This window comes from Balearica regulorum, chromosome 1 (assembly GCF_011004875.1).
Source record: "Balearica regulorum gibbericeps isolate bBalReg1 chromosome 1, bBalReg1.pri, whole genome shotgun sequence".
NCBI classification, from domain to species: domain Eukaryota; kingdom Metazoa; phylum Chordata; class Aves; order Gruiformes; family Gruidae; genus Balearica; species Balearica regulorum.
The window spans coordinates 125,155,339-125,222,805 of NC_046184.1; the positions used below are offsets into that span (position 1 = coordinate 125,155,339).

At 41.5% G+C, this 67,467-nt stretch overlaps 1 protein-coding gene and 1 long non-coding RNA gene across 2 annotated transcripts; one reads left to right on the forward strand and one right to left on the reverse strand.

Annotated features, from left to right (window-relative positions):
* Window positions 1-15,631: 15,631 nt before the first annotated feature.
* On the reverse strand, window positions 15,632-54,355 carry PRRG1 (proline rich and Gla domain 1). The gene is made up of 4 exons (XM_075774286.1): window positions 54,195-54,355; window positions 34,829-34,878; window positions 27,309-27,469; window positions 15,632-19,889 (listed from the first exon to the last, which is right to left on the reverse strand). Exons 1-4 carry the CDS (start codon window positions 54,338-54,340, stop codon window positions 19,365-19,367), a joined length of 882 nt encoding a protein of 293 aa, XP_075630401.1. The 5' UTR covers window positions 54,341-54,355; the 3' UTR covers window positions 15,632-19,364.
* A 656-nt stretch (window positions 54,356-55,011) lies between these two features.
* On the forward strand, window positions 55,012-57,781 carry LOC142600124 (uncharacterized). Its single transcript, XR_012833578.1, has 3 exons — window positions 55,012-55,079; window positions 57,153-57,222; window positions 57,687-57,781. It is a non-coding gene; the product is annotated as an uncharacterized LOC142600124 (long non-coding RNA).
* Window positions 57,782-67,467: the final 9,686 nt, after the last annotated feature.

Consider the following 67,467-nt stretch of genomic DNA (forward strand, 5'->3'; position numbering starts at 1 on the left):
AAATTTCTTGACTAAATTTAAATGCTGTTAGTAAGCAACATAAATAAGCCTTTTCACACAGAATATTTTAGGGGAGATGGGCTTTAAAGTCTCTCATTGTCATAAATGCAAGAAGGAAAACAAAGCAGTCTGTCCAGCGTGGCTGTTTGCTTCCAGCAGTCAAGAGCACCGTAGCAGGCGTTTGGCAACGGGCTGTAGGAGTTGCGATGTACAGGCGCTGGCATCTCTCTTGTCAGCGCCCCTCCTGCCACTGCCATCTGCAAGGGTGACAGCGGGGTGACAGCCTCTCTCCATCGAAGACAGGAAAATCAGGCGTCCGAGTGGGAACGCCCAAAAGCCAAATCGCTGAGCACGGGGGAGTTTTAAACTAGTCAATCAGAAACACCGAGATAGTTTTGTGTCTGAAACCTTGTCTTTGATGTTTCCCCAGAGAAACAGGGATTCAGAGCCCTGAAAGGACTCTCTGCAGTGTCTTGGCTGCTCTCTTCCATAGCCAGGGACTAGGAAACGTGCCCAGGAGGCGAGAGCTAAATCCCAGACCACATCACCCTTGCAGGCATTTGAACCGATAGCTCTGCATCACAGGGAGATATGTTAGCTGCCAGCTTACGGGGCATTTTGTACTCAGGTGATCCTCACCTCTCCTACTGAGCTCAGCCTGCTCTGCAGTCAAAAGCGCTGAATTTGTGAGAGCAGACAGCAAGGGTGCCCATGGGGGCTGGATCGGTAGCTTTGGCTATAGCCACTTAGCCTGCAGAGGGGCTCTCTGTGGTTCCGCAGGCTACTAAGAAGGTTGAAATATAGTGCTCATAAAACAGAGAAAATGCTCTAGAGCAGGAGCCAGGGTCCCGCCCTCAGGAAACACACAGCCCACTGAGCTCCAGGTCATGGCTGCTCTCCGCTGGTGCTGTGGTCCTTCCGTTCTCAGATGTACAATGGCCCAAGAGTAATGGGGACCATTCCCACACCAAATATGCAGTGCCTGATGTTTAGGGCATTTTCCTAAGTTCAGGGAGGTAGAGTCTCAAACTTTCATGGGATTAGAAGTGCCTAGGACACAGATTTTATGTTTCCTGGAGCAGTGCTCTAGGTCATTGGACAGAAGTAGGGCATCATGTTTTGTGATAAAGTCATCTTAACTGAACTCCAGGATAGTTCAGGCTTGTGAAATGAATTCTGAACAGCAGGTCAGGCCCCAAACAGCCTCGCAAATGAAGCATAAACCTAGCTGGTCAGCTATGCGAAGCCAGAATGGTGTATGGCATGCCTGCTCACACTGCAGTAGGCTCTCAGGGAAGTTTTTCTCTGGGGATGGAGGTGTCTCGTGCATAAAACAAGGGAGGCAGTGTTTCCCTCAGCTTTTCACAGCAGGGTAGGACAAGATCATATCTTGATTCCTTCCCCTCTGGGAGCTTTGCAGGCTGCGCCTCCTCCTCCACCCCAACATGATTGCTAGTAGCACAGGCTGCATGTGAAGTCCCGGCTGAATGCGGTTTTATTTAGGAACTTGTATTTTTCATATACAGAAATAAATGGCTCGTAACAAGAAGTTGAACCACTGTCACTTTTCGTTTCCCTCAGGCAAAGGGAACTCCCTGCCAGCTTCCTGCGTGCCAGCAGACACCTCCAGCCATTGAGCGGGGCTTTTTGCAATGTACATTTTGGATATAGACTCTTAAACTCTGCCTAAGCACCACTTCGCATGCATAAATCTCTTTTTGGTGCTGAGAATTAATCCGTGTGCCTCACTTTGTCATCTGCAAAATGGAGAATTTCCTTACCTGACAAGAAAAGTGAGAGGATAAATATTTCAGAGACCATGAAGTACTCAGACAGCTCACTCAGTGCGGGTGACAAAAGTACCTTGGCTAGACAGGAAAATGCTGCTTTAAAATTCCCAGAAGTAGAGCACAGAATAGAGATGAGATATAACAACGTGGGAGGCAATTGCAGCAATCTGTGTGATAGATGGCATCATTCACGATAAAGCAAAATGGATCTGTGCGAAGACTTTCTTCCCTAGTACCCTGTCCTTGCTTCTGACATGCGCTTCGTCCGTGCACTACGCCACGAAATAATGTTGTTCATCCTCCCACTTTTTAATTACTGTTTGCTACATCAAGTCCCGTGGAATGAGAATTGGGAGGAGGAGTTGTACCGTGTCTGGACTGGTTATTGTTTGGGCGTTCTGGGACAATCTTTGCGATTCCGGTAGGGACCGAGCCTCAGAGCTGCTTGCTACAGAAATGCAGAAACAGAAGATTTAGGGGAAAACGAACTTCTTTGACTAAAGATTTACCACGCACTGGTCTCTCAACACTTTCTCCTCCGGCAGGGCATCACTCGGCCCCTCAGCTCGGGCCGCTGAAAACCCCCGGTACTGAAGGAGGGGAGTTGGCGGCTCCGGCACCTTCCGCTGCTGCTTCCCGGCTCGGCCCACGAGAGGGCAATATAGCAACAGCCATTGCGCTTCCCTGCCGCCCGGGAAAAAGGATCAGGCTCTAGAACTGAGGATTTCATTCGACGGTACATGCACAGTATTTATAGAAACAGCGTTTACTCTTTTAAAGTGTTGCTATTTTGCTTATAGCGGTAACATATAATCAGTATGCATTAAATTTCTTTCATCTCACAGAAGCTAATCTGACCCTCTGCTGCTATCCAGTCTAGGACCGCTGAACATTGGAAGAAAACTTCAGGTTTTTTCATAGCTCAGACGTTCTATAAGACAACTAAACTGGAGGCTCAGTGCTACAACGCATCCTGATGGGGTAGCCTGTTTATCAGTCGTTTTGATAGGACTAACAGTATAAATAAAATTCTATAGGTTCATGTCCTTACTTTCCTTGACCCTTATGCAACTAAATAACGTATTTTGTATCTCACCCTCAGGTCTGTATCCTCCCTTGTTTAGCTGACAAATTTCTGTATCACTTCCTAACCTGGCTGATCCGAATGAGCTTTTTGAAAGTGCCACTGACAGCAAATCACTGCTCCTACTGCAGTCTATAAAAGCTTTATCTTCCTCTTGACTGGAAACTGCTAACCATATGCTAAACATTTTTGATAATGCCATCCAAAAATGTTTTTTCCCCCACATATTTCATATTCTGTCTTCTATTCCAAAAGGCCACGCATATTTTGCAGCTGTCTTATCAGATGCAGCTGAAATATTTTTCTTCTGAGTGATTCAGTTCTAGAAGAGTGATTTGTCTTCGCTTTGTGTTACACAGAAGTTACTTGCCAGCTCCAGGCTCTGGTAGTGATCTGCAATGTCACCAGCTATTAGAAAGGAGAACACAGAGTCGTTAACCAGCTCTTGACAAGTAAATGAGAGACGCGAACCACATCAGAAATGCTATGAGTAGTGCTGCTGGAAGGAGGAAACACATTCTTACAAGCAACCGTTTAAAATGAATAAAAAAGTAAGGTGAGATAAAGGACCGCGCAGGCTATGACTGCACTATTTGCAGCAGGATGAGCAGCCGAAGAGGAGGGCGGGAAGGGAGGGAGGAGGTTGCAGGGAGGCCTGGCAGCACTGACTCCTCCAGAGCAAACCGGCTGGTCAGCCTGCGGCCCAGCGTGCCGGCCTGGGCAGGCGGCAGGAACAGGCACAGGGTGCAGGGTGCACAAAAGGGTAAACATTTTTAGCATGGCATAGACATTACTATGTGTGCTTCTCCCACATATCATGCTATTTAATTGCTGTAAACCATCGGGCAGCTCTGTGGAATGGAGGAAGTAACTAGTTTAATTAGTCACTGTTTGTGAAATTGTTGCTCACGCACGTGGTCCCCTGCACACACCATGTTCGACACAGGCACTAAGCTGCCTGAGGGCAGGAGTGAAGATGGTGGAAAGCAAAGAGTCATTTGTGCCACAGAGACTGTGGCAGCGCTGAGGGGTTGAGTCTCAGCAGGTTGGAAAGAAACTCTGCACTCGCAGAACTGCCTGGATGAAGCAAATACTTCTGTATCAATGAGGGCAGATCTGTCTCTAATGGTTCTGTGCCCCACTGAGAGGAGCAGCTGTGCTGCCATCACAGAAAATTAAAAATTAATTTACCTTCATTTTTGTTTTGTCTTTCATTTGGACACCATGGCGGGGCAGGGAGCACTGTTACCTCTGCACTTCTCCTGCCCAGGGCTTTTCTGCTGGCCAGAGAGGCCACGTACACTCCTCGCAAAGAAGTCTGATACAGTATCTTTCCCCACAAGTTGCATTTGAAAGAATTCTGTGGTAAGTCTGAAGTTTCCAAATTGACTTCAGGAAAGACACCAGGAAGCTCTGCTCAGAAAAAGGTGTGGTGGGAGCGGTGCAGCACGAAGCCAGATACACGCTAGTGCAGGGGGCACCGAGCGGCTGCTGCTGCTGCTGGCCGTGCACGCTGAACACGCACCACGCTGCCAGGGCGGTGGGAGACAAAATATGTTTGATAAGAACGCTTAGCAGATTAAAGCACGAGTAAAAATAGCGGTGCCTCAGGACTGCATGCCAAAGAAGCAAAGGGCACAGCGGGGCCAGGCTGGGAGGCTGCCGACCTCCTGTCTGCCCCTTCGCACCCGTGCGGAGCAGGCAGAAGGCAACAGGCGGCACAAAAGGAGGATCCTGCTGGTTACGGGGATTAAACCATTGCCCGGGCCAGGGCTGGGGCACGTGGGGCTCTGCAGCCCCTGCCCAGGGCCAGCTCCGGTGGGGAAAGCCGGTGAGGAAGAGCGTCGGGGGCCTCAACCCCAGGCTGGAGCAGACCAGGCCGCCCCAGCTTCACCTGCTGGGCCCCGGCTCAGCCATGCAGCTGCCCCATACCCCCGCTGTGCCTGTGGTGGTCCCCAGTCACCGTCCCCATCCTGGCTCTGCCCCGGGGCTGCCCCGCTGCCAGGACAGCCTGGAGATCAGTATTACTCTTTGTAGGTTCATTCTTTTTCATGAAAACAGTGGCCTTCTCCAGGCTATTTTTTACCAACTTTTCACTGTACTTCAGCAAGAGCAAACTGCCGGCTGGAAAAATTTCCTTTGCATCAACAAGATTTGCTTGATGGAAAAGGATGTTACTATTGGGGAAAGCAGTTTTTCCAGCCCACAGAACCAGCAACAAAATGTCAGCCAGCAACAAAAAAAGAAAAAGGGGGGGGGAGGGGGGAAGATGGAAACTATAAAAAGCCCTATAACTTTTTAAATGTGAAGCTTTACTTGTGTTATGTATTTGGCCATAAATTGCAATAGGCTTTTAAGCAAAAATAAACTTGATTAGACTTTAAAGAAATTTTATCTAAGACACATATGTAAATAGGGCTACACAATTTTTACTAAAGTATCATAAAGAAGAAAATACAGATTTAGTGTGACATGCAGTATGTAACCAATTCATAAATCTCCAGTTAAATTTGAACACTGGGAGGGATGTGCACATGTAGAGGTTGGACTCCGGATAATCCCCACTATCTGGGGAAAAGAAGAAGAGTGGTGAAGCCTGAAAAGTTTTGTCAGCTTCAGCTCAGCTACTTCCAAAGTCACATCCCACCCACACACAGTCCCAAAGCTGCTGTGCAAAACCACTCAAAGTCACAAAGCATAACCAAACAGGATCAGCTTCTGATTTAAGAGGTAGGTAAGAGTAAAATGAAGCCAACTTGAAACTTTAGCCCAAATGAAGAACTTTGTAAGACAGGGCTGGTTCTGCCTGGTGGCAGGGGACAGGAGCAGATGACTTCTCCAGCCTCTTCCAGGCCTGTGCTCACAGCAGCAACCTGTGTGGACGGTGGTCTCCAAAGTTTGCAGCTTTCCTGCTTTTAGCTTTATTATTTTAGCTTGTAGCCAACATACACTTCTTTAAATCAGCTAGCTTTTAAGGTGCCTCTTCCCACTACCTGGTTAAGTAAATACATGTCCTTAATAGCTAAACATAAGCAAAGAGGTTCATATTTTTATCTCTTATTTGATTACCACCTTTGCTACAAGATTTGCAAGAAATATTCTACAGCATCCAGATGAATGACATGTTACAGAACTGGGGCATCAGCCACTACTAATTAATCACAGTTTCATTCTTTATATTTCAAATAATTTAACTGGTTGAATCAGCTTAATATTAGGGGAATTTGCAAACCATTCAGAGCTTTTGCCATCAAGTTCATGACGATTTCCTTTCCCCACAACCATAACTGTTTTTCTGAGTACCTGTGTACTTATTTCTTGCTTGGGATGTTTACCTATTACACAGGGAAGGTCAGTAATTTCAGCTGAGACAGATTGGCAGAGTTAAGCTCAATGGGAGCCTGACCCCAGGTTCCATAACCAATACATTATGTAATAGAAGTTTATTACTTTTCAGAAGAAATGACAAAACTAAACATTAACAGACAGATTGACTTTCCTGTGGGGTCACTGTTCATTAAATTTCCCACTGCTTTTACAATCTGAGCCACTACAGTCATTTAGCTTTTAGCTCAAGTCCTTAAAGCGAGAAGATTGTTTCTTTATTACCTTGCGACCATTCTTCATTTTAATGACACTTTTCAAGCTCTCATCATAACACTGGTGAACACTATAAAAAAATGAAAACTGTGCCTTCTGCAGCTTAAACACAAACAAACCCAGTTGCTTCCATCCTTCTTGTTTGAAAACAAGGGGCACCGATTTGTGCCAGGCAGGTATCTAGGTGCCTAATGGAGACAGCTGGGTAAGGATGAAAACCTCCTTCAGAGAAGTTGATGGTGGACTCACAGAAATTACCTATGAAGGTCTCACTCTGTAAAGCAGCAGGCTGTGGGGGAGGCTGTAGCAAAGTGTGCACTCGCTGTGTTTCGGCAAGCTGAGGAACCAGGACTAGGAACTGGGGATGGGTAGTTGAACGGAGGACGACATGTCAGAGCGGGGTTTTGCCACTGGCAGTGTGCACAGATGCCCCAGGCAATCGTAGTGCTGTAGCTGGGCTAAAAGCTAGTGGCTTCAACAGCCCTGACACCTTTTGTCTTCTCCTTTCCTCCTCCAAAAGTCAATATACGGACTTTGAGCAGATACCATTAGAGGAAGGTCACCCAGGTACATTACAAAGGACTGTTGTGGGAAAGGGGACACACAGAAAACAGTAAGAAACTGTGGAGAAACACCCTGCAAGAGATCCCACCCACCAAAGAAGAAAGATGTTTTTATTTCTTATTAGGTAGCTATCCATAACATTTACAACCTTGCAACAAAAATTATTTAAATAAGGATTTGTTACCCATCTTAATCACATTCCGTATCTACAGATTTCAATAGCTACAAGGACAGTATTTTATAGGCCCTTCTTTAAAGTCACAGGATATTTAAAAATACAAGGGCCACAATATCAAATGTTTGAAGATTGGTCAGAATAAGAGAACCTGCTTATCTTACATCACTGATTTCCAAAGGAAAACACCCTTTCTGCACACACTACATGATTTACAGTAATCTAGTTCCCTCATTTGCTGATAATCCAGGGCTCAGGTCATAGATTTTACATTGTTTTGATGGAAGATTGAACAAAACTGTTTCATGCTTGCCTCCTTCTAATAGACCATGGCCCTTTAACTTTGTTTCCTGTCACTGATGGATGGTGCAGCAATGCACCGCTTTCCCTCCTGCCCACTCCAAAAATGAAAAGGTGATAAAAGCAGCAGACAAGGTAGGAAGAGGCAAACATCTGTTGAATCGGTGTTCTATGACTTAAAGATGTTTCTCTGAGCCCTTAACCCAACAGACTGTAACAGCTGAGGATGCCTAAAACAAGAAACACTTGGGAGAACTTTGCAGCTGAGCAACAGGAGGATGTGCAACATCTTAGGCTGTTCCTAACGTTACAAGCTCCAATTGTTTTTCTTCTCTAAATCCAGATTTATTGTTTGGGGCCATCACCAAAATGTTCTTTGTTTTTTCACTATGAAACAGATGGCATAAATGTGCCCTGTGATTTTATTGCTATGTTACAGTTTCATCGTGTCATGCTCAAACCAATAGGTTCATTCAGTCTGCAATAAAATTTTCATTCAGCTGTGCTGCCTATGGATGTGTTGAATAAAATGGCAGTTTAAAAAGTTTCAAGTTGCTAAATCAATATTTCATTATTTGTCTCATATCGGTTTTATTAGCGATAGAAACAAAGCTCAACAACAGATAAAAGCTTGAAATGGTTACTTGGAAAGATGTAATGACAATGGACCACTGCATTTTTAATATTTTCATTTTTTTAATTCAAGCTTAATACATCTTTTCCAACATGATGAGATTAGACAAAATTGCTCAAGTCTGTTCTTTGTAAGGTTAGTCAAGCTACCAGCTGAAAGAGTCTTTCTCAAGGTTATACACAAGTGAAAGAAAACTATTATAAATTTACCTTGGAATAGGCTAGAATAAAAAAGAAAGCCTCATCTGTGAAGGGGTGTTCTGAAGAGTTTCAGTTCAAGAGGAACACGACTAAAGGGAAAATATCTCAAATAATAGACCAAGATTTAATTCCTCTCAGTTCTTTATCAGTGCTTTTCAACCACAGCAAGAGTCAACCATTCAACCATTCAACACATTTAAAGCCAGAGGCAGGTACAGGAACTTGCTACTCTAACCTCAGAGGTTTTCTCATACATATGGTAGAGCCGAGTTGATACGTGAATACATAAACATATGTAGAAATCCAACTTCAATCACTTCATTGATTTCTTAAGGTGAAATACGGCTGGTCAAACTATTGGTGTTACGGCCGGAGCCTTAAAAGGGAAACAAGGACGAGACATGCTGATGACAGAAATTATCTTCTTTTACAAGAAAAATATCGAAAATCTCTTGGCTTTAGGGGACGCTTTATCTACTTGCCCTGTAGAGATAGCCTTATAGACATCACCAAAGGAGTAGAGAGGTGATTTAAAAAATCCTGATAAATGAAAGCACCTATCTGGTTAGGCAATCCCTACGTTTGCTGGGACAACCTCAGCGTTCCTGCACGCCTCCCTCCCCGCTCCCTCGCCGCACACCAGCGAGCCTCCGATTAACCCTCTCTCCAGGCTGACTCTTTCGCACAGATACCGGGAGTGCCGGCACTGGCTGATCCAGTTTAGCAGGCCAGTATCTCTGATTGCCCTTGAGGGTGGTTGGTACTGTGTGACTGGTCCAATATCCCCATTTTGATGATCTCCTCGCTGTGGATTTGTGGGGTATCTTGATATCAGCCGCAGCACAAAGGCAGGCCAAGTCAAAGCAGAGAAGTCCGTGTTAACTGGATACAAATAAAGACAGTACAGCTAGAAAGATATCAGAGATATGCATACATGAACCAAACCAAGGGATTTGGAGGACTTCTAACACTCCTGTAGTCTTACTAGTGTAATTGCTTCAGTTGACCTGGCCTCTTCCTTTTCTTTTTCTCTCTTCCTTTTTTTTTAATTAAGAAAAATACTAGACTATTATTTAATTGTATCACTTTCTTTACATTTGGCATTAAAAGAGACCTTTTAACTTTTCTGAGTGCCCTTCCAATAATTAGACTTGCAAAACCCACCCTGTAGCATTCTATTAAAATTAACTCACCTGCCAGGAGTTTAAATAACAAAGTGAAGAAAACAATTTGTATCAGGCACTGGACGGTGATGGCAGGAACATTTCAAAAGCACACACACATAATTTCTTTATACTCCCTTCAAAGCCTTGTAAAAAATGCAGCTTTTACAACATGCCCTCAGGAAATTAAAATTAAGGCCCCACGAGTCAGAGAGAGAGAGAGGTGACTCCATGGACCTGGAAAGCTTTTGATGCTCGCCCAACATCCTTTGGAGCACAAATCCAGCTAAGATAATTGCTACCGGTAGTTGCAGGGGTATGGCGCAAGGAGAGAAGTGATCTCCCAAGCAGAGAGGTCCATGGCAGCTTAGGGGTTCGTAGAGCAGAATGGCTACCCCAGGCCAACGGGCCGCTGGCACAGGTCTCACAGCCCTGCAGAAATATGTGTCTGACTTGTAGCTTGAACAGTTCTTTCCATGTGAGCTTTGGTCATGCACAGCATGTTGCAATAGGCTGGTGTTTAAGCAAAAAAGGCCTCTTAACAGTGACAGCATCTGCTTCTCAGAGGCATTACTTTATGGTCAAATGCAGAGAGCAGGCCAGGCAGAGTGGCTGCTACCATGGGGCGTGCACTGCAGCAGCCTGCGCTCCAGGACCACATCCCAACAAGCTCTACATCAGTGCATCCCCCTCTTCTTCAGGAGGGGGAAAGGACAGCATCTCTGTCACCCCGCAACGCCTCCACCAAGTCTGTGCTGAACGTTAGCCAGCCTCAGATCAACACAGACAGTGGTTGTAATGGTAACATACGGTGTCATCGCAGCCTGAGGAGGCTATCGTCTGAGAAAGCAGAGGGGAACGCCACGAGGAGAAGGCTAGCATCTAGCAGGGTAGCAACGTACAGCATCTCGCCTGTGAAATTTTGTGGAAGAGGAGCATTTGTTCACAACTAACAATAGCAATCTCTTTAAAAGAAAGGGTTATTGAAATGATGTTGACTGCTAGCAAGACAGTTAATTGTTATTGTCATCAGGACAGAGGAGATGCCAAGTGAGAGGTCCACAGGCTGTACCTGACTGTGAAGACCTATGTCTGACAGCAAAATGAACTCTACGGGTCTTTACCCTTTGCAAGCCCTGGCACAGAAAAGCTGCTGGGAAAGGGAAGGCCAGAGGGAAGTGAATGTTTTGGTGACATTGGGTAGCGCTACAAAAAGCCTGGGACAGCTTTTTGCATGTGTCTTGCCCCAAAACAGGAGTCTGAGAGGGTCTTATGCCTTTAAAGTCCCTCTCAGAGAAGCATTTCCAACAGTATGGCACAAAATTTGGTGTAGGAAGTACTGGTGAAGTGAGATGGTTTAGTCAGCCTCATCAAGATAAACATGTTTTTACACAGCAATCTGGAAATCTCTGGACAAATGAGCAATGTTGGATGATCTTTTTTCAGCTGAGTTGCCAGGAGACATCACTGTAGTCAATCATATAGCCATCAACTACTGCTGCTCAGGAATTTTTTTAATAAACTCTTCTATACTGAAGAGTAATTCAGTGAAGCTAAAATTGCTCATGGGACCATGCTAGTTTTGATGAAAACAAGCAACAAAACCTGCACTGGCAAAGACTTTTCAGGTTCCAGATGGAATTTGTGATCCAAAAAGTATAATGGGGAGGTTGGTGCCACCAGCATACAAAACCCCCCGGAGGAGTGGCTCAAACCCACACCCTGTGATAGCCCTTAACAGAAAAATACTGATCTGCTTTCCAGCAACTCGTAAGAAGCTAATTAAATAAATTAAGTTCATGGAAAGTAGTTTAAATTCACTATCCACAGAAATCTGCATAGACTATAGGAAATGTCAAGGGATTTTGAAGTTTGAAAAAGATGAAGACCACTAGCCCAGTGTAATGTGCAAAGCAACCTAATACCCTGTGATGCAGGAAACTCACGTTCCAATCCCTGAGTCCAGGCACGTGGGTGAATGGCAAGGTCGGGGTGAGAACCAGCCTTCCTCGTGGGCTGGGGGGTTGCTGACAGCCCCAAGCCACTGTGTCTTCTGGCGCTGGTATCATGATTTTGTGAACAGTCTTCAGGCTGTCAATTTTGTGCTGATGCAGAACAGTAAATGTTGACATCTGAAAGCATTGTGCAGGACAGAAAAAGCTGTTTCTAAACACTTCTGCTAGTGGAGGAGACCGTAGCATTTTCACAGAGTCAAGCTGCCTGTGTGGAAAGGCTGAAAGGTAATGAAAGTGGCAGCACAAATGGGTACGGAAAGGGAAACTGAGCTACAAATAACGCTTTATAAAGCCGAAAAAAATTTCAAAGAGAAAAAAACATTAGAAATTATTTCCAAAGCTACGTTTCTTCTAAAGAATCTGCACAATAAAAATATCAACCTTTCTGCACTTTGATATAAGACCATGTGAAAGATTTTAGGGGGGAACACAACAAGGAGGTATCATTATTCAGCACTGTTATTAAATGGAATGCAAAAATCAGCAAGAGGAAAAAAAAAACCCAAACCAGACAAATGAAGTGTCTAGCTTTTTACCATGACTAGACATATCTGACTAAACATGCTAGACATCCTTTCATTTTGCAAAAAGTTATGGAACTGTTAATTCTGAAGCTCAGAACAAGAGTAAGAAAGTTGCGCGCGCGTGTTAGCAACAATTCCTACAGCCAGTAACAACTCTACTCCGAGTACAGCTTGGGTAGCTTTGCCCAGCGCAGGCTCTGCGGAGCCGGGCAGGCTGTTCCCAGGGCGCGGGGGCATTACGCCGGGCACGGCTGGCGGAGCCAGGCTGCGCCAGCGCGGTGTGGGCGTGGAAGAGAGCCGTTCCCAGGGGACTATTAGAGCCACGCAGACGCTAAAGCAACGTTCTGTTGCCTCAAATTTTGATGAGCACCCACACACGGAGAAGAGAACCTAAAATAGTACAATATGCTAATTGTGGGCAAAACCCACAGAAGCCCCAGCGTAGAACTGACTGGGTTGTGCTGCCTGTCAGGACGCCGAGCCTTCTCCCAGCCCACGAGGCTCGCTGTGCCGGCCGACGGGCCGCTGCCCACAGGACACAAGGAGCTGTGCCGCAGATGGCTGGTCCTGTGCCAAACCCTCTCCAATGCAGCAGGGCCGCCCAGGGCAGCAGAGTCAGGCTTAGGTTTGGGGCCAGCACTTTTTGTTTGCAAGGAAGGCAGCTGTTTTTTCATTTTATTTACCTTCAACCTTCCCCACTCACAGGGTACTTTCGGAGAGGAATTTGCTCACTGCTGCCTACACTACTAGCAAATGAACGTGCAAGCGTGCCCAGCCTTTATTGTACTTTTACCAGCACTCTTGAAGTTGTAGGTGAGTTGGAAATGACCTAAAACATGATTTCACACGGCTGTTGTTGGATAGAAGAAGTACATTCAGAGACACCGACCTAATGTTCAAAAACGCAAACCCATAAGATGGCATGCAAAAAGGGGATGCTGAGATTTAAATATCACCATCGGGAGACACAGCAGACATCGACATGGGGCTTTCTGGTTTTATTTAAAATGCTGGTGAGGTGGGTACATACAAAAAATCTAGTCTGACCAACTCTCATACGTGAGGTTTTCTTTCAGAGGGCAAATATATTTTCACTTCATTCACTTGTAAGGAAAAACCTATGGTTACAATAGAACCATGAATAGAAAAGCAGACAATAAAAAAATGAAGAAATAAAACATAACAATTCTAATAGTAAATGGAAATAAATGATTTGTGATATGGCAGTTTAGGGGTACCAGCTGGGAAAAATTTTTGAGCTGGTCACATTGTCCTTACTTTTCTCTGACAGTATCACTTTTCACAGAAAATCCTGGCAAGAAATGCTGTCTGCAGTGGTTTTAATCTTGGAAATGATCCATGTGTGGTGGCTGCATTAAGACTGGAAGTTAAAAGGCCACAGCTGGTAACAGCCTGTGTCTCACCACGTGTCACAGCAGACCGATGCCTGCATCTGGCCCCAAATGCCGGCATTCAGCCCTGTTTATTTTGTCCGGCACTGAAATACTGTGTGGGGTGTGAGCAAGCCAGCAAGGTAAGGGGACAAGAAGGAAAGGAGGCAATCCTGGGTCCCAAGATCCTCATCTATAGGGACCTTGCAGTATGCAGTCATTGAGTAAACAACTCAAGTTGGTTGCCACTGCCAGCAGCAGTGGTTGAGTAAGAAAATAAAGAAATATTATATTGGGAGCCTCTGACCTATGGAATTGGTCCAGGGTCTGTTCTGTGGGAAAACACATCCTATGCCACGGGAAAGGTCAGGGAGAGAGTCTGGTACAGATTACTCCTTTTACAGAGATTTTATTGCTGGGAGTATCAAAATAAATTTTCTGAGTACTTATTTCCTTCATGCTTTAAACTTCTCAACTAACTCTGGGAGCCACACAGGTACATACAAAGCTTCTAGTCGGAAAAGGAAAGGGCAGGTCATGCTAAAAGGTATTGTTTTGATTCTTAGTTCATAGAATCACACAGAACTGTTTGGGTTGGAAGGGACCTCAAAGCCCATCTAGTTCCAACCCCCCTGCCACGGGCAGGGACACCCTCCACTAGACCAGGTTGCCCAAAGCCCCATCCAACCTGGTCTTGAACACTTCCAGGGATGGGGCATCCACAGCTTCTCTGGGCAACCTGTTCCAGTGCCTCACCACCCTCACAGGGAAGAATTTCTTCTTTATATCTAAATCCAAATCTAAATCTACCCTCCTTCATTTTAAACCTATTACCCCTCATCCTATCACTGCACTCCCTGTGAAAGAGCTTTCTTGTAGGCCCCCTTTAGGTACTGGAAGGCTGCTGTTAAGTTCTTGTCATTTCTAAGACAGGGGAAACAGCGCAGGAGTTGGTGTGTTTTTATTGCATGATACAGTGAGACAGGACAGGGAAAGAGAACACGTCCCAGTATTACAGCAAACATTGTTGCAGAAAGCTAAATATTAAGCAAATGCTGCATAATATATACAATTAAGAAAATGTAGGCAAGGCCTTTCTTGAACTGACTTGTTACTTAGCATTCAATAACTCACTGCCAAATCAAAAATACAATTACTGAGATCCCACTGCAAAAGAAAAGTGTAGTTCAACTTTCTGGCAAAGCTCAAAGCTCAATTACCCTGTAGCAAATCAATCAAATGTGTGTGCAGCAAGCAATGAAATAGTACAGATGTCACCTCACTGCTTTCAGCTGAACATGGTTTTTCTTCTTTTTAAAAATCAGCAAGTAGCACTAGGAAATATTTACAAAGTTCACATTATGCAGAAGATAAAAAGGAATCTCTCAGTGTGACGTAGAGCAGCAGTGAAGTGGTCAGGGCATACGAAACAACAAATAATGAACATTCATCGCTAGTAACCGCGTGCGATGATTTGGTATTTTATAGACACCGAGATTCATGGTACCAGTTTAACATTGTATCCGCCGCATTTCAATAGCTCCAAGTCGGGCACAGGGAGGCAATCGTGCATCGCACCACGTGCAAACACGTCGGCCAGTGCTGACGGATGCATGGTCAGGACACTGAAGGTGCCACAGCGAATGCCCCTGAGGCGAACACAGAGCGTTCTGTTTGGACGGCGCTGGTCCGAGCCACGCAGATAGAAGCTTACCGGGGGGAGCAAGGTGCTGCAATATGAGCGTGACGGCTTGGAAAGTCACACGCACCTTGTTGCTTCAAGTGACTCTTTTTGCACTTTTGTTATGACCAGTACAAAAGTGCACTGGTGTTCACGAAACGCAAAGATCCGTAGCTCCGTACCTCTTAGCGGGTTCGCTAACATCTTCAACAGACTCCAGGCGTGTGATAAGCCAAGGAAAAATACCAGGGACATATTATCCTGTTTACCAGCAGCTGAGCAAGAAAGGATGACGCAAAGTTTGTCCTGACCGGAATGGAGATCTTTAGTTTCCAGCAGGGATCATTACGCAAGGTTAGTTTTGGTGTCTTTTTTTTTTTTCATCATTCCCAGACCTGATGCCAAATTTTGAAATCACTTTCTTTTAAATGGCTGAAGCCAACTTTGAAATTTGAGCCTGAATTTTGAAAGAATATTAAGTCTACCTGCAAACAAAATTATATTTACATAGTTATCAAAACAATTTATTCAATGCAACTGATTAAGTACAGATAACAATGGAAATTAAAACGCCACTTAAATACAAAGGTAATTCTCACTGTTGTTGTGTAGAATGGATATCTTGAAACATTAGAGGCATCTTAAAAAATTTTATTTAGCATATCCGAAAACAAATGTTACAAAAAATTTCTATAAACATAGGCAAAAATGTTTAAATAGGATAATTTAATGTAAACCAAACCCCTTTAAAATACGCAATACTGTAATCAGAGGTTATTTACATCCAGTAAAGACAGAACATCCTTCACTAATGCTAAATATCACCTAAGCAAGTAATTAATTTCCATAATTTCTTAAAACAGCAACATTTATATTTAAGTTAATTTTAGTAGATAAATCATCTCAGTCCTAATACAAGATGAAATTCAATGATACATTCAGAAGTAAAAAAGGCAGTATCCTGATTATTCATGTCATCAGTCAAGACAGTACTGCATTCAGACTTGGAAAACCTTTAGACAGGTACAACTGTAAGTTCATAATATTTATTGCATGACAATGCAATTACTGGATAGATTAAAAAAACCTAGGTGACCCTCCCCAAAAAGCTGTATAAAAACCCAGTACAAATGAAATTTTATTTTTCAATCAGTTTAGAAAAGCTAGCCACAAGACTAAGCTATTTTCCCACATTTCACAAAACAAAACAAAGTAATTCGTAATTTGACATTATTTCAACATGAAGAAAGCTGTTCATGTCTTAGAGGAAATGCATTTGGATAACTGTCCCATGCAAGTTTTGCTTCATTATGAAATTTATTCACCAAGACGTAAGTTTATAGCCCACAATGGCTTTCATACTCATATACATGGAAAAGGCATAGCCCAATAAATTTAACTCATAGATCATTTCAGATATTTGGTTGTGGCTTTTTTGGAAAGACAAGCATCACTTTTGCATTGCACATAAAAGTATCTACAGGACAGAGCAACATATTCAACTTAGGAGCCAGAAACATAAAGCTGTTAAAAGTGGTAGTGGAATACAGAGTAATAAAAAAGGAGAAAAAAAAAAAAAAAAAGCCAGCTCATCTCTAATGAGTTCAGGGGATCATCCCCATGTTCAGGGGATGATGACAGCTGCTGAATGACCTAATGTGAAATGGGTTTCCTACAGCAAAGTCTTACATCCAAACAAAAAAAAGTTACTGCTAAAACTACCAGCTGTGCTGGCAGGCACAGGAGATGCCAATATGGCATGGACATTGAAATACCAGCTCTTTTTGAGGTGGTTCCTGCATGTTGAGATGAGGCACTTTTTTTTGGTAACGTCTGCCTAAAGCAGTATATTAACTGTTGCTCGGTATAAAAGGAGCTTTAACTTCTATAAGTGACAATTCAGGACACACAAGAGCTAAAACCACTTCAAAAGAAAAGGTCAGACAGTCCAAAAACAAGACCCAGGCAATTCTTACCACAAGTCTCCAGAACATATTGTACTTATCTGCCCAACATCTATTATAAATAAGAGTTATTTTTTTGACAACAGTTTGGCCTGGAGTTCATCCATTAACTGTAATACCACTTGCCTTAGCATCTGAAGATACCCAGAAGACAACTTAGGCAACCTACTCTTTTCCAAGAATGACAACATAAAATTAATCATAAAATCCTACTTCATTTGTCAATGCATTATATGAAATTCTTACAGAAGTGTGCATATACACACCCATGTATGACCATACATTTCAGCAGCTTTCTGTAAAATTCCTTAGGGAAAAGATGAGCCAAGCCCCCATGAGATGGTAGACACCAGCACATCTCAGACATTAAGAGTGATTTCAGAGGGATGGCACTGGCATTTCATTTGGGGTCTTCGGAACAAGATGCAGTTTGGGTTTCTGCTGTAAGAAAGCCAACATAACACAGTAGTCCTTCAGGGCTAAATACATTTTAGTTGGTGCTAGCTGGACTAGTAGAACACAGAACAATACTAAAGATAATGCCATGCTACCTTGGTGTGGGGGGAAAGAAAACTGAAGTGAATATTCACAAGCTAAACTGAGCAATGAACCTTTAAATCAAGCTGGGGAAAAAAAAAAAGCCACGCTACAGCTTACACCACCTAAACTATCGTGTCTAAACTAGGTGGTTGAAATTCTGTAAAAGCCTCCATTCTAACTTGCGTTAAGTCTGACAGAAATCCACATCTCTTCAGCCTCAAAAAGTCACTCCAGACTAATGCCTGGGGCTATGCCTGTGCTGTGTCCTTAGAAATACAACACTGTTGCTCCTCAAGGTTCTGCCCTGCATCAGGTGGGCCCCACGGCTCATAGCTGGAGAGAGGGGAGCCAGGCTGGCCACACAACTTCTGGAGCCAGCCTGGACTAACATGCTTCCCTGCACCTCTTACTCCAATGAGCATTTGCAACCTAAGAGCTGTGAAAAAGAAGTCTTGTGTATGCTGAGAAGGGAGTGCGCTCTATGAATTCATGTCATGGATAAAGCACTGCTCTGTTCTTAGAAATAATGAAAAATGGAAATAAATCTATTTCATTATAACATATTGTTAACTTTTGCAACAGAAGCACCTGGTTGGAATGCATAAGCAATAAATATATTTATTGTTGAAAAAAAAAATCTGTATTCTCTGCAAAGGACTTCCCTAGCCACCAATACAAGGTGCACACATGGTACGTGTAAGTAGTATGCAAGAGGCAAGAGATTTGAGGAAGGGATTTTTTATTTCATTTTTTGGGGGAAAAAAAAGTCACACACACTGAATGACTGCTTTGCTTTTTTTTTCCCTTTTAAAAAGGAAAACAATACCTTTGGGTTTATCTGTTTGTGGATAACATTCTGGTCCCAGTGAAAACTATAGTAGGAAGGCTACGATCAGGATTTTATCCACTCTTGAGTATTTCAGTATTTCCCTATTTACCACTGCATGAACTTTCAAGTTCTAAAGTTAACATATGCACACTTCTCACTTCTAGAATACACAAGTAAAAACAGATAGGAAAACAGAGAAGAAAGGCAGAACACAGACAAAAAAAGTACACTATTAAACTCACTAATTAGTATCTTGAATTGTTAGCTTCTAAACATTTACAGCATTTTGAGTTGTAACAGAAAAAGCTTTAGAATACACCTCTTCTGCTAAGTCTGAAATTATTGCTATTATGCCAGCATACTCTTAATGAGGTACTGGTTTGAACACAAAGGCATACTGCTTTCAGCCTTCCAGGGACCCAGGATAGGGTGCAGCATGTTAACAAAAATCCAAGTGAGAAAAAGGAACCAACCAGACAAGAAGGCAACACTACAAAATCAGTCCCGTTTAGTGTAAATAACCATCTACAATGTTGCTTAAGGAATCCCTGTTTCAGGCAATTCCGACAGTCTGCAGCAAGAAAGAAGAGGGGGAATTCAACAAATCTTGTAGGGAATGTGGACAACGTTTGGAATAAAACAAGTGACATCCCACAAAGCAGAGGTACTTTTGAGAAGTATGACAGAGCACCACATTTGTATCTGTACTACACTCTTAATACAGATTCTGTATCTTTGAAGACCTGCTGTAGGGGAAAAAAAATTCCCAAACCCAAAGAACAAGTGAATCTAACCCAAAAGTGAAATTCATTGTACAAGTCCATTAAATTAGAGAAATGCATAATAAGCCAAGATAAAGTGCTACAAAATGATTAGTAGTTTTTAAAAAGTCCATCGCATTCTTCTTGCTTTACTTCGTACTGGTGACAATAGGAGACAGTGCAATTGCACCGGCTGAACTGGAATTCACAATGTCTTCGTATTGCGGGGGTGGATCTAAATGTTGTTCTGTTTCACTTCTTCTCATACTGATTTCACCAGTGGCTTCCTCATATGAAGGAGGAGGATCACAGTTTGAGAGCCTTGTGGATATTGAGTCTGACTGTCCATCCGTATAGCTCAGACCTCCTGGGGAGAACCCACTGACTTCATACATTTCCTCCTGTGGGGAATGAACAATGCTGAGAGGCGGCGGAAGAGGACCTCTGCCATCAGCCACAGCACCATCACCCATCGCTTCGTGGGCTCCCCTATGTGCGTACACTGACTGTCTACGCATTTTCTTTTTAAACAGGCATCTCCATATGACAAAAATGACAATGAGGATAACAAAAAGGCCAATGATTAATGGAAATGCAAGGTAAAATGAATACCAGGTATGTCCTGTGTTACTTTCTCCCTGAAGTCCATTTTTGTAGACTTTCCAGAACTCCTTCTAGAAGAGCAAGACAGGATAAGTCAGAAACTATGAGACAGTTAAAAAAAATAATCACTGTAATCAAGTTGTTTTAAATGAATGAGAAAAAAAGGCATTTCAAACACTGATGATTAAAATGAGAACTGGTATGGATAAGCACACGCATTCAACTTTCAAATTTTCTTCTGATGTGATTAGTGATACAAAAGGGGGTTTGTTTTTTAAAAATAACTCCTCACTGCTTTTAAGATTCCTATATCCGCACTTAATATCTACAAACGTGCAGCACAGACAGAACCAGGTAAAAAAAATAAAAAAATAAATCTAAGTAGCATTGCACATCAGCCATCTGGTAGATCAAAAATTTTCAGCACCACTCAAGGTAAAAGTTAGGGGTTGGTTTGTTTTTAAAATTGTAATTATATATTAATACAATTTGACAGGGAAATATTGTTTTGGAATGACAGAGCATTTTGGCAAACCACAACCGTGTTGTACTGCCATCTCATAATTTAGACTTCCCTCACCCTCTGGCTTATAAAGCAATTGTTGTCAGCTTATTTTGAGTTGATTCAGATTCTCTGTTTATAGTTAAAAATAGCTCCAGTACTATGAGAATATCACATTGCTTATTATATTCTAGAAATTTTGACAACACAGCTACAGATAAATGGAACAGAAAGTGAAAAGTGAAACTATGAACAACTGAAAACAAAGATGAAGAGGTACACCTCTTTGCTATACTCTTTGCTATATTAATATGCACAAGCAGGAGCACAAAGATCACATCACCATCCAATTTTCTCTGCAGTGAATGCTATGAAAAAACAGTACAAAGAAAAGCATACCCTGCCTCAAAAAAGTAGTCATCCTCACCTGTAATGTAAGATCTCTCGTACTAAGAAACACTTCCACTGTGTTTTATAGTCATGTATAATTTAAGAAAAAAAATAATTAAAAAAGACACTCCCCCAAATCCATGCAGGAAACTGAACACTTCAGTTTTCTTTAAAAATGCAGAGATCTGACCCATTTATACTCATGCCAGCATCTATTCTAAATGATAGCACACATCTCACATGCAAGTATTTATAAATAGTCCCCAGGTCAAACTGATACTGTCATTGCTCACTTGTTAGTAAATGATGTATTCAGGTCACAGCCTGACTGACTTTGTGCACAGACAAATCAGACCCATCATTTTTTTTTAGTTCAGGACTGCTGTCACCTGATCACCATCAAACAGATAATGCCACCAAACTGATCTCAGAGGCAGCTTGAGTCCAGAAGTAGCATGGCCCCTCTAGTGTGGAGGCTAAGCTTGCCCTGTGCAAAGCCAGGACCAGGACACAATGGGCAGATCACATGCTCACAATCCTCTGGATCACAATTTACTAAAGTTAAGAGCAATGCCATGTGCATGAAACAACTGGCTATCCTGCAGATTTTCTTTTTTAAAAGATAAATGCAGTGGTTGTTCTTACCCCTATACTCAATGCAAGTTCCAAAAAAGAAGAAAAAAGTCTTAATTCCTACAGCAATCCAGGATCAGATATTTTTCCTAAATTCCATGGCTTGACATGACAAGCAGTTCATCACAGTGCCCCTCTCTGATGTGAACCCAGATCCAAATAATCTACGCTAAGTCAGGTAGCATTACAAAGTAAGCAAGTCTTGGAAGATGGACTAATCTCTCTAAATACTTCTCTACAAGGGCCTTCCTTGATGCATTGTTCCCCAGTGAACCCCAGATCAACTTTGCTGACTTTAGAAAAACATATTTGAGAGGGGAATTAACATTAAAAAATTACATTAGTTGTACAACTGAGGACTTTTGGGATCTCTGCACGATAAAAACTGACAAAACCAAACACTTCACCTCTCCTCACCAGATTACCATGCAATTAAGAAGATCTGTTACCTATTAACTTTCTAACTGGTTTGAATATAGCTAACTAGATTCTTTAGTGGAATAATCAATCATAGAACAGTTTGGGTTGGAAGGGACCTCAAAGACCATCTAGTTCCAACCCCCCATGCCATGGGCAGGGACACCCTCCACTAGACCACGTTGCCCAAAGCCCCGTCCAACCTGGCCTTGAACACTTCCAGGGATGGGGCATCCACAGCTTCTCTGGGCAACCTGTTCCAGTGCCTCACCACCCTCACAGGGAAGAATTTCTTCCCAATATCTAATCTAAATCGACCCTCCTTCAGCTTGAAGCTACTACCCCTTATCCTATCACTACACTCCCTGATAAACAGTCCCTCTCCAGCTTTTTTGTAGGCCCCCTTTAGGTACTGGAAGGAAAAAATAAATATATGGTTGACTGAAAAAGCAGACAAGGATTCATTAAGATTATTAAATGCTACTGCCTGTACTGGAACCAAACTTCCCACTTCACTGTTCTGCTGCCTCAATAGCAGCAAAGGAATCAAAAACACTATAATGTTTGTTTATGAGGGCAAAGTTGCAAAGATTTACTCCAAGCCATCCAATACACTGCGCAAGGATGTGTCATTTTAAACACTCTGTGGAAGAAAAGGTAGTTCTGATAAAAAAGAAGAAATCGCACTTTTCCCATAGCAATATATTTTGTGTTGCAGACTGCAGAGAAAATGCACCCTCTCCAATGGAAAGGTAGTAAGTTGTGACTGGTATTTAAGTACAGTTTCCATGTTACTTTTAGCTCAGCTCTATCTGCTGGAGAGAACATCTCTGTACCTTCTTCAAAAAGATGAAATACCAGCATCTCCCCTTGTTACTCTGCAACATGGCAAAGCAGCAGAGAAGCTGTTTTCCCAGAGTGGCAGAAAATTAGTTCAGAATAGGGTGTGTAGCTGTGGGGGATGTTCAAGTTGGTGGTGTGACCAGACAGGTGCATAAAGAGCTTAAGGTAAGAGTTTAAACTGCCTTAAGGATAAAAGTACTTTAGTGTCCACTTTCATTTACGTGCGAGGCAAAGAAAATTCCAAGACAGTTTAGAGACACAGACCCCTGTCAAAATTACGGTGCTTCAGCTCTGATGCTAGCTGCACACAGATGAGAAATACTAAGAAAGAAACATTTGTTTAGTCATTTTAAAAAACCCCTTGCATGGCAAGGGTTCGGTAGTGGAGGGGCTACAAGGGTGGCTTCTGTGAGAAGCTGCTGGAAGCTTCCCCCATGTCCGACAGAGCCAATGCCAGCCAGCTCCAAGACAGATCCGCTGCTGACCAAGGGCGAGCCCATCAACGACAATGGTAGCACCTCTGGGATAACATAGTGAAGAATGAAAAAAACCTCCAAAAACCAAAACCAGGAGCATTTGCAGCCAGAGAGAGGAGCGAGAATATGTGAGAGGAACAACTCTGCAGACACCAAGGTCAGTGCAGAAGGAGGGGCAGGAAAATACTTAGAAAACACATACTGCCACAAAGAACTACTTTTCTGAATGTCCCTTATTGTTTTGGCAAATCCAGTTTGAAATAATCAAAAGGAATTCTCAATGGCATCCCACACAAAGACAGTTATGGCTAATTTGCCAGAATTTTGTTTCCCTTTTATTTCTAATATAGAACAGAGTCAGCATCAGTCAACTGGATGTGAACACTGAATCAAATAAGGGATCCACATGAAAGTTAAGAGACTCGCACACTGCTGAGAATTTCAGCTGAAGCCTTTACTACATTTGGCAGCATCGTCAGCCTCAAATGATTCTTGGTCAATTGTCTGACTTGTTTTAAAGGTGGACTAATAATATGCCAGTCAGAAGACTGCTTGCTATTCAGTAGGCAGAGGATGTGAACAAAGCAATAATGGGAAGTGAGCATACCTGCCACACTGTTTTCTTCTAGTCTGCCCTCAATTTCAGGTGGCAGGAAAAGATTCACCTCTTCTGGTATTTATACGGCATCCATAATTAGACACAGACTGATGCTCAAAGTCTTACTTGATCACATCATTTTAGATCTGGTTTCGAGTTACTTGCTAAGCTTTTCAGTGTTTCGTTTGTTTGTTTTGCTAGAATAGAGCTATACAGAGAACCTTGCAATTTCTGCAATACTTAAAATTTGCAGGAAATTTGAAATACAAACGAAGATGTGTGACTTCTAGCTTTTAAAATCTTCATGGAGTATAATTAAAAAAAAGTTAATGAAAACAAAATTAGTATCAGTGATTCAATCACACCCAGGTACTTTACGCAGTAACCTTTGAACAAATCTCCCAACAACCTTTGACAACTGACCAGTGACCACATACAGTGCTGTCTGCAGGCTGCAGGTACTACAAATAAACAGCTTTACTAGATCAGACCTAGAGTTCACCTAATCCATTACCTTCTTTCTGACAACAATCATTAGACTGCCAAAAGAAGAGTTCAAACATAAGCAGGTAGCGATAGTCTCCCAGCTTCCAAATATTTGCACTTGAACTTTCATTAGCCAAAGCTGACCCCTTTTATTCAATGGTTCCAGATTGATTTATCTTCCATTCATTTATACTGTCGTTCTCTGAACCTATATAAGCTTTTAGGATCCGAGACATCCCGTGGCAAGGCAGTCCACAACTCTATTATCTGTGGTGAGAAAAGATACTTCTATTTGCTTTGAACCCGCACCTTCTAGTTTCTTTTGAGGCCCTCTTAGCTCTCCTGTCAGAAGGATGGCAAGTGACTGACCTCAGTTCAATCTTCATGCTCCTCACAAACATCATCACATATTCCCCGATTTAACTCTTTTCTGATCTATTGTTGTTACACAAGTCTTTTCATATCTTTGGTCAACTGTCACACTTCTCTGGTCCTTCCTCAGCTACTAATTTGCTTTTTAGAAGATAGGGAGATCAGAGCTGTATGTGGCACATTCAAGATGCAGGTGTGCAATGATATAATTACATTCTCTATTTTGATCCCTATTCTTTTCTTCGACCTCTTAGCCCTCAGGATTTTGTTTTGGTTTTGTTTGATTGCTGAGCATTAAATTCAAATTCAGATCTTATTCCTGAGTTCAGTTGAGAGCCAATTATATAGACAATGAATGTTCCCTTCCCCCCCACATGCATTACATTTGTCAACACTGAATTTCATATTCTATTTTATCCACAAAGTCCTGTAAATTCTTCCCTGTTGCCTCTAGCCTTAGTAACAAAATAGAATAATCTTTATAATTAACTTTATCATTTTAAATAATAATTCTGAACCTATCAAAATCCCCAAGCCCACACAATATTAAAGGCATTCAATATTTCCGTGACAGCTATGCACGTACACTTCACATAAACAATGCTAACTTCTAAGAAAACCTCATGCATCAAAAATAACTTGAGGGTACTGCTTGATATTATTTTAATATTACAAATCCGAATGTTGCACACCTCCCCAGAAGACTGCAGGAAAACAAAGAACCAAGTGGACAAGACGAAAAATACAAAGCAAAAGATTACAGAAAACGAAGTTACCATGAGATAAATAAGCTACAGACCCTGTTTGAATTGAAGTCTACCTATACTATGAAATCATTACATCTTTGTTACTCTGAACGTACTGTATCATGATCCTAGTCTACTGCATTCATTTCCTCACCCTGGGACACAGAAGTTAAATCCTACTAAGTGACAGCAAGGATAGATACTGCTGGGGGGGACAATGGACTAAATAAAGCCTAAGTGAACGAGCCTGGCCCATTAACAAGCTAGCAACCACAGAATAAAGCAGCTAGGCAAAAAAGATACAGTAGTAGAAATGACTAACAGGTCAGGAAGCTCCTTCTCCACTGTCACACAAAGGTTGTGGCAAGAGCAGAAATGTAACTATTTACTATTTCCCCAACACCTCTGCAAGGGAAATGCTACCTGCCAAAACACAAAATGGTCCTAAATGGGGGAAAAGAAGCTGAAGTGAGAGGCAGTGTATTTAGGCTATGCTGGAACTTCTCGTGCTACTTAAGCAAAAGCGTTAGAATTTTACACACTATCCTTAATTACACAGTGAGCTAGCATTAGGAATGGCCACACCAAGCCAAGTTTGGGATGTAAAAACCATGTGTGTGCATGCACTTTAAAGCTTCAGAAAGAAGCTTTGAAGAAACACCACACGTCCTACTACTTCAATTTAATAAATCAGAAAGTTCTCACTCTAGCCTTATCTATCTCCTCAGGTATGACCTCCAACAAAAAGATGCTAAGAATTTAAAATGTTCAGTATGCCTTTACACATCGCTATTTTTTGATGCAGAGCTCAGCCACCAAGGAGTGGAATGCATCACGAGTGTAAGATCCCTGTGCCACTTTGCCCATTAACCCGTTGGCCTTACAAATAGAACTTCCCTGTGCAAAACCACACAAGGGATAGAAGCTTTTTCTGAAGGTAAGTTTTGAGTCACATTTTCTAGCACCTGTTTTTCACTTTAGATTTATCCTCAAATTCAGTCCTAATTTCATCCCTGTCTTGAATTAAAAAAAATAAAAAAATTCTTGACTGTATTGCATTAAATAGGTGAGATGCCACAATCAAAAACCTATGTGCTGTTTTTATTTTTTGTGAAGCAATATAAGATATGTTGGGTATGATGTGGAGCTATTGCTTGCAGAGTCATGAGCCCACAAGCTTCTTTTAATTAGAGAGGCAACTGGCTTATGGAACAATTCTGCGTGGCAGTATCTGCTTCACTCCTGTCAAGTTAATGTATCACTGCCCTTGCATAACACAGAGTACCACTGAAATTGCTCTTTCCATGTTTTAGGTCACTGCTGCTTAACAATACTCTTTGGGGGCTCCCAGATTTCTAGCTTGAAGAAGGCCACTAGTCTTTCCTTATTTTCAGACTATTAATAGGCTGGGCACTGAGCACTTCGGCCAGCTACACCAGCACCTGAGATTCAAAGGTGTATTTTAAATGGATAGCTTTTTGAGTTGCTCACTCATTTCACGTGAACATATTCAATAAACAAGTTATTCCAGAAGGAGTGAGATAAGTGATGACTTGTGCCCTATATATTCCCCATAACAGTTCCAATCTCATAATTTCTTTCAAGCAAGACAACTGCATTTATGATATCCAGGTCAGACTTACGTATGTGATGATAGGAGAACCAGTACATATGGTATTTGGGTAAATAGTGCTGACAAACAGATGACAGTTTTGCCCACCTTTTCTTAAGTGGGGGTATTAATTCATGCTCCTTTTCTTCCCAGCTGCCAATTTTCACAATACTTATAAGCATAATTATCTCTGAGACTTCTATCCCCTTCAAATTCAGTTTAACTGGGACACAGGATTCAAAAGTTACTGCTGTGCAGTCTATCTACCTCCAATGTACACCTTATTTGCTTAAAGAAATAGGCCAAAAAGAAAAACAAATCTAATATAATGTTGGAAAACACACAAGCATTCAGCACGCCCCAAAATTTAGTATCAATACACCCCACTCATCCTTAAATTCACACCAAAACATACCGTTTTTTCCTCGTTTTCAAATGCTTCTCTTGCTTCTTCATAGCTACAGATTTCTTCTCTGCATTCATGTTCTATGTCGCCTTGCTTTAATTCTTCCAGAAATGTGTTGGCTCTTGGGTATCTTTTTAACACAGAATTGGCTTGGTCCTCTGTTAAGAACACTGAATAAGAGGAGAGACAACAAAGGTCACTTCTAAAATAGGTATCGAAAACCTCATGCTAGAACAGCTCAAAGAAAATATGCTTTGGAGAAATAAAGATTTTTTTTTTTCAAAGTTCTCCTCTTTATTTAATACAATAAAAGGACTTCCCTAGTTTTATTCACTATTGTAAGTAGTTGAGCCTGTAATTTCAGTAGTTATTGCTTTAATGTCATAAACGTGATGGACTTTAATTCAGCATCACAGTCACATATGCTTAAACAAGACTGAAGCTAGTGCCTAAGAGTGCTCAGAAGAGACAGGCACTTGCTCAGCTCAAGCGATTTCTTAAACTAAGATGACATAGAACAAACAAATCCTGCTTGTGAACATCCAAAAAGATATTTGCAACTGCCTAAGGGCATCACAGCCAGAACGCTCTGAAGTTTTTGATATAAATATTTATGAATGTTACCCAGAGTCATACACTCCAGAAGAGCTGCATTTATCAAAGTTTAAGTCTATAAGTTTTCTTAAGCAACTTTGAAGCAGACTTGCTCCCTTCACTCCAAAAATGTCAACCCTGAAATAGTGACCCTTTTGGGGCCGTGGGGGGAAGTAGCCTCTTTCTATCTTCTTCAATCACACACAAAACCTCACCTTATTCAATGAATCAAATAAAACAAGCCCAAAGTCAACCAATGTTCAAACACAGGTATTCTTTATTTGCTTTCCTTGCTTTTCTGCTCAAGGAAGAGTGCTGGAATCAACGCCTTCCGATGTTTCAGCTCTCCCTCAAACCCCCTGACCCAATGATTTTTACAGTAATACGCAGCAATTGGAACACTCCAAAATCCATCAGACTGAATTACCCAGGAGGAACATCTGCAGTGAACGATGCAGAAATTCTCCAGGTATTTCATTTCAGGTCAGGAAGCAAGAACATCATGTCAGTGCAACATCATTCTTGGGCTCTCACTGCCAGCAAGAGGGGCTAATTATTCAGTGCACTGCCGTACTAATACATTCATACCACTTTCCCGACTTACGCAATAATTTCTGCACTGGCTCATTTACAGCCAGTCTGGGACCACCGACACGCTATGAAGACAAACTCTCACTGTCTGCTGAAGGACAGACACTGACTGGTTTAAGCAATGATTTATCTATAATTTTCTATGAATCAGTTTACTGTGAGGTTGTTGATTTTTTTTCCTTCATCATATGTTTCTGAATTTTAAAAAAGAATGGCAGCAAGTCTACAAAGATGATCACTATGCTTTTCCTTTAGATACATTTTTCAGCAATGAGGCTACTAACATAATTAGGCTGATCTACTTTAATTTCCTTTTTTTCATTCTCTGTGGTATATTTTGTTATAAATAAGACAGTCATTTTCCTTTTGCAAAGGCTTAAATGAAGATTTGAAGATTCAACTCCAAAACACCAGTCACTCCATTCACTTTCAGTTGAATACATGTAGTATGTACATGTACCACACAAATTACACTATTCATCATGTTCCCAGAGGTTCAGTGCATACAACTGTACCTATTGCAATTTTGGTTTTCTACAGCACCACAGGTCAGCACATGGACATCTCCTATTGTGTAAGTTCTCTGACTAAATAACATAGAAATTAATATTCAGAAAAATCTCTTCAAAAAGGAAAGAAAAAAAAAAGGATGGCTTCTTTCCATTTCCCACACAGTTCTCCTGGCTCCCCTCTAGGCCTGAAGAACTTGGGTTTCTTTCCACATGCCTCAGTGATCACCTCAGTGATGAGCTGAAGGACTTGTCCACATCAGGAAGCCAGCCTGCAGCCACACGTAGGGATGGGCTGCCAGTGCTCTACCTACTTCTCACCAACTCCTCCTGTGGGCATTCCTGAAGCAGAACAAGCTATGACCCAGACTCTCTTAAGAGTGCCCATATGTGGAGTCGCTGAAGAGTAGATAATGCACTATAAATCAAGCTTCCCCTCCTTCAGCAGATAAAACCTGGGGAATTTCATTTCACAGCTGGAATCTGTCCCTGAAAAGAGCAATGAGAAAAACTACAACAGCTTTGTACTGGATGCAGAGGGAAAAGAAATAAAAAGGAAAAAGCAGGTAGCTGAAAATACCCTGATTTAAAGCTTCTGGCTTTCAGAAACAATATACAAATATTTGTTTCTGCAGGCACTTTCCAATTTACCAAAGCAGCAAATTGAGAAAAAAGGTTTACAAGCTGCTATGTTATGAAATATTGCATTTGATACACATTGAGATGAGTTTCTAGGTAATAGTTTAGTTTTCCAAGAAGAGCTAAGCACACATTTATGCTTCAAAACGCATTGATGAAGAACAGAAAAACATTAAAATAATTCAATATTCAAGAATGGCCAATATATCTAAAAACCCCAACTTTTTTATTTAGCAATTCATATTCAGAAAGTCTCTCTCTTCTCTCACAATACAGTATACATCATAAAGACAAAAAAGCCTGCTGAGGAAAATAAACCACACCCCATCAGAATGTATCTGAAAATGATCTATGATTAGTCCAAACCAGGACCAGCTTTTGACCCTGCAAGGCTGGAAAATATGAAATATATTAACTTGTTTGTTTTGATTTGGCATTTTTAATGGTCTGCACACTCCCAGTGACTTTAAATCCTATTGAGAAGTCAATACAAATGTAGCAAGGAAACATCAAAACATACACTGATCAAAGCAATCTTGATGGAGATACTGATTGAAATACAGTGATTTAATGAGAATCAGTCGTTGCCTGATGAATCCTATAAAAAGAGATAATGAAACCATATTGCAGAAACTACTTTGACTTCTTAGTATTCCAGGACCATCATCACGTAGACATTCAGTTATAATGGCATAGGAGTGTGTAAAAAACCACTTTGGGTTGGCTCACCTAGCCAAGCTACAGCATGGTTGAATTCACTACAGCTGTTACTGTGGAGCTGAAGATAATGAGGGAAGAATTGCATGTGGCAAGAATAAAGTAATGAAGCAAGATAAAACTTACTTTTTCAGTTTGTTAAGGAGATTAAGTAGCAAATACAAGATAAAGGAGAAATCAAAATTATGATTATGGCATTACATAAGATAGCATTGTGGTTTAGACCCAGCTGGCAGCTAAGCACCATGCAGCCGCTCGCTCAACTCCCCGCCTAGTGGGATGGGGAGCAGAATCAGAAGAAAAAGGTAAAACTCATGGGTTGGGATAAGGACAGTTTACTAGTACAGCAAAATAAGAGGAAAATAAAAACACCACCACTAATAAAAGAATATACAAAGTAAGTGATACACAATGCAATTTGCTCACCGCCTGGAACCCGATGCCCACCCCATCCCTGAGCAGAGATCCTTCCTCCCCAGTCAGCTTCCCCCCTTTACATACTGAGCATGACGTCATATGGTATGGAATACCCCTTTGGCTAGTTTAGATCAGCTGTCCTGGCTGTGTCCCCTCCCAGCTTCCTGTGAAAATTAACTCCATCCCAGCCAAAAATCAGGACATTATCCACTCCTTATTCTATATCGTCTACGTCACGCCCAGATCCTACACTTTCCAATTAATCACCAGCACTTTTCCTGTCTTTTTTTTTTATATGTATATATACACACACATGCAGATATCATTCCCTTAGTCTATGGGCCATCCCTCTAAAATGTCCATTGAGATCATTTAGTCCATGACTTTGCGCTCCATCTCTCATAGCACTCTGTCAGGGCAGGAGCGATGGTGTGTGCTGTTGGACTGTTGCATGCTGCATCCGGAGCTCACAGCTGGTGTATCTGGTGCAGCTCATGCTCACAGTCTGCAGGTTGAAGATGTCCATTTCAAAGAAGTTGCTGGGTGCTGGTTGCTGAAGCCAGTTCTGGTTTCATCACCTCTGCACCTTGCTCGGTTTCATCAAAGTTCACCCTTCATCAATTTGGGTGATTCTTACTGTAATACCATTGATATGGCATACAGCAATCGTAGTAGCAATGGCATACAATGGCAGGGTTATTCATCATTCATCGTGCAATTTAATTTATTGGCTATTCTCACTCAAAATCAAATCCCCTTGAGGTACACATTGGACTTCCCCATCCTTCCGCATCACCCACCAAGTGCACCCAGACTGAGTTTTCAAATCTGTGACTGATAAATTAAATTAAAATTGTAAAACTTTACAGATCTGCTGCATTTATACTTTCTGGCTGTGTGTAAATAATGATTTGAGGTATAAGACAATGGAGAATACTGTCATTTAAAAATTAAATCCTTGGAGATGGATTGATTTGAACAAATTTTCTGTGGGGTCACAATGATAATTTTAATAATAATTTACATTTTGGTTTCATTGTGGTATTCTACAATTCTTATTTTCTGAGTGATAGTGAAAGGACATAACATATGCTGTGTTGGTTTGGGGAAATTTGTGGTTACTGAAAGCCAGCATTTCTTCACTGAATTAATTGCAGTGATTGCACAGGTATCCGCTACATCCTTATACTCCTGTGGATCTGACAAGGCAGGCCATCAGATCCACACAGTCCAATAAACCCAGTTGTCCCTTTCCTCCACCCGGCTGGAGGCAGAGCCCCTCTAGTCCTGGTCACCTCATTCATTACTCGTCAAAATGACTTTGAAGTCCCTCCAAGAGGATCATAAGTAAGATCAGGCCTTCCACTAGGTCTGGGGAACTGCCCATTGGAAACCGGAGCAGCATTTTTCCTGGCAGAATCCCCTTTTGTGATTGTTTTGCCTTGCAACTCGCATACTCATGTCTTAGGGTCAAGGTACCTTTTCCAATCCACTTCCTCATGTCCTCTCTGTGGTCACTCAGGGACGGGGATTGGGTGATTCCCTCTGGTCCTGCCTCTTCCTCCTGTTCTCTTGATGGTCCTGGTTCATCATCATCCCTTACGAAGCAGGCTGATTTTTTTGTGTATAGGGGTGACTTATACCAGCATAGGCTGGTTCTCTGCTTCAGCCCCAGCACCTGTCATCACGGTTTGAGTAGCTACAGTGCCTGTTGTCAGTCTGGTTTCCCTCTCTCCCCCTTGAAAGTGCTGCCTACTATTGAGCAGTGTTTGGTAGATAATGGCCAGGGCCCAGCACAGTGCAGTAAGTGTGCCTCTTTGGAACAGCCACAGCATTTTCCTTTCAAATATTCTATTACTTCATCAGGGTCCTGTAGTTTTTCGGGAGTGAAGTTCCAAACCATTGGGGTTGAGAAGTTCTCTAGGTATCTGCCCATATCCTTCCTCATGCCATGCGATTCATGACTATTCAGCCTCAGGGAAGATCTCTGGGAGGTATTTTTAAAACAGTTTTTTTAACCCTAAACAAGACCTGAAATACATTCAGGAGACATAGCAGTAGGAGCACACTGGCTTGAACATCCCAAGGGTATTCAAAATTCTCAAAAGCTGTTGTAACCAGCCTGAAGGAAAAAAGGGGACGTGAAAGAGCAGGAGAAAGTATCCCCCTCTCTTCCCCATTGATTGGGTGTGATTATTAAAAAATTCTGAGATGTCATCTGAGGCACAGGCATGACAGCAATGCCACATACAAATACCAGCTTAATCTCATGACCAGAAATGTTATCATAAGTCAATATTACACAGCACAGCAAAATGAGGATCCTGACCCCTCTCCCAGAGGTGATGAACAGTGCCACAGGGAATACATACAGCAAGTAAGGGTTTACGTAACACAACCATGTGAACAAACACACACCATTGTGACCAGCGACTATTTAACTAATATAATAAATGCATAGAATAAATTTGTTTTAACATGCTCTGGTCAGATCTGTCTTTATCTCAACCCTTTGAGCCCCATGTTGGGCACCAAAAAGAACTTTTGTGGTTTAGCCCCAGCCGGCAGCTGAGCACCATGCAGCCGCTCGCTCACTCCTCCCTCACCCAGTGAGATGGGGAGGAGAATCGGAAGAAAAAGGTAAAACTCATGGGTTGGGATAAGGACAGTTTACTAGGACAGCAAAGGAAGAGGAAAATAACAACGACAGTACTTATAAAAGTATATACAATGCAGGTGATACACAATGCAATTTGCTCACCGCCTGGAACCCGATGCCCACCCCATCCCTGAGCAGAGATCCTTCCTCCCCAGTCAGCTTCCCCCCTTATATGCTCAGCATGATGTCGTATGGTATGGAATAGCCCTTTGGCTGGTTTGGGTCACCTGTCCTGGCTGTGTCCTCTCCCAGCTTCTTGTGAAAATTAACTCTATCCTGGTTGAAAACCAGGACAGATAGACACAGAAACAAACAATCTAAAGTCTCTTCCTCTCTCCCAATTTTTGTAGAATATAGATGAAGATATGCAACCATCAAATTTAATACATGTTTATTTCTTCAGACATGCTTGTGCTTTGTGTGTAACTGTAATATGTCGCTTTTAGCAAGTTTTTATGCATCAGAAAGCCACAAAGAAAATCATTCCAAAGTCTTAGTTTCAGTTCCCATTATTGAAGAGTGTAATACGGTCAGATCACATCTATTGTACATTCTCTGGAAAGCCTCGGTGCTATCATAATAGCAAATAGATAACTCTAGCAAGGTGAAATTCAATCAGAATCAGAAAGAGACAAGCAAGGACATGAGAGGATAAATACATCTCAGGCTGCCAGCTGAAGCTGTCACAGGTAGAGAAAACAGGCTTCAGGTCTTTAGCGATAGAAGGAGCAGGGAGCAGCAGCATGGGAAAAGCATTCTGAGACACAGCAGTGTTGCCGAAGCAAAGCCCAGAGCATCCTGGACACCAAAACCAGCTCTGTTGAGACTATTGTTGAGACTTCCTTTTTCTGACTCCTTACCAACACCCAAGCAGATTAAAACCACCACTAAATAGTAGAAATAAATATATAATTTTTAATTTGAAGCTGCAGCTACTGATAAATTTGAATCTTTCTGTAGGTGATGTTAATAAAACTATTTGGTTTCCACAAGGCAGAAGGGAGAAAAATTATTTTATTTATAAAGCTTAATAAATGACTTCTGCTCTGAGGATCTCGAGTTACTGGGACAAGCTTAAGAACAGTTAAAACTAACATACTCAAGGCTGGAAATTCAGCTCTGTGGTTTTCATTCAGCAGCCAACTTTCAAAAGTCTACAAATGAGTCTGTGATGATTATTACGGTCTGCATATAATATCTCTGTCAGAACAGTAGTATGACTTCAGTTTAGTGTGGGCAAAGATCTGCATCATATGTAACGCCAAAACCAGTTCAATAGCAGAGGATATTTTTTGTGGAAACCGACTGGGATTTTAAGCAGAGGACAGTTTGGACGTGTGCTAATTCCCACTTCATAGGGAATAATAAAGAATGCGCACTCATTACTAAGTTAACAAACTTACCACTATCCATGATGATTACTGTCGAGGCAGGGAACTTGCAAATATCAAGCCTGTAAACCAAAGAAGAAACATCCTGTTGAGTTTGTGAATTATGATGAACTTGAAAAAGTTTCTCTTGATTGCCAAATACTGTTACAAATATATCAGCGCTGGAAACCCCATGACCAAGATTAATCCCTCTTTTGAGTTGTACCACTACTGCATGCAGACTAATTTCAGTAGTACAGGAAGACCACTAAAAATAAAAAAAGATAACTCTTGTGAAACGGTGAATGCTTTAACCTTTTTCAAAGCTTTCCATATTTAGAATATGCAAAAATGCTAATACAAAATAGAAGGTGTGTATCATTTTAAATGAATCTGCAACCTCTGTTTTCCCTAATTGAACTTGAAAGGTATTACTTTCTCCACTGTAATTACTTATACCTTATCTAAGACTTCAATTCACTCTGCAGAGACCATCAAGTCAACTCATTATCTTTAGTCTATGGATCAGATTTTTTGATATCAGAATGAACACATGCAAATTCATTCAGACTCTGCTGACTACTGATTAAAACAGGATGCCTGCATAAGGCATAAGGGCAGAACAAGACCTGTGATTTGGCAAAGGAACTTGCAATACATGTGAGGATCCCAACCTGCCCTACAAGAACTTACATGTACTTTATACCACATCTTGGAAAGAGAACAAGCAAGACATGCTCTCAGTCAAGAAAGTGCCTGAAGCTCATTGCACCCACCAGGCAGAAAGCCAACAAGAACTGCATCTGAAGGCAGCAAGAGTAGTTGAGGGACTGTTTTCAGTTTCTTGGAGTCCTTGTTAGTATAGGAAAAATTAAGAAAATAAAACCTTTCAGCAAAGTAGGAGAAAGGTGTAGCTGTCTAACCAAGTTGGTAGAACACCACGAGGTTAAAGTTTTTTTTACTAATAAACTACCCACTCCTAAAGGTTAGCATTAGTTCTACTTCAGAGGCCAGGTTACACATCAACATCTCATAGCAGACTAATGTTCTCACTCTCCATAAAACCAAATCCTCATAAGCAAACCTCTCCATAAAAAAAGTGATAACTATGCACAAAGGTTGGCCATAACCGCTGTAATAAAGAAAGAGGAAAAGGTTACACTTCCAGCATGGCTCGTCCAACACGGTAATTCATCATGCAAGAGCAGACCGCGGTACTTGTAAGGGCTGCTGCTGAAGCAAATGGAGCTCTATAAAGAAATCCCAGTTCACTAATGAAATTGTAGGATTCGGACAAGATGACATGTGGGATGTAGGAGTAAAGTGATTTTAAAGCAAGTTCATCAAATCTCTGTAAAGCCAAATAAATGTGAATACACAACAGACATTAAAGCACTCAAATCTCACTATCACTGTGTTTAGCTTTACATTACTAAGTATTGTAGGGTAACAGAAGTAGAGGGCTTAAAAAAATTCTTCAGAATATATACAACTTCTTTTAATAGCCTGAATTTTTCTTAGCAGACTATTCTATGCAAAGACAAAAATGACTTTTGCCACTTGCTTCTTGAATAAAATTAAAATTAGTGTCATTTTCCAGGTAGTCACGTTGTTACAACCCAAATATTTGTGCTGAAGAACTTGCCAAGCTTTTAACAATAAACAGGTCACAAAAAAAATTGGCTACTGGTGTAACTATTCATCTGTTACATCATGAGTTTCTTTTGTCATTTATTACCCGCCAGTTTCAGGTCGCTGCTTTTGCAACAGCCCCTCAAACAGGATTCAGAGCAACAGAAGAGCAAGACCCATGAGTGCTCACTCACTCTCTTGAGCCGCGGTAATATAGTGCATGAAATGCACCTTGCCAGGCTTCTCCTCTCTAATGGGGACATTTTTCTGCATTAAATTTCAGTTAGTCTTTAGTATTTCATCCTTTTAACAAGTAACTTGGGCATGGATTTCAACATTAAAAAAAAAAAAGGGCAAAACACACACATCCACATCCATGCTGAGTCACAACTAGATGGCTCTGCCTACTGGGAACTGTGGTGGAAACAAGAGGAAACATGCCTCTTCCCTGCTACAGGACATTTTTCCACCCAGAGCAGAGTGTGACACTGCCTAGGCGTGCAGTGCTGCCTTGGCACCTGGCAGTAGGTGCTTGGTATGTCACGATCTTTGGGAACGAACATACTGACATACAGATTGGGAAATTGGGGAAAATGTGGAAAAAGAGAGAAAAACAGTAAAAAAATCCCACTTTTGATTTTCTTCAGTGGAAATTGATGCACGTATATTATAAGCTAGTGATATAGATTTGCTGAATTGGCAGCAAAACACAAATTAATTATCTTTTCACCCCTTCTTCATTACCAAAGGAACCAGTGTGCCCTTCTCTAGGAAATATCAAATACAGCTTTCCAGCAGCTGTGGTGCAGAAACTTCCCTTCAACAATCTACATTAGATTCTTACAGCAATTACAAGTATTTTGAGCTCCCTGGAAGTAATTATGTCCATTTTCCTACAAATATGTCTCTCTCATGCTCCCCTGCCTTCCCTCTCCACGTCTCCCCAAACTTGTTCATTTCCAAGCTCCCACAAAAAATGGCTAGTTTCCTGCTATGACACCCAAATACCTGCTGGGCAAGAGGCTGATTGAGGGCACGGGCAATGGTTGCTCTGCCACTACACGGACATTACACTCATAGAACAGACGCTCCCAATGCGGAGGAACCGCTTGCGTCTTTGCCCTCTAATTAACTGCCCCGTCCCCTTAAGGGAAAGAGCTTAATTATATTTTGATCCTCTACTCTCTGACAGCCTTGGTTCTGTTTGACTAAATAGTTCAAAGGTTGTTTGGAAGATGGGACCGAACACAGACAATCAATCTTTTTTACCTTCATCATCCAGCTAATAAAACTGAAGAGGGCTGGCAACACTACAGGAACATCTTGACTTGCTACTGACTCATTTATTCCTCTACTCAACTCTTTATTTAGTTTCCTGCATTTAAGTCTTCATGAACCTTACTGAAGGCTAGGATGGCCCTATGGTGCCAGCGCAATGTTTTTCATATATATACACAAATGTAAGGAAAAAAACCAAAACCACCACACCATCCCACAGACAGTATCTTACTAATAACACCACTGTTTACTGTTTCAGGAATCCCTCTTCCAACTATCTTCTATATATTATCCCCTCCACAACCTCCAAGAGGTTATACATCACCTTAGGTTTGCTTGTGGAAAAAGCAACAACAGGCTGGATGCACAGATAGCACTATAGCCAAGCTCAGGGTCAAATTCTGAGTTCAACAGCGAGCTGATGCACCTGACCAACAACTGATCTTTTCTGACTGCCTACTTCGCTGTCAGTATAACGATAAAGAACAAAACAAAACTAAAACAATCAACCATCCACTTCCAGTAGAAAATATAATGACTCAATGGGAAATACAATGAGTTCTAAAGCATATGAGACAGCACAGGAGACATACCAACAGGGCCCATGCTATTTACCAGCAGTACTGTGCTTACCAAAGGGCTGTAGCATCTTGCTGAGCAGAAACATTTTGCATGAAAGTTTAAGATGCTAATATTGAAGTAACAAACCAAGCTGTACATTTCTTTTCACAACTAACCTAAATATTTTTCCTCAATCCTGAAAGTGCCCACACCTCATATACACTACGTATAAACACAGAGTATTTTTATATACATTTCCAAAGCAAGTAATCATATTCTAGCAGTGCCGTGTGGCCCTTAAATTGGGAGACTAACTAATTTTGGCATTAAAAGTTGTTGGCTCAAGGCAATATTTTTGCAAGATTTTGTTGCGTTTGTTAACAACCATATTCTGTTAGCAGGTACATCTCTTCTGGCTACATTTCCTGACTATAAGTTTAATTGAAACTTGTGTGCAGCGCATACCATTAAAGGACAGAGGATCTGATAGAGGGCACACAAGTCCAAACTGCCTTCACTGTTCTTGCTCACTGACTGTCATGTATTCTAAGAGGACACAACATTGAGAACAAAGCGTGTCCTTAGGGAAGGGATTACAAAGAGAAGGGAAAATAAGGATAATGTAAAGCAATAGCAGTATTTTCCCTCACTCAGTTTCGTTACCAGGGGCTTTGAGCACTGCAAGGCCAGCATGTTCCCCTCACCGCCGGGGAGGGATGTGCACTACAGTACCCAGGTAGGGAAGAGGCTTTTTTCATACTGCAATACAACTCTAACAGGGGGTATAGCTGTTTATTTTAGTTTTGTAATCTGTACAATTACTGAGACTACCGGGATGCAATTAACCAGACGCCACATAGAGCTATACAATTTTTAAAAATTATAAATATTTAGGTTCTTCTGGAGCTTTTTATGAAAGTAGGTACATTCAAGGGGCACTGCTTGCTAAAACATCAGTAGATATTCAGTCTAAAAATAAACACCCCTTTTCTAGTCCCCGGCCCCAAACCAGGTGCAATGTAACGACTGAAACACTTCTGTGGGAGGTTTATTTAGAAGTAAAATTAAAACATTAAATAATTACACAGGAAGACAGATGATAATAATCTGATTTCCATTTACTGAAAATGTGTTGCATGCCTACCTAAAAATCCCAGTCTTACCACACTTGGCTTTTACATCGTTGCAAAAAATATCACAGAATACTACAATTTTACTTCTAACAATCTGTTTCAAAAGAACTTTTTTCCCCAGGAAAAGTGCATACAAGGACTTACATGGATTCAAACACTGGAGAAATATGTCGACTTTCCTCTGAACAGGAAGTCCACAGTTTAAGGATATGGGAGAAGCTTGCATTTATTAAGTTTGGTTTGTTTGCAACGGCAAGGTTAGCCAGGGAATTTGGGTGGGAATAAAGAGGGATGGAAAACTTTGGGAACTGCTCTATCAGACAAGGATAGAGCAGATTTGTTCCACCTCAGACTACGTGGGACAGAGATAAGAATGAAACAGTGAACTGAAAAAAAAAAAACCAAACCCACCCTCTGCTTTGTAGATGCTATCCAAACACACTATTTAATGCATTATCATTAATTTTGATTACATAGTGATCTGGTCTGTGGTCTCAGGTCCCTAAGAGAAACCTGTACTTAGTGGATTGCCATTACATCTTAAAACCAATAAAATATATCATCACTCACAGAACTAGCAAGCTGAGTACAACTCGAACACCGCCCTCTTAGCAGAGAGAAGGTGGATTCTCATGACTGCACCTGGACAAGCCTTCAGCTGGCTGAGACTGAAAGCTAAGCTTCTGCCTTGACTTCATTACCCCTTCTTTATGTTACATGGCCATTTTTGTTGTTTTAAAGCTGAGACAATATTCTGGCTGGTATTCTCTGGTTGCTTCCAGGCTCCTCCAGTTCAAAGGGAGAATTGCTGTAAATCAAGACATCTCTTCCTTCCCCTCCCCTTCAAAATCAAACAAGAACATTCTCCTGATATATATGTTTTGGCGAGTAGAACATCTGTGAGGAAAAGTAACATCACTCTCCCCTGGGCAAGGGAGAATTTTGGTGGGTTTCATTGGTCTCAGGCTCATGAGGATCATCTGGGGCAGTTCCTGGGAGGCATAACTGAACACTTAGGTAACTGTATTGAACCCAGAACTGCACTAATCCTCAAGAGACAATGCCCTTCTGAGCAGCCTACATAGTGGCATTTCAGACACCTCAGTCTTCTGTAAGCTACTGTCAAAGACGTTGCTTTAGGTTAGACACTATCACTATGCTTTGGGAATGCAAATTTGGAGTATTTAAATTGATAATCCATTTAAGGTTGACATAACAATACACAATTCCTTTCCTTTTTCAAGTGGGAAGAGTGAACATTTAAATAAAGCTTTTACAGTAGGATGTGTTTTTATGCTGATTTTGTTTGGAAACAAAACTAATGATACTGTGCTACTTATCCATTCTACTTTCTGTTCCCCAGCTCGATACCTTTTAACTGAATCTGACACTGAGATTTCTTCCTCTGTGCTCATAAGTTTTTCACAAAAAACAATGACTAAGAAGAACAGAGAAAACCCGTTAATATTCTCACTGCAGTAAAGATGGGGTTTACCAATTGCGGCAGTATCTCAGGAAGCATGGTGCCTTTGGTGGCTGTAAATCCATAACCCATTATCACCAGCAGAAAGTAGGTAGTCAGCAAGTATACATCACGCTCAGGACCAGCCACAGCCTGTACAGACCTTTGCAAGCTGTTAAGTCAAAAGAAGTTGAAGAGCTGAGAATAGGGAAAGAGCATAGTAGCCAGCACATAAGAGGTGTCTGAGAAAAATGTGGTGATTTCAGTTAGTGACCAAGTCACAAGAATAAGCAAGTTACAAAACAGAGAACTCAGATTATTAAAGTAGGAAAGGGAAAAAGGTAACAGAGACAGGAAAACAGCTTCATTATAGCTCACTGACCTAATTACTGTTTAAGTGTCAGCTTCCAAATCAAACACAAATTGTCAGCTACTTTGATATTATCTGTTCTCACTTAGGCTTGAATAGCTGGACTCTTTAACTGAAGCAAGTAGAGTGGTCATGAATAATAACCTCTAAGTGCTGTATATTTATCCCTATCCATGACTATACTCACATTAGCCAGGAATGCAGTGCAACAGGAGCGAATCTGAAGAACAAAACAGTTGGTGCTGAGGACCCAACATTAACACAACATGCATTTGTTGAGAATTTTACTTTGGGGTAGCTCTAACTGGGTTTTGTGAGCTGAACACTGTGCAGTAATGGGACTGCAGTAGGTATGCTCTTGGAGTGTATCTTCTGATTTACTTTTATCCAAAAGCAATTCACTCTGAGTGCTTTGAAATGATTCTACAACACAAACCAAAGCACAGTAGGTGGTGACAATTGGGATGTTTGCTTCCAAAGCACACTCCTGATCTGAACCAAAATGCTACTGCAGATACACCCAATGCATGCTGTATGACTATGCTCAAAGTAGTAAGAAGCTGTGAGGAAGGAAGCCCTAGATAAACAATTCCTCAGCAAAGAACTGAAGTTTGTAAAGGGGCGACAGTGAATGTCTGGCAAAACTTCCTGTGGAGATACAAAATTACTTTGATAAACAAATTGAGAAAACCAGAGATAAACGTGAGGCTCTCCCTCAAACAAGAAAGTAAGTGCTGGGAAGCTAGTTAGGAGGAATATCTCCCAGCCAGAATCTGCTGGGGGCATCACCCACAAATGCTAGACTGACTCACAGTATTGTTTGGAGGAAAAAATAAAAAAACCCACAAAGAAACCCAGCCAGAGACAAAAACCCTCACCACAGTGAGATTTCTGAAGCAGTACGTGTTGGACTTGGCAGTGCTAGGTTGATGGTTGGACTTGTTCTTAAAGGTGTCTTCCAACCAAAACGATTCTGTGATTCTATGTGCTTCTCTCTTTTCTTTAAATGCTGTGTTCTCACTGTGGAAATTAAACACTACTAATACATAGGATACCATGAGGGCCCAATGTAAGAGCTAAAAACCTAAAATATGAGAGTGTTTGCTCAGAAACACTAGGGAAAAAAAACCCCACCATATACAGCTAATCTGGGAACTAGGAGACAACCTAGCCACCCCTCACCTCCCTCAAAAAAAAAAAAATCCACGAAAAAAAAAAAGCACATTCCATCCCCAAGAGTGGAAACTTGCAATTACAAAATTAATATCCAGTTTATGATCACCGTTATCAGAATTTTCAATAACTATCTCTCAAAAGTTTGTTACCAGCTTCTAAACTAATAAAGTAACACACAAAGTCAATACACAATAAGCCAGGGAAACTACATTATGATCCTTCTGTCTTGCATTTAGAGGTGACTAAAGTTTTAAACAATGTATTGATAAATTCTTATGTTATACTAGTAAAGTGACAGCTGCTTATTGAATAGCTATCATGTATTTTTTAAAAATATTATAGTAAGAGAAAATAATCAATGAACCTGCTACCTCTTTTCAAGAAAAAAAAAAAAATCACATTAACTGTAGCAGAATTGCTGCAGACTGTTTTTATAGCATGTTTTCACTCACAGCCTCCCTAGATTAGAAGCAGCTTTGAATGTGCACTCATTTAATTTCCCCCCCCTATTTTGTCCCTGTTTTCATACAAATGAAATGTTTGCATACGTTTTGTAAATTACGAACAAGCCAACTTTCATTTTGCAGTTCAGACCATCTCCTGATGCTTTACAGACAACAAACTGCGGAACATTACTCAGAAGCTCTCAACTCCAGTTGAAAACTGGATTGTATATGGATTAAAAATTACATGCTCCTCTTACAAAATGAAGAAAAAAAAAGAAAAAAATCCTTCGTGTTTAAATAATCACTGTATACTCAGTTTAGAGAAGGCAGACATTCAGCTGATCTAAGCATAACACACAGTCCGTTCGAATAAGTTGGTCTTTTGGCTATATACCTGTGACCAGAGAAGATAAACACATTACAGCTAACCATTATTTCTCACAACACACGAAACAGGAGGGTACCCACTGACCTAAGCTGACATAGATGTATTAAATCAAAGGACCTGAATTTTCACATATTGCCTAAGTTATGGAACTTGCTGCCATAAGATGCTGTTCAGGACAAAAGTAGAAATGGGTTTAAAAAACAGAAAGGAAATCAATAAATGAGGGAGAGATTTAGTGATTACTATAACACAATTCTCCAGACGTATCCTCTATCCCACGAAGTTTCCCATCTACTGATAACAAGGACTTTACTTGGGAAGGCTCACTCTGTCCATGCTCTGCTCTAAGACTCTTCCCATAGGATCTCAATGCCAAGCACAACTACAGGCTGGGTGGAGACTGGATTGAGAGCAGCCCTGAGGAGAACACCCTTGGGGGTGTTCATGGATGAGAAGCTCAACATGAGCCAGCAACATGCACTCATAGCCCACAAAGCCAACCATGTCCTGGGCTGCATCAAAAGAAGCATGAGCAGCAGGTTGAGGGAGGTGATTCTGCCCCTCTACTCTACTCTCATGAGACCCCATGTGGAGTACTGCATCCAGCTCTGGGATCCCCAATACAAGAAAGACATGGAGCTGTTGGAGCAGGTCCAGAGGAGGGCCACGAAGATCATCAGAGGGCTGGAGCACCTCTCCTGTGAGGACAGGCTGAGGGAGTTGGGATTGTTCAGCCTGGAGAAGAGAAGGTTCTGGGGAGACCTTACAGCAGCCTTCCAGTACCTGAAGGGGGGCTACAGGAAAGATGGAGAGGGACTGTTTACAAGGGCAAGGAGTGACAGGACAAGGGGTAATGGCCTTAACCTGAAGGAGGGTAGATTTAGATTAGATATTGGGAAGAAATTCTTTACTGTGAGGGTGGTGAGGCACTGGAACAGGTTGCCCAGAGAAGCTGTGGATGCCCCATCCCTGGAAGTGTTCAAGGCCAGGTTGGATGGGGCTTTGGGCAGCCTGGTCTAGTGGAGGGTGTCCCTGCCCATGGCAGGGGGGTTGGAACTAGGTGATCTTTGAGGTCCCTTCCAACCCAAACCATTCTAAGATTCTATGATCTCCTGCCAGCTGCTGGCACAACATACCATGCCAGGCTGACTTTTTTGCTGATCCAGTGTAGCAGTTCTTATTCACATCCTCCAGAATGCTAAAATGGCCTACCATTTACCTTCCAACAAACTTCACGTTACTAATACCTAGTTTAAAGTGTTCTACAGCTTGTGGCCACACATAACTTCTCAAACACTTCAACCATTTGTTAAAGTTCAGGAGCCAGTTAACTTTCAGATTTTAGTATTACACATTTTCAAAAAACTATGTATTATTACATACACACAAGAGACACTACATATACCTTTTATTGGTAACTACTGGCTATGAAAGGAAGCAAGCAGTCCAGTGCCCAGTAAGGAATGAGCAACTATATCCATTTCCTCTCCAAAGGGGTTTAAAACTAGATTAGGACCAAGGGAGTAAATACCAGCACAAAATAGAAACTGAGTTGATAGATGGCAAGTGGTCTCTTTAATGGATCCTACTCACTATCTACAATCTCCCTTTTTCATTTGGCTCTGGGTCTCCCATCTGCCCCCAAATCAACACATCAAAACATTCAGGATAAGCAGAAAGCAGATAACAGTGCTGTCTGCCTTTTAAAAGCATTTACAGGTCAGGTAGGAGAGAAAAGGAAAAAAAAAAAAAGAAAAAAGAACATTACTTTTACTTCTGATTATACCTCTCCAGGCATGAGAGAGAAGCATCAACCAACAGAACCTGGGCACAGTCCATTCACAAGAACATAGTTTCATTGCAGGTATAGTGTTCGTCCACTTCAGAAAAGGTCACAAGATCGAGGCTAAAAATGTATCATTTTTCCTACTTTGAAACTCTTATAGATACTTTCTTCCCCAAAACGTCTTGAAAAGCAAAACCATGACCCAAATGTCACAAATAATACCTTTAAGGACTTTCCAATAACACAAACTAGCCGTAGAAAATTCAGCCTCCAACTGTATCAGTCTGTACCCAATATTCAAGTCTTTTTTTTTCCCCAAAAAAAAGCAACCTGACAATTCTGTACATTTGAAAAAGATTACCCTCAAGTCACTGAAGTGTTTCCTGAAATTGTTACAATATTGTGAAGGGTAAAGAGCAATAGCTATTTTTAAAAAGCAGTTTCCCTCTAAACTACCAGTATTTTTTGAGCAGGTATTAAAAGAAAGGAAAATAGAAAAATTCTAGATGTCAGAATATGCATTTTTTAGCCAAAAGAAACCTGGATAATTTCAGATTGGCATCTTTGTTTCACATGCAATAATTTTATAACAAACATAAGCCTAATAGTTCATAAAGTTTATTTTGCTTTTCTGTGATGAGGGAAAGGTGAGGCAAACATTCTGCTCTGTACAGAAATTGCATTTAGTACTTGTTTGGTAGGCCAATGTCTTACACCTCATTTAATTTCAAAAAATTAGCCAGAAAACAATAAAGAGTAATTTCTTTGTGAAGCACTAAACTAAGCTAGAGAAATGTGCAAACAAAGCCTCCTCTTCCAAATATTTATGCATCGTCAGCATATTTTAATAAAAGTTTCCACCCTGCCTGTCTTTCCCTGAAGCAAGGCACATACAACAGCATTTCAGAGCATGTTTTAATGGGATTTTCTAGTCAACCAAAAATCGAATTTCATCGAAGTGAAGGAAGAGTTATAAATACATATTTCATCTTATTGAGTTATATTGTAACTAGGTAAAAGATAATGAGGCACAACTCCTTTACAGATTTTTATGAAGTTTTCTGTCACACTGGGAAACTGCATAAAGAGAATGCACAGAAAGGTGTACAGCACTAGAATCCACAGAACCGCTGCAGTCATACTCCTTGGTAAAACAGAAAGGTAAACAGCCCCACAAACCATGGCGGGGGGGGAAGAGAATTTTTTAACTACTGCTATTTCTCCCCTCACAACACTCATGCCCATCTCCCCTCACATCACAACACTCATGCCCATCTCCCCTCACATCAGCTTTACCTGAATTTCCAAATACGTTAAGATGCATACATTATGATTGTCTTTTTTACTGCATTGCACTTCACTTATTCCAAGTAGGATTTGCCCAAACCTACACACAAAAGCACTCCAGCTGATTTCCACATTTGGAGTATAACAAAACATGATGGCTTGGCTTCAGCCTTGAAGAGGAGCCAAGGAATCTCTCCCCCCTTCCTACTACTGGTACCCACACTTTACTGGGGATCAGAGCCCCTGATGTGGGCTGATGCAGTTCTGTGCTCTGCACTACAGCTCCACACCTCTCCCATTGACCTCCCTCTCCTGCTCTACCCCTTTGCTCTTGAAGATGGCTGCAGACAGGAAGTACAAACTTCCTAGACTGTATCTGCCACCAAAGCCAACCTATCCAGCAAATAGTTTTGCATCCCTCCTTAGTTACTTCATAGTCTCAATAATATAGATTACATTTGGTTTAATAAGGCTGAAAGGAAGTATCAATTTTTATTCTAAGTGGTACAATTCTATAAGAATTACTAGAAATGCAACAGTATTTCTTTTCAAAGGGTTTAACACTGTTTACCTTCAGTAAAAGGGCTTTGTATCTACCTGGGGTTTCCTCAGGCCTCTAGTCCAACAATTTTACCCATTGGTCCTTTCCAATCAACTACTACAGAACAGTAGAAAACCTTAATTTCATAGAAGTTTTCCTAAAGAATGCACACTAGTATTGAGGATGGAGGCATTCTGAACTTCATAGCTCAAAAAAAAGACTAGAAGACAAAACTAACATCTAATTCAAATTTGTCATTTATGAAGAAACAAATACCACAGTAAAGCTTTAAGTCACATCTTGTAACTTATCAACCACACAGCATAAATCCATAGGAAATGAAGCTGCATGAGTTTCAGCAGTCACAAAACTACCAGTATCAGGGTGTACCTATGAAGAGTTTTCCATGCTTTCCAGCACTGTGAAAACATGAGAACAGCTCCCAAAACTAAAACACTGATTCTATTGACACTCTCCTACTCCAATATCCATTCTGCCTGTGAGTAGGAAGCAGAAAAAAAAGTATATAACAAAAACAGTTCAGAAGGATTTTAGCTTTAGAGATCAGCTTTAAAAGATTTAAGGCAAGAAAAATTTTACACATATTGAAGTTCCTAACACTGACGTACCAAATTAATGTGTCAAATTTGTGTGCAATTAACCATATTTGAAGATATAAATTATCTTAGTTGTGTCAAAAGCATACACAGAATTAAAATAAAGTTAATTCTTGAAAATTTCATTCACAACTGAAAGATCCTCTACAGGATCTAACATTTTCTTTGGAAGATTTAAAGGGGGGCGGGGGGTGTGTCCCACCTCTAAGAAGCTGTATACCTACTCCAGCACCTAGAGAATGTAAAGGAGGAGAAAAGACTTCTAATGCAAATACATCACTGACATTTTTTAAATCTGGTAATTCTGTTGTATTCATTTACATATGTAATACACAGCAGAAGTCATTGGAGAACCTTCCTAGACATGCTGCCCACCAGCAGGTGCATCTCTACCTTTTTATATTTCTGGTGTAGACCACCCCCACAAAAAATTCATAGAACCATAAAGCAGCCCAGGTTGGAAGGCATATCAAAAGATCGTCTGGTATAACCTTTCGTGAGGAAGGGAGTCTGGTTATTAGCACCCTGTCCAACTGCATCTTGAAAACCTCCAATGATGGAGGTTGTTCCAGTGAATGATTGTTCTCATGGTAAAAAAATTCTTTCTTACATTGAGATGTAAACTCAGAGCAAACCTTTGCAAAGAGTTCCTGAAGAACGACCATAGTGAAAGTGCTTTGATACTTCCATTTTTCTGAGACAACTGCAGATCTGTTGACCTTGCAGTTTGGTACTTTTTTACAGTTCATCGTAAGTGGCCTTTCCATAAAAGATGAGTTTCTTCAACATCATCTCACTTTTTGATTTTGACCCCAAGATCTGTTCATCAGGTTCTTGGCCCTCTTACGAGACTTCCTTGTCTCTTTCCCCTTGAACAGTTTGCTGCTGTTCTTCAAAAATGTCAGCAGAGAAAGATACCGATACACTGCTGCTTCACTGATAGTTTTGGAGTCAGCACTTAAATCAATCCCAGCTAAAGCTGCCGTCTGAGTAGGAAGTCCCACACACAGAGTCACGTAGTCCCACTCCCTCGAGTCAATACAAGGTCCGGCTGGTAGGCCCCAAGGCCAGCCAGAGGTAACTCAGTGGAAAGCATTTTCTGTGTGTGTCATTATACTTGTTTTAGTTTGATTGGTTTAATTTTAAAATAAATCAGCTCACTGGTTCAGTTGACTGCACAGCATTAAGAGTGCTAGTGCCAGCACAAAAGAAGCAGTCAAAATGCAAAACCTAGCAAGGATGAGTGGAAAAGCAAGAACTCTTGTTTTCAGGCAGCAGGACAAGCTTAGATCAGTTAAGCTGCTTACAAAGCCACACACTCAGTTCTCCAGACTAAGCCATGCCTTTATTTTGCTGCTGCCCACAGCTCTGATAACCAACAGTAGCAAACAGAAAATAGTACAGTGAGCCCATTTCATTTCTCATGCTCAGAACTGCTCAGCAGTACTGAAATAAAATGTCACGCACTATGCTAATTTCAGCTGCCACAGGGGAAATCTATAGGAAGACAGGCAGGAGAGTTAGCTAATAACTCTGCTGTTGAGACCTCGTTCAACCCTTCCCCATAGCCATAGGAATGAAGACTAGGGAAAGAAACACGAACAGAAAGTTGCTTCTCCTCCCAGCTTTATTTAGCAAATAGTTTGAAGATTAATACTCTGCAAATAAAAGCTGAAGAATACACACAAGGTCAGTAAACAACACACCGATAAACCTGGAGGTACAGGCAGGTGCAAAAGTTCACACGTCTGAAGCAGCCACTCTTTCTGAATTTTCCCACACCACTCCCATAAACTGCCTCACACCAGCGAGCTAACAAATTCACACTTTTTGAGCTGAAGATGAATCATTCTTCAATGCCTAGTAGTAAACATTTGGAAATACAACTAATTATAATAAATATGACACAGTTTAGACAGTTATATTAAACAGGGATTTAGCAATAGGGATTTACATGAGGAATTGCTGTGAAGTGAATCTTGAAACCTGTCCATAGCATTCATTCTCAAACTAAAGAAAAACAAAGAGCTCAGCAAAACAAGAACACCCAGAATTACAACAATAAGGTATAACGTCTTGGTGTAAACAAAAAAAGTCTCACCTACCCTAGAGTTCTAACAAATGTAGTAGTTCTGCAGTTTCAGGCAACAAAAGGAATACTTCGCCAGGATTAAGAAGTTTTATCTACAATAAACTATTGCAATACTACCTTTCACATAGTCTCTCTCTCTTTCTCTCTCTGATTTTAGCATCACTTAATCTGACCACTGTTGGAGTAATCATATTGGTGCAGACTGACCAGTACGTTGAAAAACTTGAAGTATGTTGAGTGGATGATCTTTCAAAAGTCATTTCAGGAGCGACATAAGTTTGATTCAAATGCTTTCTTTAAAAGAAACATTTCACTGAGCAGGTACACAGCACACTGTAATGTATAAAATGCAAGTAATCAGAAACTTGCAAGATGCAATTGCAGGACAGTCTGTCTCTCCCCCATGTAAAGACATGTACTCTCTCAAAAAAAAAAAATTTACACAAACCAGCATTCTTAGTTTGAAAACTGACACCATTTCTTGATTTCTTGTGCTACTATATTGTCCAGGACTCTTAGCCCCGGGTGCTCACTCTAATACGTTGGGCTGTGCAAATATGTTTCTTGTCTGATTTTACATTTCTGAAGAGATGCACAACTCTTATCCAAAGTTAAAGATATTTTACATAATTATCTATCATTAAAAATAAGCGAGAGCCTGAAATACAGATAAAAAAGCTTTCAACAAATATGTTTCCTTAGCAAGCCAAAAGACATGGTGTGATTTTTGGTGGTTAGTATGTAATTTGTTTAACTTCCAGTATGAAGAGAGGCTTTGCTTTTGAAATGTAGGTATTTTAATAATGGTATTCAGCGATCTTGATTAGAATACAGATCACTTGATAATCAGTACTATCAAAACTGTTGGCAACAAGAGAATGGGCTAAGCGTATTTCAGACCTCACAAACGTATATCAAATTTTACTTAACAAGAATCAGTAAACAAAACAAAGGTAAATAAGGAAAGGGCTGCGTATTGTCAGATTAGATTTCAAAACGTCAAGCAGTTACTGACATCTGAACTCAAACAAAAATAGCTGGCAGGAGAACAGATATTAGACATTAGGTCATTTAATCCACTCCCTTGCCAGTTCTGTATTGTTCTCTACCGCACATTGCAAGTGCTTTTGTTTATAATGTGGAAGAGGAGAGGAAGCAAGGGATGGGGGAAAGAAAGTAGATTGTCTTTGGAGACCGAAGCAAACAAAAAAAACCATTAAAGAAACATGAGCCAGAGAAAGACAGCATCCTGGAAACACAGCTGATAGGAATACATGAAAGAGCAAGATGAAAAGCAGCAGAGAAGTTCAAAATTGAGCTGAGAAACTGAAAGCAAAAGCTCTTAACAGGATGGTGCAAGAAAATAAAATCCTTGCCTTCTGGAACCTGGTGTCATTTATTGAGCAAATGGGAAGAAATGAAGCATATAAGATTTATGAGATTAATGGAAAAGGGCAAAATGGCTTAGGTTTTTCCCAGCACTCATACTGGGGATAGTGGTACCGATTGCATGTCTTGTTCCCCCGCCCACCCAGCTGGCATATAAGAGCCAGGTAAGAGTCAAAAGTAAGTCATATATATATTTTTTTTCCAACCTGATTAATTCTGTGATGCACCTCACCAGATGGATATGGAAACGGCTACGCTGTCACAAGTGAAGGAGGTCACAGAGGGAGGCAGGACAAAATGATGGAAAAGAGGATCATAGGAAAAGGGAGCTGTTTAAAACAGCACAGCAAACAAAAATGGTTCACAATACTTGGTTTAAAATAAGCTAGCACTACCCTGAAGTATATTTTATCCCTGCTTTTGCCACAGAATTTGTTCATGACCCTAGAAAAATTACTTAAAAATGCTGTTTCAATGTGGACACTAACTACATACACTTTATTTTAGGGGTGCCTCCCCAAAATCTGAGTGCTTGATTTGCAAAAGCAGCATAGGCTTAGACCAGATATTCAATTTATTTGCACCTGTCCACTTAATATACACCAGGACACTGAACTCAATATCCTGAAAAAAATCAGATCCTACCTGGACCAGATTTGGTCTCCATAGTTTTATCTTTCATTCTTCACGTGGAGTGAAAGGATGATTATTTATTGTCTTAGAAGAGTTTTGTCAATTAAGGAGGGAATTTGTCAAGTACTGAGATACTAAGGTGATCAGCACAATAGAAAACACAAGGAAATTTATAATTCTATAGTCAAAGCAGAATAAAAACACAGATTTGAGTCACACTGAGAAAGTAAGTCTTGATGTCACACAACCAAAGTAATGAGGGTAAGACCAAAATACTTCAACTTATACCTTGAGTATAACAGGACTTTTTATGCAACAAACACTATGTTATTACTTAATAGAAAACTGTAGTTCAGTCTAGATGTACGAAGAGGCTGAATTAAAGTTAACTAAAACCTTCAGTTCTCCTCCTCTTCATTTGTGAAGAAATGGAAATGGCAATACTAGTACAGTTACTCTGTGTGTAACTATCCACGTCTAACAAAAGAAAACTGATGCCACCACGTTATAATCTCAACACCTATATGTTTTATAACCAGATGTAATGCTTTGCTGTTTGAGCTAATACATTATCTTGCAGCATTAGTTGGATGGAAATTTCTGGATGAACTTGCATGAGAAAGAGATAATCCATGTTTCGCCTGGGGATCTCCTGCTATTTGCTAATTCCAAGAAAATGGAGATACTCAGGAATCCCAGGCTTTACCCTAATCTGTTATGGAAAATAAATTTTCTTGTCTAAAAGAGGTTGAAGATGGCTGAACAGACGAGCAAAAAGTTTCACTCTGTTTCCATGCAGTCCTCTCACACAGAAATTCCCCATCCCTTCTTCTCTGGCTTCTAATCTCACTCCCCTGGTCCAGCAAGAACTACTCCTGCAAATTCATCCTTACTGGATATGTCTACTCAGACTGCGAGTCACCTCTTGCACTTGTAAACCTCCCCCATAACCACTTTATCAATGGCACTCCCTCTGTTCAACACAAGACCCAGAATGCGCAACGTCGGAGTTGCACAATCCCTTTACACAGGCGTGTGCGTGCCTATGTGGATACATACACATACGCACATAAAAAACCCAGTGCTTTTACATACGTACCTATTTATTTATATACAAAAGAATACACTCTTTCCTACTACATCACACATCTTTCCTTGAGCTAACACAAGCATCCCTCTGGCAGCACAGAGAACCAGATGCAAGTAGTAACTGGGTTAATCAGAAAAAAAACGTTTAAAAGGTTAGTCTGAATCTGTGGGTAACATTCCACGCCACTTCACCCCACTGCTGCAGGAACAACGGTGCCAGCATGGGGAGAAGATGGTACAGAAGGCAGCAATGAATAGCAAGGCTGTAGAAAAAGCACAAATAGGATTTTTATTCAGTGGCAGCGTCAGCCTACAGTAATATTAAATTTAAGGTGTTGATTTTAATCTAGAATACTGACATCCGCATAACTGTCCCTCTTCTCTCCCCAGACTTATCTATGACAATGGGATTATGAAAACTTGAGACTCTTTCAAGCATCTTCATTTGCTTAGTCTTCTTCCCTTCACTCACTGGCTCCATTCCTCTCTGCTTTGTTCCCAACACCCAAGCCACTGCTTGCTCTTTCACCCCTCAACCAATGCAACATTCAATCCCAGTTTCAACTGTGATGACACCGAGGGTCCCCGCGGCCCTCCTGCTTCCTGTGGATATAAGTTGTCCCTTTGCCAGTGCTAGGCCTAGGAGAGGTCCATCAGACCCCCGGAGAATCAGGCTCACAGCCTCAATACACCTACCCGTACTCAGCATCTTAAAGCCTCAGCTGCAGTGACTGCCCCGGCTACTGCAGATCTAACACAGATGGAGTCTTTGGGTGACCCTGACAAAAGTGAAAAAAGTTTCTACAGAAATACAAAAGCTTCAGACAGTTGCGGTTTTATTTTGTGGTTTTGTTTTGGTGGTGGTGGTTTTCAAAACTTAAGAGAATTATTAGCTGCCTATTTTGGAGACAACCATTAACCTCTTTCAAAAAAGGAAGTCCACAGGATTTCTCCTTTGTTAAACACAGTCAAAACATTTTCTTCCCTGGCTTAACTGGAAACGGCACAAACCCCTTGAGAAAAGTTTTCCGGGCGGCTCCGCCAGCGCCAGCAGCCGCCGGAGCCCAGCAAGGGGAGGAGGGCGGCCGGGTGCGTTTCGCCCTTTCTCCCCTCTGAGGGTCTCCCCGCCGGGCGCAGCCCCACACGGAACCCCCGCCCCACGCACACCCGGCCGGGCAGCGCTAAGCGCGCCCCAGCCCGCCCCGGCCGCTCACCCCCGCCGGGTCCCTCATACACGGCCCCGCTCCGGGCAGCCGCTGCCCAGGACACCCCGCGGACCCTTGCCCTGCCCTGCCCGGGGGCGGCAGCGCCTCAGTGCGCCCACAGGTAGGCGAGGAGGCACCGCCTGCCAGCCCCGACCCTCCCCCACGGCGCGGCTGCCCGCTCCGCTCCCGGGACACCCCGGCCCGGCCAGCTCTCCGCCACCGGCCGCGCTGCGCCCCTCCGCCCGGCCCAGCCCACGGGACGAGGCAGGAGCACCCGCAGCGGCGAGGCGCCGCCCGCCCTCCTCCGCACTCACCGCTGCCGTCCGAAAGGAGGATCCGCCGGCGTGCGGGCGGCGGAGGTGGCCGAGTGCTGCCGGCCTCGCGCTGCCGCCGCCGATCCGCGCGCTGGCCCCGAACTCTCCGGTGCGTGCTCTGCCGAGCAGGCGACGCCGCCACGCATGCGCCGCGGGCGGCTCCCCCTGCCGGCCGCCAGGGGCCGCGAGCGGGGGGCGACCCTGAGGGCGACGTGCTGCCTGAGGGGCTGCGTGTCCCGCCGCCGTCCGTTCCCCCGCTGCCCCTCTCCCGCCTGGTGCCTGCAGCCGAGGCACTCTGCCAAGCAAGCTGGCAGCGGGGTCAGCCCCTTCCCCGGCACAGGGTGATCCGTCCCACCGCCTCCCTTGAGGGCCTCCCCTCGGCCGTCGCCAGGGACCGAATAGACCCCGTTAACGTTCAGAAACGCGGGCTGGACAGCGTTTGCTTTTTCTTTTTTCTTTTTTTCCCCTCCCCAGCAATTGTGCCCTGTGATAGAGAGCTACAATAACGTGAAAAGTTACGATTTTCCCTTTCGGTGTGTCCCCAAGAATGGCTGTGTGGGGTAGTGGGTCTTGTCTCACAGAGGTCTGGGCCTTTGAGTGTGCTCAGGTCTCACCCGTGGTAGATGTATTTCAGGAACCCTAAACCCCTAATGTTCCACATTAAAAATTAAGGGTGGGTTGGGGGGTTTTTTGCGCTGCCCAGAATTGGTGCTAATTAACTTTTGGTCCTTCCTCTGAAACCGAAGGGTTTGTTAACTTAATTTTTTTGGTTTGTGACTAGTACCTTCATTTTCACCTCTGCAATTTCTAATGGATGGTATGGAAAGAGGATAAAGCTGCTCAGAAAATTCACAGCAGATTAATAATCCTCACCTGACTTCAAAGGTACTGTTGTCAGTGGTGCAGTGGCCTGGTTATAAATGACTTAGGAACGATTCACAAAAATAACAGCTTGGCTTGCCAGAAGACAGATTGAGGTCTAAATGGTGTGCAGCATAAAACACCATTTATTCCATGAAAATGGAAGTGAAGCTCCGTATAAATATGCAGTGTTTTTTAGAAGTTTACATTGCTGCTGCCTTTATATTCAATGTTCTGTGGCTTCAGTTTTTAGTGGATTACTGTGCTGTACACCAGTACTTTTTACTTTTAATTTTATATTATCAGACAACTGTCAATCAGCAGAAAAAGGAATGAGGTAATAGTAGAGTCACATAGACATTTACGGATGTTGTGGTTTAACCCGGCAGGCAGCTAAAACAACCACACAGCCATTCACTCCCTCTTCCCCTCCCAGTGGGATGGGAGAGAGAATTGGGAAAAAAATAGTAGAAGTCGTGGGTTAAGACAAAGACAGTTTAATAGGACAGAGAAGGAAGATAATAGTAATAATAATAACAATGGTAAAAGAATATACAAAACAAGTGATGCACAGCACAATTGCTCACCACCTGCTGACAAATGCCCAGCTAGTTCCCGAGTCGTGGTCACGCCCCTGGCAAGCTTCCCCTAAGTTATATGCTAAGCATGATGTCATACGGTATGGAATATCCCTTGGGTCAGTTGGGGTCAGCTGTCCTGGCTGTGTCCCCTCCCAATTTCCTGTGCACCCCCAGCCTGCTCGCTGGTGGGGTGATGTGAGAAGCTGAGAAGTCTTTGATTTGGTGTAAACATTGCCTGGCAACAACCAGAACTTCAGTGTGTTATCAACGTTATTCTCATCCTAAATCCAAAAGCTCCTAGGAAGAAAATTAACTCTATCCCAACCAAAACCAGGACAAGGGAACAGAAAGATGAGACATAGTTTGCAATAGTTCAGACATGTCTCAGCTCCTTTAATGGATCTTGACCTATAATTAAGTTAATGCTTTCATATATGTCAGCTGAGACCTGACACTGAGACCATCAGGATTTAAACAAAAGAAATTACATTAATAAGTCTGACAGTACTTTGACAGAATTATCCTGAAGCTCAAATGCCTTGAACGAATGGGAGTAAGTCCCATATAAATTTCCTATGTAACTGAATCAATAAAGGTCAATAAGAGAAAGAAAAAGATCAGGTGGTTGATAGTGGTTAATATTAATATCATATGCAATATACCTCTCCTAGTTCACAGTTTTCTCAGTTTCTGAATGTTTAGTAACCCCCACTATTGTTTAGTATGAGTTCTTCTAAGCAAAAGACTTCACAGAGAGCAGTTTTTCCTATGTGTTATTGAACTGATAGTAAAAAATACTCCGTAGAATTAATTTCAGTCAGATATTAAAAAGTATTTCAATAAAGCTCTTAATCTTATCCATTCATTTATGTCTATGAAAGATAAAATCTGTATCAAAAAGAATTGTTCTACTAAACAGAAAATGTAACATTGTCTACATAATTAAATTCTTATTTGTTTGTTTAAAGCATTGATTTTTATAAACTGAAGACTACAAGTCAAAAATCAAAGTTGAGAGGAGGAAAGGGGCTTTGAGAATTATAAAACTGTATTGTTCTCTGTAATACAACACCATTAGCAGTGTTATACTTAAGCAATTTTCATAAATTACAACAATCACCAGGCATCTTAGTTTGTCCTGAACACTGAGATGGTTTCATTACTGGAAGAACAAAAAATTGTTTTAAAGTTACTCTAAGTTGTTTCAGTTGCTCCTTGTCTGCAGCCAAAGTAGTAAAATGTTTGTCAAGAGAACAGTGACATGTTAAGGACTGCCCAAGCAGCATGACAAAACCCATGATTTTCAAATGCTGAGTGTCTGATGTTTCAAGGAATGTTTAACTTTTGCTGATAGCAATTCAAAACTGAAGGTGAAAATTTGAAATTTTATATGCAGTACTGATAGACTTTTAGCTCAATTTCTTTTTCCAAAGGAAAAGCTTCCTTTTTTGCATCCAATAACATTTGCATCAGTGAGAAAAACGCTATTATTGCTTATATAGATAATACTTTTTAGGACTAGAAGAGCATTTTCAGTGCTATGAAGAAGGAATTCAGAGAAGACTCCAATACATTTAGAAGAAAAGGTACATTTTAAATTACAGGATTGCAATTGCTTTTGAAATACAGGTAACTTTATATTCTATTTACAGTTTGGTCTGATTCATCAGAACCTTTATTTTGAATTGTAGGCACATAATTCACTAATCTAATGATTTATTTATTTTCTAAAATGAAAGTGTATTTTGTAATTCCATATATGGATACTGGTTAGGTTTAAACACAATAAAAATAAAAGACAATATTTTATGACGCAGCTGCAACTTTAAAAATTACTAAATAAATGATGGGAAAGGTACAAATGTTAGCAACTCTCTATATCTTAGCCTAGAGTATTCTGCAGAATAATGGCCTCAAGTTTGTACTAAAATAATACCACTTGAAATTTCCATGGCGTGAACAAAAAATAGTGGCAAGCTCCATTAGGTTGCTTGAGTGTGAGATGCCTTCCTCCGGGTGGTCTCATCTGACATTTTGTATTTTCTTGTAGGTGACTGGGACCAATTTCCATGTTAAAGGCTGTTTTTTTCTTCCTCGTTGAGACAGCCTAATGCAGGTACTATTGATGCTATTTCCCCTGCTAGTAAGTGAGAGTGGGACTACCCGTTGGCTCCTGCTGGCCGTCTTACAAGACAGCAGCAGAGGCAGTCCACTCACCTCAGCCTCTTCCTCTGTTCTGAGTCCCCCTTCCTGTCCTTTCCCCATGGTTGGCTGTAACCTGGAAATTGTTTGGCAAATTGCTGTTTTTAGGGAGGATGAAAGGGGGAAGGCAACTGCTCATGCAGAGGTGTGGCCATAGGCTGCTGCAGCATTTGGAGTTCAGGACACGTGTATGGCTGAGTCACTAAACTTGGACTTGACTCCTAATCCCAACGCTGCCAAGTTTGGCCCATCCTGACTCTAGGGCTTAACAGTTTCTTCAGTGTCTTGACACCTGATTCTAATGCCGTGATGCCTAATGACAAAGCACTTTCCAGGGGTCCCCATCCTCTGTCATTCCCATCAGCCAAGGCATCAGTCTGATTTCTTCCAAATACCTTGGTTCACAAAGCAGGCAAAATGGCAGGCTGTGATCCTGCACAACAATGAGGTTAGAGGTGAGAGCTCCAGTGTCCACACGCATCCTGGAATTTGTTTACGGGGAACTAGTCAGCTCTTCCATGCAGCTCTGACACCCACCCATGAGCATCTTGCAGACCCCTGGAAGTCTGGAAACAGGAGATGTGTGCCACATGAAGAAAAGAGGAGGAGAAGTCAAAAGCATATGTTTAGGCAAGGCCTGAGAAAGAGCACCAGAGAGTTTTTAGCAGAAAGGAAGGGACCTGTTGCTGCTACCTGCTAAGATATCTGTGGGAAGGGGCTGTTCAGCGACTCGTGTGGAAGCTCTGATTTTTTAGGAGGCAGGTGAATGTGAAAAGTAAGTACAGCAAAAGTACGGTTCTTGGGTTGGAAAGCTGTTTGAAATGTAGGAGACAGCCAAAGAAAGAAAAGTAGATTTGGCAAGCCTGTATCAAAAGCAGCTAATCAGGATAGGCAAAAAGAGACACAAAATCTGGCTCAGAAACTCTGTTACGGATAAAGGAGAAGCTTTGACAATTGTTAAATTCATCTTCAAGGAACGAAGAAAACTCCCAGCCAGGTACAAGCTGTGTGGATGCCTGGAATTCATCAATCTCCTTGCACTTTGGCTGGACAATGGAGACAGGACGCACCATTGTGGGTTAGGTCTCCAAGAATCGTGAGTTTGCCTCTGCCTTTCCTTGGAAGGCAGGGAGTTTTTCTGTAATCATTTATGAGTGCTTGCCTCAGGGTGTTTGAATATGTAGTATTCAACCATATCTAGCTAACTTAAGGGCAGGTGGTTGGGAAATAACCAGGAAGAGCAGTAGATGAAAAATTTCTTTATAAAGGCTAAGAGACAATATTTAACTTAATAATTATGCAGTACTTTCTTCCTTGATTCCAGATGCATTGCACAGTTTGTTTGTGAAGGCTTAGAGCCAAAAGCTCAAAAGGGCAATGAAAAAGTTAAAAAAGACTCTGAACAGAGGACAAGAAATGTCACAGCTATATTGGAAGAGAGCAAACTGTCATTGAGCCTTGCTAAAAAGAGTGGAGGCATAAAAGCAGACCAATCCTTAAGTAGAATTCATTGGGAATCTTACACTTATGTAGACATTCTCCACAGAAATGAATCCATTTTTAAGGGTATAGTTTAAGAAAATTTAAATGGGGAGAGGTATCTTGCTTCCAAGGTGGGATTTCCAGACAGAGACTCATTAGTATGAGTAATAGATTTGCTATTTAGGTACTTTCCTTGGATTTTTGAAAACAAATTCAAATATCTGCTCTTCTACTTCCCATACATGAAGTGGGGAAACATTTGGGTTCCACTTCTTGGAGATGTCTTACTTTATATGAATAAATATTCACCTGAACAGCAGTAGTAAACTCATCTACCACCTGAAGGTCTTAACTTCCTGTTAAGCTGAATGACCCTCAGTTTTCATGAAAAGACCTTAAACCTCAGTTTCTCCCTGACTTCTGTTGTGGAATATCAATAATTTTGAAATTTTATGTTGGATTTGCTTTCATCTCTAAGAGTAAACAATTGTTTGCTTTCAAAAAGATTGTCATAGGCTTGTAACCCCAGGGTTACAAGGTCCACTCCTAAATCCTGAAGAAAAGAGGTAGAAAAGTGAGACTACAACCAGACCGTTCTGGCGTGAAATAATGATCATTATCACGCAGTCCAGGAGCAGGGCAGGGAGAAACAAGGACTCCAGCTGAAGGGAGGTGGAAGTCCAAAACCTATCTCAGTAAAAGAACTGATAAGACTTAAAAAGACTTAAGAAAATGGAAGGAAGCAGAGTTGTAGCTAGCACAATAACTGTGATACTATACCGTTTTCTGGAAAAGTATATTGTAGTATATACCCTAAATTTAGGCACAGTGTACACATACAAAGTGTGCCTTACAAAGTTGTCTTTTTTAATGTCTGTAATATGAGACAAGTAAAGATACTTTTAAATACAGAACTTCCTTGAAACAAGCAAAGGGGAAATATATAAAGTATCATTTACTGCCAAGAATAGTGCAGGTTTATTATGAGTGCTGTCTTTCAAACGCACATATTAAGTTTTCCTGTTTATGCTGTGCACTGTGTTTGCACAGCTAAATTGTACCTTGCACTACAGCTTTTCTCTGAATGTCACCCTTTCACATAAATGTAACTGCTTTATTATCTCTTTGTCATCAAACAAAGCAAACAAAGGTAAACCCGAAAGGTTTCTGAAGTGCTATGTCAAACACAGATCCAGTGTCCTCCAGTTACTCAACATTTCCTGCTCCATGACTTTTTCTCATCTCCTGAGAAATGACAAATTTTAGTACTGTACTGAAAGGGCTAGTCTGATAACAAGTAAACAACACAGACTTTCCCTCCTCCTTTCATCCCTTCATCTTGTTTTGCCACCTAGTTTAGAAACTTCTGATGGCGCAAAGAAGCAACAACGGCTGTGGGGAACAGTGCAGTATTTTGCAGCGTATTCAGCCACTTCTCCCCTCCAGTCCCTCTGCCTTGAGACCTTGAGCTGGAGCAGTATTCCTCTCAGCCATGTAGGGCTGGATTAGCTTCTCTTTAGGGCCCATTAAAGTTGCCTCTTAATCAGGCGGGGGAGTTGTTCTGTGATGGCAGCATCGATGAGTGACGTTCCCCCGGATCCGAGCGTGTTGCCTCATAATGACCCCTAACCCCGCTTCTGGATGGAAGCACTGCCTTGCAAAATCTTGACATCAGCAGACAGGCTTCACTAAGCAGTTGCTTGCTGCATTATCTGAATTTACATCACATTAATGAATTATACACTCTTGGGGTATTTTCAAGTGTGTTTAAATATCGTGGTATAATACATTAACTCGAATCAAATATTTTAGATATTTTTATAATCCTGTATTATTCCAGCACAGCGACATTGGAATGTTTAGTGTTCTGAATGACTGACCGCTCACATCTAAATGGCTTTGTATTTTCAGAAATTAATTTATGACTTGCAATGCTGCCTTCCCAAACACTGACTGGATTTGGTGTGTGTTCCAGTTGCATTGTGAATTGTTCAGAAAGTACCATTTTGCATCTGTGAAGGTATTGACTTGAATTGCTGTAGATCACACAAGTGTGCTATTGATCAAAGCCAAATATTACAAAGTAATTGCAAGTGTATTTCTATTCTATAACCTGCAGTAAAGAGAGCAAGCATGTAAGTCCTATACCATGGGTTTTATAGTGTATATTTTAGTTTGATTGGTGGCCTCCAGGTGACCTATTAAAGTGCCATAATTATTTTTCTGATCCTGAGCATTTATATATCTCGTAATTTCTTCTGTGATGTTGAAACAAATAAAGGGGAAAAGAAAAAAGAAACAAATAAAGGGGAATATTTAAAACAAACTGGGTGCTTTAACTGTGCAGTTCTTCCCTACACATTAGCAACCACAACCCCCCCAGCATTGTATGACATGAATCCGCAAGTTATTTAAGACAGTGTTAAACCTTGGAACTGAAGATTATGTGCCTTGCTGGGGCAACAAAATCAGCAACTTTCTAATCAGGGCTTCTGAGTAGCTTTGTTTCTGGATAAGCATGTGAGAATTTTCAGACTAACATCCTGGAAGAAAACCAAATAGCTGATGAGATAATACCATTCTTAAAAGAGAGTCTGACAGCTGTTAGGAAAATGCCAGTTCCCATGATATTTGTGGAAGTAAGTGATTTTGGCTTCACACTGCTAGACTCTACCCTGCGAGTTTGGAATGTATTTCCGTACTTTTAAGAACAGAGGAAGAATAAGAAATAGATGAGTGACTTTTTATTTTATAACACTGTGCAAAGCTTTTAAAAGTCCATTTGATATAAAAAATAAATAAGCAACTATGTTTAATAGGGCTGTTCTAGCAATCTCAGCATCCCTGTAACATCACAAGCAACTCAGATTTCTTTTCTGTGGTTTCTAGTGTTTCTCCAGAACTTCTCAACAAAATAGCATCCTTGCAATGCATTTTTTTTCCCTTAAAGTCTGTTATGCTGTTTGTGATATATATTTAATACACTTATTTAGTGACAAGCTGAGCATACAAAAAGAGCAAATATCCCAAGTATAAAATCCAACATAAATTTAAATGACTGGAAATTGACTGATTTAGCACTTTGTTACTTCATGCTGTCAGAATTGCACTGATGCGATCTTATAAGATGCAGCACTATGTGCCTTCTGATTGTTAACAAAAGTCTAAGGAGAATTATATTTATTCTGTACGGTCCTCCAAGTACATGTCTTGAAGCTACTCACAACACAGAAGTGACAAAATCCTCTGTTGTGCTTTAGTGCTGCTAAATGAGAGACCCTGCTTCTTTTCTGGGCAGAATAGGTTTCTTGGGATGAGTGAGTGATAGACCAGGTGGGTGTCCTGCCATTCAGAGGGACCTTGGCAGGCTGGAGGGGATGGGCCAACACAAGTCTCATGAAGCTGAACAATGGGAAACGACAAGTCCTGCCCCTGGGGAAGAATAATGCTGTACAACTGACCTTCTGGAAAGCGTCTGGGCAGAAAAGGACCTGGGAGTCCTGGTGATCACCAAGCTGACCATGCCATGGACCATGTGCCCTTGTGGCAAAGGCGACCAACAGCATCCTGGTCTGCATTAGGCTGACCATCCTCAGCAGCTGATGGAGGGAGGTGATCCTTCCCCTCTGCTTAGCCCTGGTGAGACACATCTGGAGTGCTGGGTCCAGCTAGGTTCTCCTAGTACAAGGCAGATACGGACTTACTGGAGAGTGTCTGGTGAAGGGCCATGAAGACAATCGAGGGAGTGGAGCATCTATCATACGGGGAGAGGCTGAGAGCTGGGAGTGCTCAGTGTGGAGAAGGGAATGCTCAGGGGAATCTTATCCATGTATGTAAATATCTGATGGGATGTTTATCCCATAGAAGACAAAGCCAGACTCTTGTCAGAGGTGCCCAGTGACAGGACAAGAGGAAATGGCATAAATTGAAATACAGGAAATTCCATTTAGATATAATAAATTATTTTTATTTATTTAATTATTATGAGAGTGCACAAAAACACTGGAACAGGCTGCCCAGAGAGGCTGTGGAGGCTCCACCCTTGGAGATACTAAAAACCTAACTGGACATAGCTTTGACCAACCTTCTCTGAGCAGAGGTTTGGACTAGATGACCTCCAGTGGCACATTCATGCCTCACCTGGTTTGTGCTTCTGTCTCCAGACCACTTCCATGTAAATGAGTGTTTCGCAAGGGTAAGGACAATAGCAGTGGGTCTGAAGCTTAGTACTGTGCTTTGAACCAAATTGTACATGTTTTGAGTAAAAGAGAAGAGACAGGTATGAGGAACTAAGTACATGCAGAACAGGTCTAGCTGCAATATGAGGGTGTAGGCCTGATTTATGGTACCAGGGTGCAGCAGGTGGCTGCGACCAGTTGATGACCATGGAGCAGGAGCTGTGAGTGGCAGGGTGGTTAGGAACCACCCCCAGATGCCTCCTAGCCCAAGGCAGAAGCCACCAGTGAGGCTTCTCAATGCTCTTCCTTGCTGTCCCATGGCTTTTGCTGCCACCATCATCTCAGAGCCGGCCCCAACTCCCGGTGCAGGTGTTGCAAGGCACTGGGCGCTCCAGGCCCTGACATCTAAATTTTGCCCACACTGGACTCACTGTCCAGTTTAGATCAGCAACTGTTTCACAGCTATCCATGACTGACCTAACTGAATGGTCAAAAGGGAGCAATGAAAGAGAGTTTAATGTCAGAAAAAATGTGACTGTTGGTGTCAGGAAAGACAGCAAGCAGAGGACCCCTGGGTGAAGCACTAACTGTGTTAGTGAATGAGAGGCTTTCAGCTGACTGCAGCCAAGCCTGCATGAAATCACAAGGTTTGAGCTTCTGTACCAGCATCAGTGATGTAATCATTTGCCTTTGGCTCTGAGGCTTATCCTTCTTAGCCCTGCAAAGAGCTAGTGACTTGCATGTATTCATTCACAGTTTATTTTGCGCTGTCTTAACTATTGTATCTGGATATCTGAGGAAATGGTAGGATGACACTGGAGGATTACTGCTGTTTGGGTAATGCTAGTTTGTTTCTACATAGCCAACAGCCGTATTAACAAAGAATCGATCTGTAGTCAGGAGCAGGAGTAAAAGTGGATTTAAACGTCAGGATTTTTTATTTTTTATTTTTTTTTTTGTAAATACACACCCTTCTCCCCTTGCTTTACTATCCAGCAACCCTGAGAAAGGTCATATTCTTTTTTTATAACTTATAATCATGTTGGACCTGGATCCAATGGTGAGAGCTACAAGCCATTCTGATAAGCAATCCACAGTTTGCGTCTCCAAGGCTGATAGAAGAGTAGTAATAAATGATCTTAACAAAATCATGAGCTCTTAAAGAGAAGCAAAAGGAAAGAAAAATAGGAAACTATGTCAGACGAGTGAAGATGAGTATGAAAAAATTGTGTGGGTGTGTGGGCTTCTAATCAGAAAGGTTATAGAACAGCAATATACAGAGAGCACAAGCAACATAAGGGGTAACAAGAAGTAATTCTGTAAGCATGTTAATCATTAGAGGAAGACCTAGGAATGTTTTTTCTACTACTTTATGAAGAGGAAGAGCAAGAGATGTGTGGAGAGTAGTTATCAATATCTCACTGTCAAAAGAGCTTCTGGTGGGTTTGTCCGTAGCCCTGGTCCATTCAGTGGGTGATAAAATGGAAAATATGCTTACTACCTTGTCAGATAATATGTGGAGAAATTGCAAGTATGCCTGAGAACAGGATTAAATGAACAATAATCCTGATAAACTGAAAAAATACAGGATGAGATTCTGTAGTAACAAATGAAAAGCAGTACACTTAGGCAGGAATGATCACCTGCACAAATATGGTATGGTATATCAGTTCTTCAGAGGAGGATCTGAGGAGGGGTGATGATACAGTAGGTCACAAGCTGAATGTAAGGCTAAACTGAAATTTGTATTGGGACTTATAAACAGTAATGGATTGAAGGACATAAAGAGTCTCTTTTCCATTCTGCTTGTCACTGTTAAGGCCTCTGCTGGAGTACCATATCCATGCTCTCAAAAAAAAAAAAGGACAGTTGGAGAGTGTTTAATGGAGAACAGTGAAAATGATCAGATGTCTAAGAAGCATGACTTACCAGGAAAGACTGAAAGAGCTGGGGATTGTTTAGTCTGCAGAGGAGAAAACTGAAGGGAGATGTGATAGCAATCATGAAATACATAGCGGCTTTTCCAAAGAAGAAGGGAATAGTCAGTTTTCCAAGTCCTTGGTGGACAGGGAGAGGAGCGAAAGAGATTTATGTTAGGTATTGGGAAAGTCTTTCTCATGGTAAGCTTAACAAAATAGTGGCATTCATTGCCTGGATAGCTTGCAGAGTCTCCATCATGAATTCTTAAATAGGCAGACACCTGTCAGGAATGGCAGTATCATTGATCCTAAATCGGTGCAGGAGGATTATGATAACTAGATGCTTTCTTGAAGTCTTCTTGGGTTCTTAGATAGAAGTTTCTACCAATAAACCTCAAAGCAGTTTTTGCAAGAGATATTATATTTAAATAATATGTTTATGATTAAAGAATTCAGTTTATTCCCAATCCACAGGAATTTTAAGAATATTTACAACTTTAAATCTACCGGCTTCCTGTATATCTCCAGTAACCCAACCAGCTACCAACAAGGCTACCAACAGCCTGTGGTTTCAGTTGCCATGCAATAAAAACTTACTGTTGTTCTTAACCTATAGGTTGTTGGCTTTTTTTTTTTTTTTTTTTTTTTTTTTTTTAAGCTGGGTATTTGTCAAATGCTGGTATAAGTTTCTCACATAGATCAGGATCTTAGATTACTGGGTTAGGAAATTTTGATTCCACACATATTCATCCTATATATCTGTCATGAGGTGGTTTCACCCCTCCCTGCCTGCAGGTCTGCCCAGAGTTGAGACTTTGCTCAAGGCAGTCCGCAGTAAAAGGCAACACCAAGGAACCAACATTGCACTGATTCTTTGAGTTTTGAGTTTAACACCAAGCCATCACCTGTGTTTACTCTGCAAAGAAAAAATGTGTTCTGAGATACATGCTATCATCTTTTGGCAACAGAAATGCCAAAGGAACATTACTTTCTTGTAAAACAAGCAAACAGACAAAACCAAAACCAAACCCCAATGGGTCGAGGCCTCCTTTTATGTAAAACAGGGTTTATTCTTAATGCCATGAAGAGAAAACAGCACATTACCTGAGATTTATATATGGTCTTTCTCAATTGTTTCCAGACACTTCCTTTCTTCTGCTGAGAAAAAGAAAAGCTGATAGTTCACACTGAAATAATTGTCATTCAAATCTCTCCTTGTAATATGATTTTTTTCTTATTTAGTTGCCAACAAACAGTAGGATTTCACCTGGTTATGGCAACAGATACATTTCCATTGCTTGGGAGGGCCTGGAGAATGCTTAGTGTTTTATCTTTCCTTTTCCCCTTTTTTGGGTGTCTCTTGGCTGTAAGGATCTCTCAATTTAAATCTTGTTTGCTTTCTGTTATTAAATGGAATCCTGACCTACATCTGATTGGCAAATAGAAATTCCTGGTGTCTTGTCTGCGAAGAGCCCATGAAAGAAGACGACAGGTATCCCTGATATGTCTGCTTACCTATTAGAGGAGAGGACCTACAGATCGTTCGAAAACAACCTCATCACTCCACTGCCACTGCATCTTGTAGTGAGGTGTTAAGGATGGGGAAAAACCAGAGATATAGAATAAAGCATGTGATATTATCTCTTTAGCTACTGTCGTGTACAGTCCCAATGAATTAGATGGCTGGTTAACTTTATGAACCGCTCCTATGGACAGTGTGCTGTATTCTGTAGTGGAGGCTTTCTGCTTGTTGACTCTGAGCTTCCTCGAACAGCCTCCTCCCAAGAAATGGACTTTGTGGACCCAGAGCGTTCCGCCGGCACCCTTCAGCGTTTTCCCAGCCCTTTGCTGTTAGGAATTGTGCCCTCAGCGCAACTTTGGTGGTTTACTGTAGCACTTTTCCCATCTGTTGCACTGCCAAGTGAAACAAGGTTATATAAACATTCCACAGCAGTTTTGTGCAAACCCATTTTGTTTTGCTTTCTGGACCTCTAGCAGTATATACTTTGGCAAGTGTTACATTTCAGCTGTGTGGTGGCCCTTTCAAACT

Bases quoted from the DNA above. Each gene is read 5' to 3' on its own strand.
- PRRG1 (XM_075774286.1), bottom strand. From the start codon at position 54,340: ATGCGTGGCGGCGTCGCCTGCTCGGCAGAGCACGCACCGGAGAGTTCG. The intron at 34,879-54,194 runs GTGAGTGCGGAG...TTTGGTTTACAG, and splicing joins CCTCCTTTCGGACGGCAGCG to GCTTGATATTTGCAAGTTCC. The intron at 19,890-27,308 runs GTATGTTTTGGT...TTGCTCTTCTAG, and splicing joins TTGAAAACGAGGAAAAAACG to AAGGAGTTCTGGAAAGTCTA.